At 40.9% G+C, this 72,089-nt stretch overlaps 1 protein-coding gene and 1 long non-coding RNA gene across 2 annotated transcripts; one reads left to right on the forward strand and one right to left on the reverse strand.

Annotated features, from left to right (window-relative positions):
* Positions 1–14,314: 14,314 nt before the first annotated feature.
* On the reverse strand, positions 14,315–44,150 carry LOC106600630 (solute carrier family 26 member 6). Its single transcript, XM_014192131.2, has 19 exons — positions 43,369–44,150; positions 41,390–41,529; positions 40,498–40,608; positions 40,024–40,364; positions 39,632–39,784; positions 38,972–39,054; positions 36,936–37,083; positions 35,533–35,646; positions 35,346–35,423; positions 35,173–35,268; positions 34,718–34,824; positions 34,098–34,167; positions 33,182–33,274; positions 26,693–26,800; positions 25,291–25,422; positions 20,157–20,363; positions 19,677–19,731; positions 16,337–16,485; positions 14,315–16,189 (listed from the first exon to the last, which is right to left on the reverse strand). Exons 1-19 carry the CDS (start codon positions 43,506–43,508, stop codon positions 16,163–16,165), a joined length of 2,352 nt encoding a protein of 783 aa, XP_014047606.1. The 5' UTR covers positions 43,509–44,150; the 3' UTR covers positions 14,315–16,162.
* Positions 44,151–66,373: 22,223 nt separating this feature from the next.
* Positions 66,374–71,066, forward strand: LOC106600631 (uncharacterized). Its single transcript, XR_001327866.2, has 3 exons — positions 66,374–67,562; positions 67,815–67,935; positions 68,413–71,066. It is a non-coding gene; the product is annotated as an uncharacterized lncRNA (long non-coding RNA).
* Positions 71,067–72,089: the final 1,023 nt, after the last annotated feature.

A 72,089-nucleotide genomic window follows, 5' to 3' on the forward strand; every position in this document is an offset into this window, starting at 1 on the left:
AGGATAAAGCTATTTGGAATATGTTGGGATGCTTGTAAGATGTTAATGTGAGAGAATTGTATTTCTGTTTAAAATTTCACCAAGTCATCGGCACGCCCCCATGAACAGACGGGACCTGGCATCAAGAGACAGCCTTTTTCTGCTATTCCGAATATAACCCCCACCCAGGGTTTCTATCACCAGACCGAGCTGACCTCCATTACGAGTTGGCTGAAGGTTTGACCATGCATTCCTCGTTCTGAACTTAAACCATACCACGTGGTTAAACTCTTAGACTATTGATACCGACAGAATAATAACAAGTCTTTGATATTAATTACTAGTCTGCAGCTAGGAATTCGGTATCATTGAACGCGAAGACCGACGAAACATCTGTCCTATAACGACATTAATGAATGTCACTTTGAAATATCCATTCTGACCGAGAGAGATAGAGAGAACGCAAGGACAAAACTCTCCAACAGAACAAACTTTTCAACAAAGATCCCGACGACACACTGAGCGTAAATATATATATTGATTGCAATTGTTCCCGAATGAGTGAGCGTTCATGTGCAAAGGATTAGCATATCAATTGTTATAATTATCAACTCTTTTGTCTAACAAACCGCCATGCCGGTTTAGCCCACTAGGGCACATTCTCCTATCATTTCCTTGTAACCATATCTGTTTGTTATGCATTTCTGTGAATTACTTAGTAAATAAATAGTTAGTAAATAAATGATTTTAAGACAATTGATGTATGGATGACTCATAGTGAAGACTGGGTTCGTACAGATAACCAACAATTTACGACGTTTGGAATGAGACTGACGAGGTAAACGAATACGTCATTAATCTGAAGACTAATTGATCAGATATTAGAATATCTGAAAGTTATATTAGGAAAATTATAACTTTGTAATCTGAATATTTTCCTTGGTGCCCCGACCTCCTAGTTAATTACAGTTACACGATTAATCAGTTTAATCGCATAATAATAATTACAGAGAGTTATTTGATAAACATGTCTTCAGTTTAATGATGCCAAAGACACGACATATGCAAGACATACATATAAACTCATAAACAAAACAACAAATCGTGACAAAGAGGTGCAACATACACTTACTCAAAATAATCTCCCACAACACCTAGTGGGAAAACCAACATCTTAAATATGATCCCCAATTATAGACAACAATGACCAGCTGCCTCTGTATTGGAGATCATCCCAAAAAACAACAACATAGAAATACAGAAACTAGAACCCCACATAAAAATATAGAAACTAGACAAAACCCAACATAGAAAAAAGAAACTAGAACCAACATAGAAATAAATAAACTAGACAAAAAACCCCGTCACGCCCTGACCTACTCTACCATAGAAAATGAAAGCTTTCTATGGTCAGAACGTAACAGACGCCTCATAAACGGAATAGGTACTAGCTAGCTAATGTTTGCTTTAGTTTGCTCGCTAGCTGTGCAAATTCAGCTATTGCGTGTGTGAACCCTGCCAACATAAAACAACATCGCTATGGTGCGATTGACTGGATTAACCTCACGTTAGTTACATGCATTGAGGGCCTTTCAGACGGTAGACACAAACCCTGTTACCTTGCCAGATAAGGAACACTACATTGCATTGCTAGCTTCTCTCATTGACTCAAATTCAAATAGCTGCAAACACTGGTTGATGTTACTGTAGCAAGCTAGCAAACATCAGCTTACCGCTAGCTAACATAGAGAGTGACCTGTGATTTAATGCAGCAAAAATTAAGACTGGTGACGGTTATAAATGTGTTTTCTTGTATTGAGTGATAGAAGTAAAGAAATGTCTAACATATTCTTTGCTTGAACTACTTATTGGAGGTCAGCCACCAATGACAGGCTCTGTCAGATTCCCACACATGCACAGTACCTGCATCATGTGCCACTGCTGAGGGCTGGGGGGTGGGAGGCAGTGGATGAAACCATTGTGAGGCAAAGGGTCGCAATCTTTTGAAACCTAAAAACGTGCTATTAAGTGTCTATAATCAGCACAAGTGCTTTCATTGCGTATTATTAATATTATTGAAATTACATAGTTATGTTTACAGTGATATATTGTGGGGGACAGATCATATTTTTCCCAGGATGGGTGGGTCGTGTCCCCCCCGTCCCCCCTGTGATTTCTGCCTATGGCTACAGAGTGACTACCTAACCAAGTAACCTAGCTCACAACCGGAGCTCGGTACACAAAGGAGTGAAGAAGACAGAAAGTTTCAGACTTTGCCTCTCTCAGGTGTCCTTCAGTCTTCTCCTCTTGGCCATTCGGCACAGAGTAATATGGTGCCGCCTGGTCAAAGACTCCAGCCACCCTAGTCATAGACTGTTCTCTCTGGGGGGGCTTCTAAACAGCTTCTACCCACAAGGCATAAGACTCCTGAACATCTAATCAAATGGCTACCCAGACTATTTGCATTTCCCCACCCCCTTTTACGCCACAGCTACTCTGTTATCTATGCATAGTCACTTTAACTCTACCTACATGTACATATTACCTCAACTAACCGGTGCCCCAGCACATTGACTCTGTACTGGTAACCCATGTATATAATCTCGCTATTGTTATTTTACTGCTGCTCTTTATTTACTTGTTCCTCTAATTTCTTATTCTTACTTGTATTTTTCCCACTACATAATTGGTTAGAGGCTTGTAAGTAAGCATTTGTTGTTTTAAGTAAGCGTTTGTTGTTTTTGGCATGTGACTCATAACATTTGATTTTGTTGTGCATCTTCAACGATTCTCTTGTTACTTCCTATGCACCATATGTATAATCAACGGTTCTCTTGTCGCTACGTCCTATGCATATATAATAACACCACGTGCAAATAGTAGTGGCTGCAGACCACGTAGACATTTCTTCAATAAATGCCAACAGACAGCTGTCAGCGGGGCTTCAATGGGGGGCTTTCCATGGTACTGTCGTGTCTTTGGCATCATTAAACTGAAGATTAATCTTTATCAAAAATGCTCTGTAATTTATTATTACATGATTAAACTACTTAACCTGTTGAGGACAGACGTTCCGCTAGCAGAACCCTGTTCCGCCTGCGGAACCCCTAGCCAACAGCCAATGGCATCGCACGGCGCGAAATACAAAACCAACTAAATTACCACAATTCAATTTTCTCAAACAATCAACTATTTTACACCATTTTAAAGATAAGACTCTCGTTAATCTAACCACATTGTCCGATTTCAAAAAGGATTTACAGCGAAAGCAAAACATTACACACAAATAATCACACAGCCATTTTCCAAGCAAGCATATATGTCACATAAACCCAAACCACAGCTAAATGCAGCACTAACCTTTGATGATCTTCATCAGATGACACTCCTAGGACATTATGTTATACAATACATGCATGGTGTGTTCAATCAAGTTCATATTTATATCAAAAACCAGCTTTTTACATTAGCATGTGATGTTCAGAACTAGCATACCCACCCTACTCATGATAAACGTTCACAAAATACATAACAATTATTTTAAGAATTATAGATACAGAACTCCTTTACGCAATCGCTATGTCCGATTTTAAAATTGCTTTTCGGCGAAAGCACATTTTACAATATTCTGAGTACATAGCTCGTCCATCACAGGCTAGCTAATTTGACACCCACCAAGTTTGGGGCTCACTAAACTCAGAATTACTATTAGAAAAATTGGATTACCTTTGCTGTTCTTCGTCAGAATGCACTCCCAGGACTTCTACTACAACAAATGATGTTTTGGTTCCAAATAATCCATAGTTATATCCAAATACCGCCGTTTTGTTCGTGCGTTCAGGTCACTATCCGAAGGGTGACGCGCGGGCGCATTTCGTGACAAAAAAAGTCTAAATATTCCATTACCGTACTTAGAAGCATGTCAAACACTGTTTAAAATCAATTTTTATGCGATTTTTCTCGTAAAATAGTGATAATATTCCAACCGGGCAATGTTGTATTCATTCAAAGGCTGAAAGAAAGTCTCGTGAATGCGCATCTCCAGTCTCACTGTCCCCAGGCTGACCACTCACAAACAGAGCTGCTGTACTTTGCCCAGAGACAGCAGACACCCCATTCCACTTTCTGGCGGCTTTAGAGTGCCCATGGAAGCCTTAGAAAGTGTCACGTTACAGCACAGATGCTGTAATGTCGATAGAGATGCAAAAGAAAGACAACAAATTGTCAGACAGGGCACTTCCTGTATGGAATCTTCTCAGGTTTTGGCCTGCCATATGAGTTCTGTTATACTCACAGACACCATTCAAACAGTTTTAGAAACTTTAGAATGTTTTCTATCCAAATCTACTAATTATATGCATATTCTAGTTTCTGGGCAGGAGTAGTAACCAGATTAAATCGGGTACGTTTTTTTATCCGGCCGTGAAAATACTGCCACCTATCCAAAAGAAGTTAATCATGTAACTGTAACTAGGAAGTCGGGGCACCAAGGAAAATATTCAGATTACAAAGTTATAATTTTCCGAATATAACTTTCAGATATTTTAATATCTGATCACTTAGTCTTCTGATTAATGAATTATTCTTTACCTCACGTTAGCCTCATTACAAATGTCGTAAATTGTTGGTTATCTGCACGAACCCAGTCTTCACTATAAGGCATCCATACATCAATTGTCTTAAAATAATTGATTTACTAAGTACTCACAGAAATGCATAACACAAACAAAGTAGATATGGTTACAAAGAAATGATAGGGGAATGTGACCTAGTGGGCTAAACCGGCATGGTGGCTTGGTGGACAAAAGACTGAGGGGCGCGAAAGATAAAAGACACTACAAAGTTGATAACTATAACAATTGAAATGCTAATCCTTTGCACATGAATGCTCACTCATTTGGGAATAATTGCAATCAATATATATATATATATATATATATATATATATATATATATATATATATATATATATTTAAGCTCAGTGTGTCACGTGATCTCTGTTGGAATCGTCCTTTCTGTTGGAAGTTCATCCGCCTGTCTTTCGTGGTTAGAATGGATACTTCAGAGTCCCATTCAGAAATGTTGCAATAGAATAGATGTTTCAGCGGTTGTCAGTCTTCGCGTTCAATGATATCGAGTTCCTAGCTGCAGACTAGTAATTAATATCAAAGACTTGTTCTTATTCTGTCGGTATCGATAGTCTAAGAGTTTAACCATGTGGGATGGTTAAAAGATTCAGCAATCTTATTTCCCTCTGTGATAGAGGTACTGGTCCGGTCTCAAACCTTGGCCCTCTCGTTATCGAGGTAAGCTGGTCTCGTCTCAACCCTTAGCCCTCTTGTAATTGAGGTAAGCTTGGTCTGGTGATAGAAAACCTGGGTGGGGGTTTTATTCGGAAGAGCAGAAAAGGGCCTGTCCCATGACGCCAGACCATAACTGTGCTCATGGGCGGTCCTCTGATTTAGTTAAACTCCAAAGGGAATTGGAGTTTCCTTCAACAGTCTAAAATCACATTACATACATACATACATTACATAATTTCACACAGTTTCATCTTTACTCATTCATTTTAAACAACCATTAGATGTAAGCCTCATAAGTGAGACTCTTCTATAAACATGGTTATGGTATTGTCTCATGAGTTTCACAAAATTGTACCAAATGGGCCAGTTCGTAGCTGGATTCTTCACCGACCTTTTATACCTTCTCCAGAACATGAATATTGTTCGCTTGTCAAGTTCTGTGAGGTGGAAGAAATTCCTTTGTTCTCTCTATGAAAACTCACTCTCTCCATACTCTGGCCATGAGGAGAGATTCTCCTCAAGGAATTTACGACCTCTCTGACCACAGCAGCCTGAGTGTAGGAGAGAGAGAGGGGGATGGTGCTCGCTGTGTCCAGAGGGCAACGCCATGACAGTACTTGCCCTCACTCTAGTCTTCTCACATAAATTAGTGAATAGCCTTCTCATAAGACTATGGGTACATTTGAATTCAGTGTTGTTGTTCATTTTATTATTTTTTTATACAGATTCACTTAAATTGACTTAATGAATTTCAGTCACCGTGTCCCTCAATTGTTTGTGGATGATGGGTCTCCTCCTGGGCAGCTCACAGTAGGGGTCATCGTCATCTTTTGGTAAGGGAATTTCCCTCACGCATCATAAAATGCGCCACCTGTGTTCCTCACAGACCCCCACTGGATAGCTCTATAGGCAGAATCAATCATCCTGTTCATTGACGCAAAATTGTTGTGGAAATTCTACACATGGGACACTAGAAGTCAATCTGAAATTAATCATTGTTTATTAACAGCAAGCTGGAGAGGTCACAGTCAAACTTAGACACATTCCCATTAGATCTCTTATATACTGACTACACAGACAAGTTACATCGGGTTGGTTCATGCATGTGTCTGGCACACCTGGCACACCTATCTCCTATCTTGACTTATGGAACAAATTCTGGGCATTTTGCCAGATGGTCCTAAGGAGGGGTTCATGTTGCCCCCCCTCATATCTTTACCAAGCACAGGCAGGAACCAATGATTATTTTCATGTGCATGCGCCATCGTTCGCATGTTGATTTTGTTCATCCACACCAGACGCAATCAGGACTGAAATATCAAAACGAACTCTGAACCAACTATATTATGTTGGGGACATGTCAAAAAGCATTCAATATTCATGGAAATTTAGCTAGCTAGTTTGATGTTGCTAGCTAATTTGTCCTGGGATATAAACATTGTTATTTTACCTGAAATGCACAAGATCCTCAACTCCAACAATAATCCAGAGATAAAACGCTAAACCAAGTTTGTTTCTAATAACCTCTCCTTGTCTTCATCTTTGGACTTTATATGCCTGTTGGCAACCAACTTTAAGGTGCATTACCACTACCAACTGGAATGGAGAGTGGACCTCAGTTCATCGTTCAATCACCCACGTGGGGTACAGTGAGGGGAAAAAAGGTATTTGATCCCCTGCTGATTTTGTACGTTTGCCCACTGACAAAGAAATGATCAGTCTATAATTTTAATGGTAGGTTTATTTGAACAGTGAGAGACAGAATAACAACAAAAAATTAAAAAAAACATTTAAAAAATGTTATAAATTGATTTGCATTTTAATGAGGGAAATAAGTATTTGACCCCTCTGCAAAACATGACTTAGTACTTGGTGGCAAAACCCTTGTTGGCAATCACAGAGGTCAGACGTTTCTTGTAGTTGGCCACCAGGTTTGCACACATCTCAGGAGGGATTTTGTCCCACTCCTCTTTGCAGATCTTCTCAAAGTCATTAAGGTTTCGAGGCTGACGTTTGGCAACTCGAACCTTCAGCTCCCTCCACAGATTTTCTATGGGATTAAGGTCTGGAGACTGGCTAGGCCACTCCAGGACCTTAATGTGCTTCTTCTTGAGCCACTCCTTTGTTGCCTTGGACGTGTGTTTTGGGTCATTGTCATGCTGGAATACCCATTCACGACCAATTTTTAATGCCATGGCTGAGGGAAGGAGGTTCTCACCCAAGATTTGACAGTACATGGCCCCGTCCATTGTCCCTTTGATGGGGTGAAGTTGTCCTGTCCCCTTAGCAGAAAAACACCCCCAAAGCATAATGTTTCCACCTCCATGTTTGACGGTGGGGATGGTGTTCTTGGGGTCATAGGCAGCATTCCTCCTCCTCCAAACACGGTGAGTTGAGTTGATGCCAAAGAGCTCCATTTTGGTCCCATCTGACCACAACACTTTCACCCAGTTGTCCTCTGAATCATTCAGATGTTCATTGGCAAACTTCAGACGGGCATGTATATGTGCTTTCTTGAGCAGGGGACCTTGTGGGCGCTGCAGGATTTCAGTCCTTCACGGTGTAGTGTGTTACCAATGGTTTTCTTGGTGACTATGGTCACAGCTGCCTTGAGATCATTGACAAGATCCTCCCGTGTAGTTCTGGGCTGATTCCTCACCGTTCTCATGATCATTGCCACTCCACGAGGTGAGATCTTGCATGGAGCCCCAGGCCGAGGGAGATTGACAGTTATTTTGTGTTTCTTCCATTTGCGAATAATCGCACCAACTGTTGTCACCTTCTCACCAAGCTGCTTGGCGATGGTCTTGTAGACCATTCCAGCCTTGTGTAGGTCTACAATCTTGTCCCTGACATCCTTGGAGAGCTCTTTGATCTTGGCCATGGTGGAGAGTTTGGAATCTGATTGATTGATTGCTTCTGTGGACAGGTGTCTTTTATACAGGTAACAAACTGAGATTAGGAGCACTCCCTTTAAGAGTGTGCTCCTAATCTCAGCTCGTTACCTGTATAAAAGACACCTGGGAGCCAGAAATCTTTCTGATTAAGAGGGGGTCAAATACTTATATCCCTCATTAAAATGCAAATCAATTTATAACATTTTTTGACATTTTTTGTTGTTATTCTGTCTCTCACTGTTCAAATAAACCTACCATTAAAATTATAGACTGATCATTTCTTTGTCAGTGGGCAAACGTACAAAATCAGCAGGGGATCAAATACTTTTCCCCCTCACTGTATATGCTCCTAAAAACCTATGAAGAGATGGGAGAGGTGGGATTTGCACCGCGTTAAGCCTCACAAATAAAAGCAAGTTCTATTTTAGTGCCTGTCTATGCAGACGCACAAGCAGTTTGGATGCAATGACTGAATAACATATGTGTAAATGTATTTTGTGTAAATGTTTTTTTTGCAATGCTCACACACGTAACGCAAGTGGTATGGTCAGCATGGCTAAGCTTGTATGTATATTGCCAGTTCTTGCAGTCTTAATGAGACTGACATAAGAGAATGTGATACCAAATAAAGTTTCATTTATAAGACAGTCACAATTTTGTAAGAGTATGATTTGGCCAATTTATATATTTACCATACATTTGTAATAATAAAAAAAATACATTTCTTACAAATATGTTTAAATGCATGTTAGAAAATATTTTACAAAGCATTTCCAAATACATTTTTGTATATATTCACCAAATATATTGATAAATCCATGTGAAAACAGTTATGAGATTTTGCTAATTTCTAAAAATAAAAAAATGAAATATTACGTTTTCAGACCCTTTACTTAGTACTTTGTTGAAGCACCTTTGGCAGCGATTACCGCTTCAAGTCTTCGTCGGTAGGACGCTACAAGCTTGGCACACCTGTATTTGGGGAGTTTCTACCATTCTTCTCTGCAGATCCTTTCAAGTTCTGTAAGGTTAGATGGGGAGTGTTGCTGTTGAGCTATTTTCAGGTCTTTCCAGAGATATTTGATCAGATTTAAGTCCGGGCTCTGGCTGGGCCACCCAAGGACATTCAGAGAATTGTCCCAAAGCCACTCCTGCATTGTCTTGTCTGTGTGTTTAGGGTTGTTGACCTGTTGGAAGGTGAACCTTCGCCCAAGTCTGAGAACCTGAGAGCCCTGGAGCCGGTGTTCATCAAGGATCTCCCTGTACTTGACTCCATTCATCTTTTCCTCAATCCTGACTAGTCTTCCAGTCCCTGCCACTGAAACACTTCCCCACAGCATGATTCTGCCACCACCATTTTTCACAGTACGAATGGTGCCAGGTTTCCTCCAGACATGACGCTAGGCATTTAGGCCAAAGAGTTTAATCTTGGTTTCATCAGACTTAATCTTGTTTCTCAGACAGTCTTTAGGTGCCTTTTGGACATTCCAGGTGACTACCTCATGAATCTGATTGAAAGAATGCATATAGTGTGCAAAACTGTCATCGAGGGACAGGCTACTCTGAAGAATCTCAAATATAAAATATATTTGGATTTGTTTAATTACATCTAGATGTTCCGCTAGCGGAACAACGCTCCAATATCCAATGATAAGGCGTGGCGCGAATTACAAATTCCTCGAAAATCCAAAAACTTCAATTTTTCAAACATATGACTATTTTACACCATTTTAAAGACAAGACTCTCCTTTATCTAACCACACTGTCCGATTTCAAAAAGGCTTTACAACGAAAGCAAAACATTAGATTATGTCAGGAGAGTATCCAGCCAGAAATAATCAGACACCCATTTTTCAAGCTAGCATAAACCAAAACCAAAACCACAGCTAAATGCAGCACTAACCTTTGATGATCTTCATCAGATGACACTCCTAGGACATTATGTTATACAATACATGCATGTTTTGTTCAATCAAGTTCATATTTATATCAAAAACCAGCTATTTATATTAGCATGTGACGTTCAGAACTAGCATTCCCACCGAACACTTCCGGTGAATTTACTAAATTACTCACGATAAACGTTCACAAAAAACATAACAATTATTTTAAGAATTATAGATACAGAACTCCTTTATGCAATCGCGGTGTCCGATTTTAAAATAGCTTTTCGGTGAAAGCACATTTTGCAATATTCTGAGTACATAGCCCGGCCATCACAGGCTAGCTATTTTGACACCCACCAAGTTTGGTACTCACCAAACTCAGATTTACTATAAGAAAAATTGGATTACCTTTGCTGTTCTTCGTCAGAATGCACTCCCAGGACTTCTACTTCAACAACAAATGTTGGTTTGGTTCCAAATAATCCATTGTTATATCCAAATAGCGGCGTTTTGTTCGTGCGTTCAAGACACTATCCGAAGGGTAACGAAGGGTGACGCGCCGGCGCGTATCGTGACAAAAAATGTCAAAATATTCCATTACCGTACTTCGAAGCATGTCAAACGCTGTTTAAAATACATTTTTTTGCGATTTTTCTCGTAAAATAGAGATAATATTCCGACCGGGAGACGTCGTTTTCGTTCAAAGACTGAAAATGTAAAATGGACTCTTCACGTGGACGCGCGCGTCCGTCTCATTATTCTCAGATCGACCACTATCCAAATGCGCTACTGTTTTTCAGCCAGGAACTGCAGAGTCATCATTCAACGTTCTGGCGCTTTCTGAGAGCCTATGGGAGCCTCAGAAAGTGTCACGTTACAGCAGAGATCCTCTGTTTTCAATAAAGAGGCTAAAGAAGGCCAAGAAATGGTCAGAGAGGGCACTTCCTGTTTGGAATCTTCTCAGGTTTTGGCCTGCCATATGAGTTCTGTTATACTCACAGACACCATTCAAACAGTTTTGGAAACTTTAGGGTGTTTTCTATCCAAATCAAACAATTATATGCATATTCTAGTTTCTGGGCAGGAGTAATAAACAGATTAAATCGGGTACGGTTTTTATCCGGCCGTGAAAATTCTGCCCCCTATCCATAACAGGTTAACACTTTTTTTGGTTACTACATGATTCCATATGTGTTATATGTATATAGTTTTGATGTTTTAAAGAAAAACCCTTGAAGGAGTAGGTGTGTCCAAACTTTTGACTGGTACTGTATATCAGGAAGTAATCACTCTCTATTCTTGTCAGTTTGTTGGGGTAGAGGGCTTTGTCAATGGGGTCATGGACATGCTCTCACCCAAATCAATGGCGATCTCGCTGCGTTGCGATGTTTTAGTGCCCATATGCTACATCACCTGCTTCTTCATTGACCTCTCCATGGTAACAGAGGTAAGGGAGTCTGAGGAGGAGGAGTCTGTGAGATGAGGAGTTTGAAAAAATTATGGAGAAGGGGAAGATGGGAAGTGTGAAGAAGGCAGTTATTAAGTAGTTATTATTTTGTTACTGTACAAGCCAACACAAACTCAGACTCTTCCCCCACTTCTCTACCCGCTCTCAATTCAAGGGCTTCATTAGCATGGGAAACATATTTTAACATTGCCAAAGCAAGTGAAGTAGATAATTAACAAAAGTGAATTAAACAATACAAATTAACAGTAAACATTACACTCACAGATATTCCAAATGAATAAAGACATTTCATATGTCTCTCTGTCTCTGGGAGGGATGTATGTGTTCCAGCTGTTTTACTACTACTCTGCCAGTGGGATGACATTGCTCTAGCAGGCATTCTAGAAGTGTGTGGTGGTGGCCTGGGTCTATGTTAAGGGTAGTGTGTGTTCCTGTTCTACGTGGTGAACTACAAACCTCTGACCTATAACTCAGTGTAGGCGTACCCACTGCCTGTGTTGCCTCTGTGGCTGACAGTGCTTACTTAACTGTAACATTCTAATATGACTTTGACTGTCACTGTCTAATAGGGAATGATAGTGAATGTGAGTCACTCAATACATCAGACTGCTCAGTTGAAACGGTTTCCCTCATTAGCTCCTACCATGCCCAATTAATGTCTGACTCTTGTTAGGCTTTCACTCTGTCAAATCAAATGAAATTGTTTGTCACATGTGCCGAATACAACAGTGAAATGCTTACTTACAAGCCCTTAACCAACAATGCAGTTAAGGAAATATAAGTGTTAAGTAAGTAAAAAAAAATATATAAGAATTAAAGAGCAGCAGTAAAATAACAATAGCGAGGCTATATACAGGGGGTACCAGTACAGAGTCAAAGAGCGGGGGCACTGGTTAGTCGAGGAATTTAGGTAATATGTACATGTAAGTAGAATTTAAAGTGACTAAGCATAGATATTAAACAGAGCAGCAGCAGTGTAAAAAAAGGGGGGGGGGGGGGCAATGCAAATAGTCTTGGTAGCCATTTGATTAGCTGTTCAGGAGTCTTATGTCTTGGGGTAGAAGCTGTTAAAAAGCTGTATTTTGAACCTAGACTTGGCGCAGTAGCAGCGAGAACAGTCTATGACTAGGGTGGCTGGGGTCTTTGAAAATTTTTAGCGCCTTCCTCTGACACCGCCTGGTATAGAGGTCCTGGATGGCAGGAAGCTTGTCCCCAGTGACGTTCTGGGCTGTACGCACTACCCTCTGTAGTGCCTTGAGGTCGGAGGCCGAGAAGTTTCCATACCAGGCAGTGATGCAACCAGTCAGGATGCTCTCGATGGTGCAGCTGTAACTTTTTGAGGATCTGAGGACCCATGCCAAATCTTTTCAGTCTCCTGAGGGGGAATAGCTCTGTGGCATCCTGCAGTGTGTAATGTTTGTGGCGTTATTTGAAGTTTTTAATTTGTGCACTTAGTTAACCTGTTGGGGCTAGGGGGCAGTATTTTCACGGCCGGATAAAAAATGTACCCGATTTAAACCGGTTACTACTCTTGCCCAAAAACGAGAATATGCATATAATTGGTAGATTTGGATAGAAAACACTCTAAAGTTTCTAAAACTGTTTGAATGGTGTCTGTGAGTATAACAGAACTCATATGGCAGGCCAAAACCTGAGACGATTCCATACAGGAAGTGCCGTGACTGACAATTTGTTGTCCTTCTGTTGCATCTCTATCGAAAATACAGCATCTGTGCTGTAACGTGACACTTTCTAAGGCTTCCATTGGCTCTCTAAAGCCGCCAGAAAGTGGAATGGGGTGTCTGCTGTCTCTGGGCAAAGTACAGCAGCAGAGTTTGTAAGTGGTCAGCCTGGGGACAGTGAGACTGGAGATGCGCATTCACGAGACTTCTCCATTTTTTTCTTTCAGTCTTTGAATGAATACAACGTTGCCCGGTTGGAATGTTATCGCTATTTTACAAGAAAAGTAGCATAAAAATTTATTTTAAACAGCGTTTGACATGCTTATAAGTACGGTAATGGAATATTTTGAAAATTTTTGTCGCGAAATGCGCTCGCACGTTACCCTTCGGATAGTGACCTGAACGCACGAACAAAACAGCGGTATTTGGATATAACTATGGATTATTTGGAACCAAAACAACATTTGTTGTTGAAGTAGAAGTCCTGGGAGTGCATTCTGACGAAGAACAGCAAAGGTAATCCAATCTTTCTAATAGTTATTCTGAGTTTAGGTTGTCCCAAACTTGGTGGGTGTCAAATTACCTAGCCGTGATGGCCGAGCTATGTACTCTGAATATTGCAATATGTACTTTCGCCAAAAAGCTATTTTAAAATTGGACATAGCGATTGCATAAAGGAGTTCTGTATCTATAATTCTTAAAATAATTGTTATGTATTTTGTCAACGTTTATCGTGAGTAATTTAGTAAATTCACCGGAAGTTTTCGGTGGGTATGCTAGTTCTGAACATCACATGCTAACCCCTAGAGAGGTTAGACCACATAGACATTTGATCTGGGACCAGGCTAAAACATTTACATGTACATTTTAGTCATTTAACAGACATATCCAGAGCAACTGCAAGAGCAATTTGGGTAAAGTGCCTTGCTCAAGGACACAACAACAGATGTTTCACCTAGTTTGCAATATGTAATGATGAAATGTGTAGGATATTATTTTGGAGAGAATAAAGAGTGCAGCTATGCTTCAGAAGTGTATTCAATCATACAAGTGCTGAATATGAAACAGATAAACACAATAAATCACACAACAGATCTGCTCACTTTACTGGTGTTTATTTAGCCATGTACTCAGAAACAATAATATTTTACTTTAAGATAATGGAGTGTATTTGATCAATGCTAGAAAATTACAAATCGTATTCAAAGTAGATTAATTAGATCAGGAAATTAACAATTTAGTAATATGTTGAAAATGCATATAAACATGAATTATTCACATCCTCTATAGAAAGATACAAAGAGATTAGCTCTATAACAGTGTTCAAACTATGGGAGAACTATACTCCCTTTGGCATTGATTTGACCCTGAAATACATGATGATGTATAGTTGTGGCTCAAGGTTACGTGATGCCAACCTGGACTCAGTGGTAGAAAATTTAAGTCTGTCTCCCGTCATTTAGTATGATATGTTACGAATTCCAATTTGTTGTGGCTAACGTTAGCTAGGCTAGGGGTTAGGGGAAGGATACTATGTTGTTGCAAAGTAGCTAAAATGCTAAAATTGTCAGTGATGTGATACAAACACCTTTGGATAACAGAGTGAAAGCTGCTATTCATTCAGTTGATATTGAACTACCATGTTTCTGTCTTGGGATGATTTACATAACTTTCAACATCATTATGATTACATCGTCAGCAGTGAGGCTTAAGAAATTACCCACTGTATGTTTTCCCCTTGGCATTGAAACCGTATAACCCTAGCCTATGAGAGACAGAGGACTCAGCTAGAGCTAATGTTATTAAAGCATTTATAATTTACATTAACATTTTAGTCATTTAGCAGACACTGTTATACAATGCAACTGACAGTTAGTGCATTCGTCTTAAGATAGCTAGGTGGGACAACCACATATCTCAGTCATAGTCAGTACATTTTTCCTCAATATAGTACCTATCAGCAAAGTCAGCGCTAGAAGGGGAAAAAAGGCAAGGGTGTTATACATACATATTATGTATGTATACAGTACCAGTCTAAAGTTTGGACACCTACTCATTCAAGGGTTTTTCTTTATTTTTGACAACACAACTGATTGGCTCAAATGTACGAAGAAAGAAATTACACAAATTAACTTTTAACATGGCACTGTTAATTGAAATGCATTCCAGGTGACTACCTCATGAAGCTGGTTGAGAGAATGCCAAGAGTGTGCAAAGCTGTCATCAAGGCAAAGGGTGGCTATTTTAAAGAATCTCAAATATATAATTTATTTTTTGATTTGTTTAACACTTTTTGGTTACTACATGATTCCATATGTTATTTCATAGTTTTGATGTCTTCACAATTATTCTACAATGTAGAAAATAGTAAAAATTAAGAAACCCTTAAATGAGTAGGTGTGTCCAAACTTTTGACTGGTACTGTGTGTGTGTGTATAATGGGAGAAGGCCCCTGAGGTACAGGACATACTACTGTCTGTGTCACACTGGCCCCAGGCGGAATGGATTAAATAGGATTAGGATTAGGGTGATGGGGGAGGTGAAGAGAACTGCTGACTAGACTACACATCTCAGGTGGCTGACAAATATTTTGGGGAGTTTTATTTTTAATTCGGGGAGGTATTTTGTGTTCAGCTATTAAACATAACATGAAAGGGGAACTGCCTTGGTCCAACCGGCAAAACACACACACACACACACACACACACACACACACACACACACACACACACACACACACACACACACACACACACACACACACACACACACACACACACACACACACACACACACACACACTCTCTTGGTGCATTCTCTTTCACAGAGAGGGAAGAGGTGAGGGGAACCAATGGGAAGCCAGGCAGCAGAAGGAAAAGTGAGGAGAAGGAGGAAGGTGGAGTGGAAGGGAGGTGGAGTGGAAGAGGAACAAAGTGACCCCTGTTGGTTACATCTTGGTAGTGCAGGTCAAGTCCTAATAGAAGAGGAGATATCAGAAGTGTCAGAAGGAACATAAGATAAGATTCTGTGACTATATGAATTAATCAATTTCTAGGTATCGCCTAAGAAATAATAACAAGAAACTACCTCATAAAAAAAAAAGTTACTCTGCTCCACTCACCAGAGCATACTCGTAGATGATGGGTACGTCTGAGGCCCCATGCAGTCGGAGGCTGTGTAGCACCGCGTCATGGATCGTAGTGAACAGACAGCTCTTAGGGATGGACTCAGAGAAGAAGCCTGCACTCGATAACTGCTCCACCACACAGACTGGAGGAAAGATGAACCAGGTTAGACAATACACATGTGAACCACAAACACACACACAGACAACACAAGCTAAGGCCAGAGCGACGAGCCTGAATTACCACACATACCAGTGGCGGTCGGTGCCGTTTTAAGATGAGGGATGACAAATCTTTTTTTATGAGCATGGCCTTACAGAATTTCTATTACAGCATATTGTATGACTGTCATTCATATTCTATTCATCCAGCTAAACGTAACATCGATAGTTTTAGGCTACTACATCATACTCAAATGTTTCCTATACCCATCATGAGGTTGCTACAACCTAGCATATGAATTAACGTTTACAATGTAGGTACACAGGTTGAGATATATTTTAGTAGTCAAGGTGACAGACATTGACACATTCATTATCGCCTTGCAGACTCTTGCCCGCATCTAGCTGATCTAGAGTGTAATCATTAGTCCAATAGTTGCAAATGATAGTTTTTATTGGACAAATTCAGGTATGTTTACAATTGGCTCATTCATCCCCCCTCTTCTCTGTAACTATTCCCCAGGTCGTTGCTGTAAATGAGAATGTGTTCTCAGTCAACTTAGCTGGTAAAATAAAATAAATATTTATTTGTTTGCTTCTGTTTAAAAAACATTTTCAACAGAATCGGCGGAATGAATACAACCCCTGATCAAAAGCAAACACGTTTAAATTTCATATCAGCCACATACAAACAGCATGATCTCTTTGATCATTGTATAATTCCTTCTCGCATCTACACGCAATCCTCTTCTCGCAACTACGCGCTTTCCTTCTCACCTTTTCCCTTCGCTTGTGGTCTTCAGTAACAACAAATCAGCTGTCTGGGACCAGGCGAAAAAACCTTTCCAAGCCAAACCTTAATATAATAACCGCTAACCTCTACACACAGCCTACATTGTTGTCACCATATTAACGTCATAATCAACATAGCTACTAGATATAATGCACTAGTAAACCCACTACAATCATGCAGTACAGAAGCAAGTAGTTGAGCAGTTACACCGGTGGACCCTGGTGGCAATAAATTAATAAAACCAAAAACATACCTTGACTTGGAAGCAATTCAATGTTGGATAGCCATAGCCAGCTAGCTAACATAGCATCCCTCTCTGTTTGAGTTTGAGCTGGGTGTTTGAGTAGGCTAAACTAGCTAGCTGCATTCGCTAGCTAAGTAAGTGAAAGTAAAACATTTAAAACCTCTTGACGGTCGCCTAGGATAGGGGGCGCTACAGCGATTTTTGAAAAAAATTCGTGCCCATTTTAAACGGCCTCCTACTCAAACTCAGAAGCTAGGATATGCATATAATTAATACTTGTGGATAGAAAACACCCTAAAGTTTCTAAAACTGCTTGAATGGTGTCTGTGAGTATAACAGAACTCATTATGGCAGTCAAAACCCCGAGACCGATAGTAACAGGATGTGGAATTCTGAATTGCGGACTCAACTTCATCACTTTGCCTATAAATCACACCGTGAGCAATGGTTAATTGAGCACTTCCTATTGCTTCCACTAGATGTCCCCAGTCTTTACAAAGTGGTTTGAGTCTCCTACTGTGAAAACTGACAGAATGAGAGGCTGTGGAAAGTGGTCACATGAGGAGGGCCATCACCATTATGACGCCGGCGCCCCTGGCTACCCTCCCCTTTCGAAACGTTTAGAAAGACAATGCAATCGTCCCCCTTGAATCTTATTGGAGCTGTGGTTGAAAAAGGCCCTAAAGATTTATGTTATACAACGTTTGACATGTTTGAACGAACCTAAATTAAAAAAAAAAAAGCATTTTATTGAAAGAGGAGTCCCGCGGCCGACGGAACTTTTGGAGCAGCCTTCAGAACGTGCTAACAAGAACAAGCTATTGGGACGTAAAGGATTAACTTTTTTGAACGAAAATACATTTGTTGTGGACCTGGGATGCCTGGAAGTGCTATCTGATGAAGATAATCAAAGGTAAGGGATTATTGACAATAGTATACAAGAGTAGATTTGATATGCGATTGTTCCAAGATGGCGCTGACCTGTAACGGTAGCCTATTTTTCTGAGTATCGCATCCACTTTTATCGCAAAGTGTGATTACCCAGTAAAGTTATTTTTAAATCTGGCATTACAGGTGCTTTCAAGAGATATTCATCTATAAATCTTAGAATGACAATATTACATTTTAAAAATGTTTTCGAATAGTAATTTAGTAAATTGTAGCGCTGTTTCATTGGATGCATTTGAGGGAAAATAGTTAGTCAACATCACGCGCCGATGTAAAATGCTGTTTTTATATATAAATATGAACTTTATCGAACAAAAGAATGCATGTATTGTGTAACATGATGTCCTAGGAGTGTCATCTGATGAAGATTGTCAAAGGTTAGTGCTGCATTTAGCTGTTTTTTGGTTATTTGTCATGCATGTGGTTGGTCGGAAAATGGCTATGTGGCTACTTTTACGATATACTCCTCTAACATAATCTAATGTTTTGCTTTTGCTGTAAAGCCTTTTTGAAATCGGACTACGTGGTTCGATTCAGGAGAGGTGTATCTATAAAACGATATAACATAGTCCTATATTTCAAAAAAATAAAAAATGTTAATTTCGTTATGCTAATGACGATAGGATTTTTCGCTGGATGTCCGCCCCGAGCCCGCCCAGAGGTTAAAAAAATCTAAATCTCGTTCTCGCTTCTCCTTCACTTGTTAATAAATTAATTTGTTCAAAACTGTACAACTGTTGTCTTTCTCGCTCTTCGAGTCAACTACTCACCACATTTTATGTACTGCTAGCTAGCTGTATCTTATTCTTTCAGTACTACATTCATTCTCTGGACAACATGTCAGTTCATACTGCAAGAACTCTTATAGGTTGAAGGATGTACTCCGGAAGTTATTATAATTACTGTGTAAGTCTATGGAAAGGGGTGAGAACCACATGCCTCCTAGGTTTTGTATTGAAGTCAATGTATCCAGAGGAGGACGGAAACTACGGTGCTACGCTACAGAGTGCTGTTGAATATACTGTAGACCTTCATTGCAAAACAGTGTAGTTAAAAAAAATATTTGGTGACGTGAATATATTTAGTATAGTTTATGTTATATGTTTGACTAATTTTCTTTTTCAGAATTTCACTGAAGAGGATGGTCCTCCCCTTCCTCCTCTGAGGAGCCTCTACTGACACATACTCACCTTGGCATCCACTTAAATAGATGTCAATGTCAATCTCTCTATAGTTTAGGAATATCTGCAAAAAAGAGAAAGTGAGAGACAGATAAGGTCAAATAACAAGTCCATGTTTCTCTCAGGGACTGTTTTTGTTACACCAGTTTGGATTTATCTTATTTTTCTCTTCCATCCTTCTTCATTTCCACCTCCTCTTTCTATCAGTGCCTCTTCCCGACATACAGTACATAAAAACATAATTTAAGCCTGCTAACTCACAGAACACAAGACCTTTGTTTGTTTTGAGCACAAGGCCACACAGGAGAGCGACTGCAAACAATGTTACATAAGAAGACTGGATACAAACTAATAACACATTTCTGAAAACATCTGGTAACCTAACCTCTCTTTCTCTCTCTCCCTCGCACTTTCCTTATCTCCTCTCTATCCCCTTTGCACTCAAACCCCACTCCTTCATCACCACTGTTCAAAAACACACACTCGTACGTTTTTCAGCGTCTTCACAGTGGCCGTGTCAGCAAAGTTGGTTGTGGATAGGTCCAGGATGATGGTGTGTGTGTCGTTGACGGAGTTCCTCCCCATCTCTCCTTCTCCTCCGGTACTGGACGTCTGGGTTATGTGATCATAGCCATGAATACCAGTCTCAGAGCCCAGGTCGAACCCGGTACCTTGCTGCTCAAAGGCCCAGTTCACCTTAGATTGACAGAGACAGAGTTTCAATCTTTACTCTGCTCTGATAAAATACACATTTCAAAAGCATTATGGGCTAGCCTAGGTGCACCTGGAGGTTTTACTGAAGCACCAAATTTAGCACAGCAGTAGATTTATGTAAACTGAAAATATTTCGATATGGAGCCACCCTAGAATTGGACCCTGGTGGAGCGTGGCAGCAATTTCTTTTAACCTCTTGACGGTTGCCTAGGATAGGGGGCGCTACAGCGATAAAAAAAAAACTTGTGGATAGAAAACACCCTAAAGTTTCTAAAACTGTTTGAATGGTGTCTGTGAGTATAACAGAACTCATATGGCAGTCAAAACCCCGAGACCGATCATAACAGGATGTGGAATTCTGAATTGCGGACTCAACTTCACCAATTTGCCTGTAATTCACACAGTGAGCAATGGTTCATTGAGCACTTCCTATTGCTTCCACTAGATGTCCCCAGTCTTTACAAAGTGATTTGAGCCTTCTACTGTGAAAACTGAATGAATGAGACGCAGTGGAACGTGGTCACATGAGGAGGGCCATCACCATTATGACGCCGGCGCCCCTGCCTACCCTCCCCTTTCGAAACGTTTTGAAAGACAATGCAATCATCCCCCTTGAATCTTATTGGAGCTCTGGTTGAAAAAGGCCCTAAAGATTTATGTTATACAACGTTTGACATGTTTGAACGAACCTAAAAAAAAATCAATTCATTTTTTCGAAAGAGGTGTCCCGCGCACGACGGAAGTTTTGGAGCAGCCTTCAGAACGCGCTAACAAGAACAAGCTATTGGAACATAAAGGATACATTTTTTCGGACGAAAATACATTTGTTGTGGACCTGGGATTCCTGGAAGTGCTTTCTGATGAAGACAATCAAAGGTAAGGGATTATTGACAATAGTATACAAGACTAGATTTGATATGCGATTGTTCCAAGATGGCGCTGACCTGTATTGCTAGCCTATTTTTCTGAGTATCGCATCCCCTTTTATCGCAAAGTGTGATTACCCAGTAAAGTTATTTTTAAATCTGGCATTGCAGGTGCTTTCAAGAGATGCTAATCTATAAATCTTAGAATGACAATATTACATTTTAAAAATGTTTTCGAATAGTAATTTAGTAAATTGTAGCGGTTTCACCGGATGCATTTGAGGGAAAATAGTTAGTCAACGTTACGCGCCGATGTAAAATGCTGTTTTTATATATAAATATGAACTTTATCGAACAAAAGAATGCATGTATTGTGTAACATGATGTCCTAGGGGTGTCATCTGATGAAGATTGTCAAAGGTTAGTGCTGCATTTAGCTGTTTTTTGGTTATTTGTGATGCATGTGGTTGGTCGGAAAATGGCTATGTGGCTACTTTTACGATATACTCCTCTAACATAATCTAATGTTTTGCTTTTGCTGTAAAGCCTTTTTGAAATCGGACAACGTGGTTCGATTCAGGAGAGGTGTATCTATAAAACGATATAACATAGTCCTATATTTGAAAAAATCAACAACAAAAAAATCGTTATGCTAATAGCGATAGGATTTTTCGCTGGATGTCCGTCCGAGCCCGACCAGGGGTTAAATAGCCGTATATGATAACACTATTTTACAATTCAGAAGGTCTATTTTGACAAAAACACATTTATCTAGCATGAAAATATTTAGATATGGAGCCACCACAGATTTGGACTACGTAAATCAGAAACTTTACGTCCAAAAATGATGCAGAAAATGTATCCATGCTTTTGTCACTTCGGCTGCTAGAATCTTGACTAAAACCAAACATTTTTATCATATTACCCCAATGCTAGCCTCTCTACACTGGCTTCCTGTTAAGGCTAGGGCTGATTTCAAGGTTTTACTGCTAACCTACAAAGCATTACATGGGCTTGCTCCTACCTATCTTTCCAAATCGGATATACCTACACGTACGCTACGGTCACAGTAGGCAGGCCTCCTTACTGTCCCTAGAATTGCAAAGCAAACAGCTGGAGGCAGGGCTTTCTCCTATAGAGCTCCATTTTTATGTAATGGTCTGCCTATTCATGTGAGAGACGCAGACACGGTTTCGACCTTTAATTCTTTATTTAAGACTCATCTCTTCAGTAGGTCCTATGATTGAGTGTAGTCTGGCCCAGGATTGTGAAGGTGAACGGAAAGGCACTGGAGCAACGAACCGCCCTTGCTGTCTCTGCCTGGCCGGTTCCCCTGTCTCCATTGGGATTCTCTGCCTCAAACCTTATTACAGGGGCTGAGTCACTGGTTTACTGGTGCTCTTCCATGCCATCCCTAGGAGGGGTGCGTCACTTGAGTGGGTTGATTCACTGATGTGTTCTTCCTCTCCGGGTTGGCGCCCCCCTTGGGTTCGTGCTGTGGAGGAGATCTTCGTGGGCTATTCTCGGTCTTGTCTCAGGATGGTAAGTTGGTGGTTGAAGATATCTCTCTAGTGGTGTGGGGGCTGTGCTTTGGCAAAGTGCGTGGGGTTATATCCTGCCTATTTGGCCCTGTCTGGGGGTATCGTCGGACATGGCCACAGTGTCTCCCGACCCCTCCTGTCTCGGCTTCCAGTATTTATGCTGCAATAGTTTGTGTCGGGGGGCTAGGGTCAGTCTGTTATATCTGGAGTATTTCTCCTGTCTTATCCGGTGTCCTGTGTGAATTTAAGTATGCTCTATAATTCTCTCTCTTTCTTTTTCTCTCTTTCTTTCTTTCTCTCAGAGGACCTGAGCCCTAGGGCCATGCCTCAGGACTACCTGGCCTTGCTGTCCCCAGTCCACCTGGTCGTGCTGCTACTCCAGTTTCAACTGTTCTGCCTGTGGCTATGGAACCCTGACCTGTTCACCAGACAAGATACCTTGTCCCAGACCTGCTGTTTTCAACTCTAGAGACAGCAAGAGTGGTAGTGATACTCTGAATGATCGGCTATGAAAAGCCAACTGACATTTACTCCTGAGGTGCTGACCTGTTGCACTCTCTATAACTGCTGTGATTATTATTATTTGACCCTGCTGGTCATCTATGAACATTTGAACATCTTGGCCATGTTCTGCTATAATCTCCACCCGGCACAGCCAGAAGAGGACTGGCCACCCCTCATAGCCTCTCTAGGTTTCTTCCTAGGTTCCGGCCTTTCTAGGGAGTTTTTCCTAGCCACCGTGCTTCTACACCTGCATTGCTTCCTGTTTAGGGTTTTAGGCTGGGTTATGTCCTACAACATGAGCATTTAACAAATGGCCACTAAAGCTACTTTGGAAAATATCCCTGCCATCGAGGTGGAATAGTTCACAATTGATGTGAACTATTATCTCAGGTTGTGTTTCAGTCAGATATGTGCCTGTCAGCATAATATTTTAATTTCAACCAGTTTTTCTAATTCCAGCTGATTATAATGTACTGCAATTGGAAGAAATTAAAGTCTTTAACAGAGTTTAGTCTGACATGGATTTTGCTTCTAACTGTTGATTTGAGACAGCATCAGGTAAAGGTGTATTTCATACACCCTTAGGGACCTCTAAAATCCTAATTAAAAAAATAATTACTGGGTCAGTGGAGCCATACACAGAATAGAAAGAGATGAGTACAGCATTAAAAGCCAGGACTCTAACCAGCTAATTTACTAGTGGCTACTAAGCAAAATAAATTCCTGGCCTTGGACCTGACCTAAATCCCTGTATTCAAGTGTATGCTGCACATCAACCAATGCTGTGTATCAACCAATGGCAGGCATGTTACAAAAATGTTAGGAGATGTATGCAAGGGTCTCTTCACTATACCATACAGTATAACATCTAGCCTAATTGGGGTCTAATGCATTTTGTAAGACAGCTGCCACAAAGATACAGGGAGCCACGTTACCCTCGAGCATACTCAGCCCATGTTTATGCGTGCGGGCAAGCAGATCCATGCCCACCCGCCTAGACACATGTCCGCCCACTACACACACCCCCATGCATACACATACCAGAATGGGTCCAACCATATGACACTGGTCAGGAATAGGAGGGTCCAAGACTCTTGCCACCAGCCCAAGCCACCCGGGCCGACAAGCTCATCGACCGCCACAAGAGTGACCAGTAGAACAGCGAGACTGTCAATAATTTAACTCTTCCCCCCAACACGATTTCCTTCCCACCTTTTTTTTATAATTTCCCAAGGGAAAGGTTTAGAAACAAATGTCAAAAATGAAACAACAAAAACCACAAATATACATACATATACACACAGACACAGCACAGCCTCCATAGAATTCATCTCATAATAATAATAATAATAATGTAGAGCTCTCTTTACTTATAGCTGGGTTGCCCCACCTGCATGCCATGCCCTTAGGAATCTACCTATATGCCACATTTTGTAAGTTTATCTAAAAAAAGCCCTTCAGTACTGTAACATTGTATTACCAACAGCGGCCATTGTGTAAGATGCCACGACCCCCAGGGGCCAAATATGTGGTGGCTCCATATCTAAGTTTTTTAAGGGTTCATAAATCTAGCTCTGTTTTTTTATATATGATGTCTCAAACTCTAAATCTGTCCAGGGTACATTAATCTACCTCTGTGCCAAATGTGGTGTATCTCAAAAAAGGCCCTCAGAATTGTAACATTTTATTACCGACAGTGGTCATTTTGTAAGATGGCCACCATGGACCCCAGGTGCCAAATGTGTGGTGGCTCCAGTTGTAAATATTTTCAGGCTACATAAATCTACCTCTGTGCCAGATTTGGTGTGTTTATCTCAAAACAATCTGTTTAAAATGTCAAATATTGTTGCCATATGCTGCCATTTTGAAAAATGGCTGCCACACCCCCAGGGGCCAAATCTGGGGTGGCTACATATCTGAATCTTTTCAGGGTACATACATCTACACAATTGTTTTGCTTAAATGCCTCACTATACTGTAGTACATCACACTACAAACCTGTCCGTTGATGGGTCGGTCAACTAGGGAAATGGCCGTCTGGTTCAATTTCAGGTCTGGGGAACCTTTCTCTTCATCCCCCTTGTCATCTGGATGGACTGTATTGTTGGGTAGGTGTCCATTCACACCATTCTGGGAAGGGAAGAGAAATAAGGTCACTAACAGTGCAATTGTTTTGTGTGTGTTTGTTAGTCCTACACTACCGTTCAAAAGTTTGGGGTCACTTATAAAATGTCCTTGTTTTTGAAAGAAAAGCAATTTTTTTTTACCATAAAAATAGCATCAAATTGATTGGAAATACAGTGTAGACACTGTTAATGTTGTAAATGACTATTGTAGCTGTAAACGTGTAAATGACTGATTTTTAATGGAATATCTACATAGGCGTACAGAGGCCCATTATCAGCAACCATCACTCCTGTGTTCCAATAGCACGTTGTGTTAGCAAATACAAGTTTATCATTTTAAAAGGCTAATTGATCATTAGAAAACCACTTTGCAATTATGTTAGCACAGCTGAAAACTGTTGTACTGATTAAAGAAGCAATAAAACTGGCCTTCTTTAGACTAGTTGAGTATCTGGAGCATCAGCATTTGTGGATTCGATTACAGGCTCAAAATGGCCAGAAACAAAGACTTTTCTTCTGAAACTCGTCAGTCTATTCTTGTTTTGAGAAATGAAGGCTACTCCATGCGAGAAACAGCCAAGAAACTGAAGATCTTGTACAGCGCTGTGTACTACTCCCTTCACAGAACAGCGCAAACTGGCTCTAAGCAGAATAGAAAGAGGAGTGAGCGGCCCCGGTGCACAACTGAGCAAGAGGACGAGTACATCTAGTTTGTGTCTAGTTTGAGAAACACTCCTCACAAGTCCTCAATTGGCAGCTTCATTAAATAGTATGTGCAAAACACCAGTCTCAATGTCAACAGTGAAGAGGCGACTCCGGGATGCTGCCCTTCTAGGCAGAGTTCCTCTGTCAAGTGTCTGTTCTTTTGCCCATCTTAATCTTTTTTATTTTTATTGGCCAGTCTGAGATATGGATTTTTCTTTGCAACTCTGCCTAGAAGGTCAGCATCCCAGAGTCGCCTCTTCACTGTTGACGTTGAGACCGGTGTTTTGCGTGTACTATTTAATGAAGCTGCCAGTTGAGGACTTGTGAGGCGTCTGTTTCTCAAACTAGACACTCTAATGTACTTGTCCTCTTCTTTCAAAAACAAGGACAATTCTAAGTCAAATCAAATGTATTTATATAGCCCTTCTTACATCAGCTGATATGTCAAAGTGCTGTACAGAAACCCAGCCTAAAACCCCAAACAGCAAGCAATGCAGGTGTAGAAGCAAGTGATCCCAAACTTTTGAACAGTGGTGTATGTGTGTTGGACGTGTGTGTGTGTACTATACCTTTTTTGCCTCTTTTTTAGCTTTGTTTTTTTCTTTCTTGTCTTTCCTCTTTTCTTCAGTGTCTCTTTTCTTCTTTTTTATCAGCAGCATTCCAATGTCAATTCCACTCTGTGTAAGAAAATGAAATGGAGTGCTTGAGATAAAGAGAGTGAAGGAGAGAGAAAGCAATTCAGATAAAAAGGTCTATTGAGAGAATGACACACAAACACTAGTCATACACTGTTTGTTCACCCAACCACAATTGCTAATAACACATTTTCAACCACAGGGGTGTGTCAGAAATATTTGTGCTATTTTCACAGTGGAAATGATGAGCACAATAGGTGGAAGTGGCACAAAACAACTGTTTAAATGAATAAATAAATAAATACATACATTGTAGGTGTGACGAGGGCATGGCCACTCACTGGCCAATCAAAGTGTTTCATGGCCTAATGCCGTGTCCACGTCCTATTGGAGTTATCAGAAGCTCCTAGTTCCCAGTGGGAAATTTCACTTGAATGACCCCGAATCCAAGTCAGAATAACAAGTGGGAAACTCAGAGAAAATGTTGTTACCCGAGTTGCCGAGTTGTGACATTTCACCACTGACCTTTTACTCTTTCAACCAGAAGATGACGACAAATTGCTCATCAATATGAATAATGAAGCTGGTCTGACCATATTGTCAATGTTAAGCAAGCTAGCTAACTTAATTATTAGCAATGTCAGCTTGATAAGCTTGCTATCTAAAATCTTATTGGTTGAAGAATTGTTCAGAGTTCAAAAGCACTTGAACACATCCACATCAGACTTACGACTTCCCACGAGCAAGTGAAGCCAGTCTAATATGGCATGCCGTTGTCTCAAGTTCATTGATAGTCTTTGCGTTGTCATCAACTCTGAATATTCCTAGTAGAACCCTTCAACCAAAGAACCCTATGCGCATTCTTTTTCAGATGAGTACTGATTTTGTATCTTATTATTACTGGAATGTTCAGAGTTCTCAACTGACATTAATATTGTTCATTTCAATCAAATCAAATAACATTTTATTAGTCACATGCGCCGAATACAACAGGTGTAGAACTTACAGTGAAATGCTTACTTATGAGCCCTTAACCGACAGTGTGGTTTAAAAAATACGGATCAGAATAAGAGATAAAAGTCATTAAAGAGCAACAGTAAAAAATAACAATATACAATTGAAGTCAAAAGTTTACACACACTTAGGTTGGAGTCATTAAAACTTGTTTTTCAACCACTCCACTAATTTCTTGTTAACTTCTTTGGGATAGGGGGCAGTATTTTCACGGCCGGATTAAAAACGTACCCAATTTAACCTGGTTACTACTCCTGCCCAGAAACTAGAATATGCATATAATTAGTAGATTTGGATAGAAAACACTCTCAAGTTTCTAAAACTGTTTGAATGGTGTCTGTGAATATAACAGAACTCCTATGGCAGGCCAAAACCAGTTGGAATATTATCGCTATTTTACGAGAAAAATAGCATAAAAATGTATTTTAAACATCGTTTGACATGCTTCTAAGTACGCTAATGGAATATTTTGAACATTTTTTGTCACGAAATGCGCTCGCGTGTCACCCTTCGGATAGTGATCTGAACGCACGAACAAAACGGAGGTATTTGGATATAACTATGGATTATTTGGAACCAAAACAACATTTGTTGTTGAAGTAGAAGTCCTGGGAGTGCATTCTGATGAAGAACAGCAAAGGTATTCCAAGTTTTCTAATAGTAATTCTGAGTTTAGTGAGCCCCAAACTTGGTGGGTGTCAAATTAGCTAGCCTGTGATGGCCGAGCTATGTACTCAGAATATTGCAAAATGTGCTTTCGCCGAAAACCTATTTTAAAATCGGACATAGCGATTGCGTAAAGGAGATCTGTATCTATAATTCTTAAAATAATTGTTATGTATTTTGTCAACGTTTATCATGAGTAATTTAGTAAATTCACCGGAAGTTTTCGGTGGGTATGCTAGTTCTGAACATCACATGCTAATGTAAAAAGCTGTTTTTTGATACAAATATGAACTTGATTGAACAAAACATGCATGTATTGTATAACATAATGTCCTAGGAGTGTCATCTGATGAAGATCATCAAAGGTTAGTGCTGCATTTAGCTGTGGTTTGGGTTTATGTGACATATATGCTTGCTTGGAAAATGGCTGTGATTATTTGTGTCTATGTACTCTCCTAACATAATGTAATGTTTTGCTTTCGCTGTAAATCCTTTTTGAAATCGGACAATGTGGTTAGATTAACAAGAGTCTTATCTTTAAAATGGTGTAAAATAGTTGATTGTTTGAGAAAATTGAATTGTGGTATTTTAGTTGGTTTTGTATTTCGCGACGTGCGATGCCATTGGCTGTTGGCTAGGGGTTCTGCAGGCAGAACAGGTTTCCGCTTGCGGAACGTCTGTCCTCAACAGGTTAAAGTAATTTCCTCACTATCTTAAATAAATGTGGACAAGGTGTCTGGCTAGACTGTAAACTCTCCTTCCAGACTCTTATTAAACATCTCCTATCCAAAATTAAATCTAGAATCAGCTTTCTATTTCGCAACAAAGCCTCCTTCACTCACGCCGCCAAACATATCCTAGTAAAACTGACTATCCTACCGATCCTTGACTTCGGCGATGTCATTTACAAAATAGCCTCCAACACTCTATTCAGCAAACTGGATGCAGTCTATCACAGTGCCATCCGTTTTGTCACCAAAGCCCCATATACCACCCACCACTGCGACCTGTATGCTCTAGTCGGCTGGCCCTCGCTACATATTCGTTGCCAGACCCACTGGCTCCAGGTCATCTATAAGTCTTTGCTAGGTAAAGCTCCTCCTTATCTCAGCTCACTGGTCACCATAACAACACCCACCTGTAGCACGCGTTCCAGCAGGTATATCTCACTGGTCATCCCCAAAGCCAACACCTCTTTGGCCGCCTTTCCTTCCAGTTCTCTGCTGCCAATGACTGGAATCAATTGCAAAAATCGCTGAAGCTGGAGACTTATATTTCCCTCACTAACTATCCGAGCAGCTAACCGATCGCTGCAGCTGTACATAGCCATTCTGTAAATAGCCCATCCAATCTACCTACCTCATCCCCATATTGTTTTTATTTACTTTTCTGCTCTTTTGCACCCCAGTATTTCTACTTGCACATCATCATCTGCACATCTATCACTCCAGTGTTAATTTGCTAAATTGTAATTACTTGCTACTATGGCCTGTTTATTGCCTTACCTCCTCACGCCATTTGCACACACTGTATACAGACTTTCTTTTTCTATTGTGTTATTGACTGTACGCTTATTCCATGTGTAACTCTGTTGTTTGTGTCGCATTGCTTTGCTTTATCTTGGCCAGGTCGCAGTTGTAAATGAGAACTTGTTCTCAACTAGCCTACCTGGTTAAATAAAGGTAAAATAAAAAAAATGATCAACTCAATCCTATAGAAAATCTGTGAGCAGAGCTGAAAAAGTGTGTGCGGACAAGGAGGCCTACAACCCTGACTCAGTTATAACAGCTCTGTCAGGAGGAATGGGCCAATATTCACCCAACTTATTGTGGAAGGCTACCTGAAACGTTTTACCCAAGTTAAACAATTTAAAGGCAATGCTGCCAAATACTAATTGAGTGTATGTAAACTTCTGACCCACTGGGAATGTGATTAAATAAATAAAACTGAAATAAATAATTCGCTCTACTATTATTCTGGCATTTCACATTCTTAAAATAAAGTGGTGATCCTAACTGACCAAAGACAGGGAATTTTTATTCGGATTAAATGTCAGGAATTGTGAAAAACTGAGTTTAAATGTAATTGGCTAAGGTGTATGTAAACTTCAACTGTATACAGGGGGTTGCCAGTATAGAGTCAATGTGCGGGGGCACCGGTTAGTTGAGGTAGTATGTACATGTAGGTAGAGTTAATTAAAGTGACATAGATGACAACAGAGAGTGGCAGTGGTGTGGAGATGGGGGGGGGGGCAATGTGAATCGTCTGACTAGATGTTCAGGAGTCTTATGGCTTAGGAGTAGAAGCTGTTTAGAAGCCTCTTGGACCTAGACTTGGCACTCCGGTAGCGCTTGCCGTGTGGTCGCAGGGAGAACAGTCTATGACTAGGGTGGCTGGAGTCTTTCACAATTTTTAGGGCCTTCCTCTGACACTGCCTGGTATAGAGGTCTAGGATGGCAAGATAATTGGCCTCAGTGATGGAATGGGCTGGGCCATTAGCACTACCCTCTGTCGTGCTTTGAGGTCAGAGGCTGAGCAGTTGCCATACCAGGCAGTGATGCAACCAGTCAGGATGCTCTTGATGGTGCAGCTGCAGATCCTTTTGACGATCTGAGGACCCATGCCAAATCTTTTCAGTCTCCTGAGGGGGAATAGGTTTTGTCATGCCCGCTTTACAGCTGTCATGGTGTGCTTGGACCATGTTAGTTTGTTGGTGATGTGGACACCAAGGAACTTGAAGCTCTCAACCTGCTCCACTGCAGCCCCGTCGATGAAAATGGGGGTGTGCTCGGTCCTCTTTTTCCTGTAGTCCACAATCATCTCCTTTGTCTTAAGATGCACTTAACTCATTTAGCAGTCATTCTTATCCAGAGTGACTTACAGGATCAATTAGGGTTCCATGCCTTGCTCATGAGCACATCGTCAGATTTGTTTTACCAAGTTTGATCGGGGATTCGAACCAGAACTTTTGAATACTCGCCTAACGCTCTTAAGCGCTAGGCTACTTGCTTATAGTCTGTATGTCATATCAAGACTCTGGATGATTCATATCGATGTGCCGCTACCGTCTCTGTTGGCTGGGCTCCCTGCCTGTGCCATTAAACCCCTACAACTCATCCAGAACGCCGCAGCCCGTCTGGTGTTCAACCTTCCCAAGTTCTCTCACGTCACCCCGCTCCTCCGCTCTCTCCACTGGCTTCCAGTCGAAGCTCGCATCCGCTACAAGACCATGGTGCTTGCCTACGGAGCTGTGAGGGGAACGGCACCTCCGTACCTTCAGGCTCTGATCAGGCCCTACACCCAAACAAGGGCACTCCGTTCATCCACCTCTGGCCTGCTCGCCTCCCTACCTCTGAGGAAGCACAGTTCCCGCTCAGCCCAGTCAAAACTGTTCGCTGCTCTGGCACCCCAATGGTGGAACAAGCTCCCTCACGACGCCAGGACAGCGGAGTCAATCACCACCTTCCGGAGACACCTGAAACCCCACCTCTTCAAGGAATACCTGGGATAGGATAAAGTAATCCTTCTAACCCCCCCCTTAAAAGATTTAGATGCACTATTGTAAAGTGGTTGTTCCACTGGATATTATAGGTGAATGCACCAATTTGTAAGTCGCTCTGGATAAGAGCATCTGCTAAATGACTAAAATGTAAAAAAAAATGTCTCTTATGACCGAAAATAACTTCTGGACATCAGAACTGGGATTACTCAACACGAACTGGAAGAATCTTTTTCCTTTAACGAGTCCGATGAGAAAGATATCCTGCTCTCCCAGGGACAGGCCCAGATCCCCGTCATTTGCGTGAAGAAAAGATGGAGGAAAAGAGGATGCAGATAGGACTGCCTTTTGAGAATCTGTAGGCGAGCGAGTAAACTCCCACTGCCATCAATTTTAATTGCTGACATGCAATCATTGGAAAATGAAATTGATGACCTACGTTTACGATTATCCTACCATTGGGACATTAAAAGCTTCTACCCCCAAGCCATAAGACTGCTGAACAATTAATCAAATGGCCACTGGACTATTACATTAACTCCCCCCCTCCATTTGTTTTGTACACTGCTGCTACTCGCTGTTTATTATCTATGCATAGTCACTTCACCCCTACCTACACGTACAAATTACCTCTAACCTGTACCCTGCACACTGACTTAGTGCTGGTACCCTGTATATTGCCTCGTTAGTGTTATGTTATTGTGTTACTTTTTATTATTTTTTACTTTAGTTTATTTGGTAAATATTTTATTAACTCTTCTTGAACTGCACTGTTGGTTAAGGGCTTGTAAGTAAGCATTTCACGGTAAGGTCTACACTTGCATTTGGCACATGTGACAAAAAAGTTTGATTTGATCGACTACACAACTACTCCATATCACCAAAATTTTCCAAAACGGAGATATGGTTCTTCAGTTTAAGGGTTCCAATGTGGATTGATACTACAGTTTGTTAAATAGCATAGGCTACGAGTAATAACAACTGTAAAAAAGGTGTGACCAATATTGCCCTTGTAGTCAAGCAAGTTTCCAATTAGCCAATTGTACTAATAATGTGACTACTGATGTGTGTATTTAAAGTAACTGCCCAGTGTTTACAGATTTCAATGAGAAATGACCTATAATTAATTACAATATGAGTGAAATCATTTTCCTTCAGAATTGTTTTAATTAAGTATGTTAAAAAGCAGATTTTTCTGTGTTGGAATGGTGTGGGCTTCTACCGGTCATAAACAATCACACTACCTTCTCCTGCAGTGCATCCAGGTATAGCTGAGCGTTGGTATAGTACATTGTGGTGGAGGAACGGAAGATAGTGATACCTGGTATCTCTTTTGCCTGTGGGACAAACCAACACACAAACAGGGGACTTCAATAGATGGTAATCTAAAAACTGTTTTAAAAGCCACTGTTGAATAACCCACTCACACCCACCTAATTACATATTACAGTTCTGTTTTTTTGCTTTGGTTTTATTTTCTAAAGTATGGGATGAATTTCCAAAACTCTTAGTACAAAACTACAAACTGGTAACACTTGTAACATGGACAGTCTTGCATTCAAAACCTTTCATTGTGCATTAATCTTGTTTGTTCACCACGCAACCACTGAAATCGTTGCATGACTCATCCATGATGTGGTACGCTCATGGGGATGGCAATCAGAAATCTTCCACCTGTATTGTAATGGTGTATTGTATTTACAGTAATGTATTGTACTTGTATTGTAGTAGTCCTGTACATGGCTCAGTTTGTAAGAGCATGGCATTAGCAACACCAGAGTTGTGGGTTTGATTCCAACTGTGGTGACATACCAAAAATGTTGTCACTTTGGATAAAAGTGTCTGCTACGTAAATGGCATATATTACAGTACTGTATTTGCCAACGTAATTTTAGTAAAGCAGTGTGAACTTTGCATTGCATTGTGAAAGGCAATTACTTTATATGAACATGTGTTGCAATGTGAAACATGTATTTCTAGATGAAACACTGATTAAGTTTGGTGAAAAAAAGGACTGTATGATTTTGTGTAGTTGGTCAGTTGAAAATGTACTTAGACAACTAACTTTTTGATGATCTGTTTTGAGTTTTGTACTAAAAGTTATGAAAATGTACCGCATACTAAAGCGATACAAAAAACCTGTAAACTCCTCAGTTTCACCTCCTCATATGTGTCTGTATCCAGGTAGAGCTCAGTCCCAGGAACGTGCCCCAGGATAGAGTACCGCGGCCTGGGAGAGAGAGAGAGAGAGAGAGAGAGTGCGCGTGAGAGAGAGAGAACAGATGTTATCTACTTTATGAAGAAAGAGGAAGAAAGAGTCGCGACCAGAAGGGTTGCCCCAAAAATTATAATAATACGAGTACAGATTTTTGTATGGGACAATATATAACATTTTTGAGAAAGATATTTACTGGTTTCTTTTCATTTCGGTAAGAGATTAAAATGTAATAAAGGTTATTTGTTAATGTAAAAATGTAAATGTACCGATTTTAAGGTTGTATCATCATATTTGGGGTGGGGTCGCGAGAAATTATTGCGAAAAAAATGGGGTCCCCGCTTAAAGTTTGAATACCACTGTTAAAAGGTAAATCCCTCTTACTCTCTCTTATAACAAAGCAAACAAACACAAACGCAAACACGTGTGCTCATGGACACACACATACACACTTTTAAAATTGTATAAACTGCCTTAATTTTGCTGGACCCCTGGAAGAGTAGCTGCTGCCTCGGCAGCTAATGGGGATCCATAATAAATACAAATAAAATACACTCAGACTCACAGTTGTGTTCTGAAGATGACAGTGAGCATAGAGAAGCTGATGGATGCAGCCAGGCCGAGGTCCAGGTTCAGCAAAATAGTACACACCAGAGTTACCAACCACACCAGCTAGGGGACAGCAGAGACACAGGTAATCAATATGGGGAATACCCAGGAATCAGGGTTTCCCAAACCCCATTTGAGTCATATACGTTAATCTCAAGTTAGGATGCATGTTTTAGGACATAAATATGAAGTGTATAGATGTGTTGCTCACACATCTATACACGGCGGTCTAAGATGCTAAATTTCAGTATAAGAGGTGTCACTATAGACCCTGGTTCGAATCCAGGCTAAATCACATCTGGTTGGGAGTCCACAGGGCGGCACACAATTGGCCCAGGGTAAGCCGTCAATGTAAATAAGATTTTGATCTTAACTGACGTGCCTAGTTAAATAAAAAATAAAATTGCTCACCAGGTCGACCTTATTGCTCTTCCAGAGTGCAGGAATGTCTTTAAACTGCATAAAAAGGCCTTTCAGGTTCACAACCACTATACAGGCCAGGACAGCCTAGGGGACACACAAACACTCATCAGATCAGTGTTGTCTGTGTTTGGATGGAGTGGAGGTGATGGAGAGATGGATACCTTGGGTAGCTCCTCAAACAGTGTCCCCAGTTGCAGAATGAAGATCAGCACAAGTACTGAAGAAATCAGCCCCACAACCTGACAAAATGTACAAACACAAACATCAGTTAGTGTGTACGCTTGCGTAAATATTAGCAAATGAAGATACGTGTATGTGCATGCATGAGTGTATGTCTGTGTGTGTTACCTGTGTCTTGCCTCCAGTGCTATCCTGGAGGAGGGTACGGGACGGAGAAGCAGCAATAGCGTGGCATTGAAAGAATCCTCCCACTATGTTACAGAGACCAATAGCCACCATCTCCTAGAAAGAGAGAAAGAAGACCAAGAGAGTGAAAGAGAGGGGGGAGATTAGAGGAATCCAGAGGCTCAATTACATTGGGGTTTATTTACTTGTGGCCACCCCCAGTAAATAAGTCCTAGTACTTATTCAGTGGTATATTCAGTACTTCTCCTTCATACTTGACTGAGCAGAGCGTGTCGGCCATTAAACATTCAGGACCAGAGAGCTGTAAGCTGGTACAGACACTGTGTGTTCTCTTCCTGTCTCACTCTTTCAGAGCAAAGCAACCCCAAGCACATGCCTCTGTTGGTCTGCCTGCATGCCAGTGTGTGTGTGTGTTTGTGCGTGCATGTCTAGAATTGGCTTCCTATTTCGCGACAAAGCATCCTTCACTCATCCTTCACTCATGCTGCCAAACATACCCTCGTAAAACTGACCATCCTACCGATCCTCGACTTTGGCGATGTCATTTACAAAATAGCCTCCAATACCCTACTCAATAAACTGGATGCAGTCTTATCACAGTGCCATCCGTTTTGTCACCAAAGCCCCATATACTACCTACCACTGCGACCTGTACGCTCTCGTTGGCTGGCCCTCGCTTCATACTCGTCGCCAGACCCACTGGCTCCAGGTAATCTACAAGACCCTGCTAGGTAAAGTCCCCTCTTATCTCCCCTCACTGGTCACCATAGCAGCACCCACCTGAAGCACGCACTCCAGCAGGTATATCTCTCTGGTCACCCCCAAAGCCAATTCCTCATTTGGCCGTCTCTCCTTCCAGTTCTCTGCTGCCAATGACTGGAATGAACTACAAAAATCTCTGAAACTGGAAACATTTTTCTCCCTAATTAGCTTTAAGCACCAGCTGTCAGAGCAGCTCACAGATCACTGCACCTGTACATAGCCCATCTATAATTTAGCCCAAACAACTACCGCTTCCTCTACTGTATTTATTTATTTTGCTTCTTTGCACCCCATTATTTCTATTTCTACTTTGCACTTTCTTCCACTACAAATCTACCATTCCAGTGTTTTACTTGCTATATTGTATTTACTTTGCCACCATGGCCTTTTTTGCCTTTACCTCCCTTATCTCACCTCATTTGCTCACATTGTATATAGACTTATTTTTCTACTGTATTATTGAATGTATGTTTGTTTTACTCCATGTGTAACTCTGTGTTGTTGTATGTGTCGAACTGCTTTGCTTTATCTTGGCCAGGTCACAATTGTAAATGAGAACTTGTTCTCAACTTGCCTACCTGGTTAAATAAAGGTGAAATAAAAATAAAAAATAAATGTTCCACCTGGTTGCTGTCCACATTGTAGCCGTGTTTTTGGCCGAAGATTTTGCCCAAGGAGATGTTAAGGGCATATCCCACTATGCCTACTACGAATGCATCACCAACTACCGAACCCCACAGACTAATGTCAGGTGACATGGGAGGCTGTAGTCTAAGGATAGAGAGGAAAGGGAGATGGGGAGAAGGCAGGAGTGGAGAGAAAGGGAGAGGGAGAGAAGGAGAGGGAGAAATTAAAGTGGACAGGGGGAGGAAGGGATAGAGGAGAATTATGTGGTTACAAAGACACTGTAAAAATGTATCCCATTGATTACTGCCTCGTACAGACCCCTCCTCCTTCCCCAACACATCCCCATGATTCTTGCCGCTGTTGAAACATGTACACAAACAAATAATTACATTGGGGTTTAATTGTGTATCAATGCGCAGGCTATGTTATGATGGCTCAAAGTAACCTGAATGATAAACAAAGTGATAAAGGACCTGTAGGCTACCTGAGGTAAAGCATTGTTATGAAGAAAATGATTTGATAATTGAAAGAATGAAATGATCAATTTACACCAGTGATAATGATCAAGCTTATGAATACTGTCTCATGTCAATCTGATAACTAATCACTCAACTGACAATACTCTGGGAAACACCAAAACGTTCCACTAGCTACTGTTGCAGCAAGTTGAGCTTCAGCTTCATCAGTGTCATCAGGAGTTGGTCTGTCAAGTCCAACTGAAAGCTGCCTTTGTAGAGGGATAGAAGATGTTCCTCCAGGGTAGAGAAGGCAGCAAGAGACAAGCCTGTATGCAGTCGACAGAGTGCTTCGTTCCTCAGCAGGGTTTTGTAGAGAGGTGCTGCTGGGCACTGTGTCCCTGCCTCACAGGTGGTGGGCTTTACATGATCACCTGAGCTGTAGTTGTGATCACTTAGAGACGGGTCTTCCCATTGGGTTTGGGCATCCTTCTCTGAAGGCATATCCATTCCTTCTATCTGTGTTGGCCAATCCCCATTTTCAATTTGGTGAACACTTAGAGATGGGTCTTCCCATTGGGTTTGGGCATCCTTCTCTGAAGGCATATCCATTCCTTCTATCTGTGTTGGCCAATCTCCATTTTCACTTTGGTGAACACTTGAGCCTGTTGTGTCATCTGTTAAGAAATCAGTATGGCTTGTTAAACAAGTCAATGGACAGTTAATAACAAAAAAACACCATGCTAAATGGACGCTCCTAATAATATTTAATAATCATAATAATTAAGTATATATAAAATTGGATTTTTTTATTATTGCGTTGTAGAGGAAATAAATGGTTATATTGAGACTGTGCATAGATACAAATGCAAGAGGGAGACACAAAATGAAAGCAAGAAAACTTTTCAAGCATTTTGCTTACCTGTCACTGATGACTGCCTGACCAACACCCAATGCTTCTTCATGAGTGGAGCATCGTAGCCAAGCCATTTCTCTGGGTAAGGATGCTCCACTGTAGGCTTCTTGTCAAAGAAGTGGTAGGAGCACACAAAGGGATGTTTTGGTGATTTCTTTAGTTTCAACGCTTTGAGCCAAAACCGCAAAGTCTCCACGTCTTTAGGAGGTGGATGCAGGTCGTATGTGGCTCACAGGTCCATTCAAATCGACGTAGAGGTTGGTGTTCAAAACATTGCTATTGTAAAAACTGTCTCTTCATCCAACTATTGTGACAGCCTCGTACTGAACATATAATGCTTGTCATGTTGATCAATTTTAGGATTTTGTGCGGTTCTGTCAGTGTAAAACTATTAAGCTCTCAACTAAAAGTACCACTTTGCATGCGCTAGCGTCGCACAAATGCTGCCGGAAATACAAACACAATTGCAACTAACTCACCGCGATCACTGTGACGTTCCAGAACAAGGCGAATAGGATGACTCTTTCCCAATGAACTACACCATATCACCTTCCCCTATCTTCCCTCTTCCTCTCCTCTTCTCCTGTGGACTCAACTGATCTTAGAAATCCCCCACCCACACACAAACACTAACACATAACACACACTCATAAACACTCACCCTTTGGGGATCTGTCCGATGACGGCCACTTTGTATCGGCTGTTCAGTTTGCAGTAGTAAGAGATAAGTGTTGCTACTATGATCTGTAACACACACATAGACACACATAAGTTACCATGCTCACAAAAACACAACATCGCTTGTCCTGTTGTGTACATGTGCATTTGTGAGTAAATCATTATTTCAGACCCTGTGTGGCTTTGCTGTGTTTGGAATCCATGAACAAATACAGGCCGATTATTTAACACAACTAATCATTTTACCATATTTTATTGGATCAATGTGACTAACTGGGCACATGCACACAGAGAGACACATACACTCCTCTTGACGAAATTACAAAATTATGTGCAAATATGGAACATTAAACTAAAAATAAGATGAACCACTTTCTGGCCTTACTCTCCTATCAGCCATGGTGACAGGTTGCCCTCTAGTGGTTTTCACTAAACGTGTCGTTAAAGAGACCAAAAGAGAGAGAGAGGAATGAGGAGCAAAAGACTTGAGGATGATTGTATGAATAATAATCAGAAACACACAGAGAGGTGTTAGATGTAGAGCAGGGTTTCCCAAACTTGGTCCACGTGTTTGTTTTTGCCCTAGCACTACACAGCTTATTCAAATAACCGAGTTTGGTTAACCCTGGTGTAGAGGACTTACCGTTATGAGTTCTATTGGAACAGGCACAGGCATTTTCTTCTCATAGTAAATGTTGAGTTCTTTGACCGCTATGAGGACCGCCAAGGCCACTAGAGTTACCACCACGGCCGCAATGTTAGTCTCTGGCAGATGTCTACAGATATCTATTAGGAGCTAGAGAGAGAGAGAGAGAGAGAGAGAAATGAGGAGCGCGAGAGAGAGAGAGAAATGAGGAGCGCGAGAGAGAGAGAGAGAGAGAGAGAGAGAGAGAGAGAGGAATGAGGAGCAAGAGAGAGAGAGAGAGCGAGAGAGAGAGAGTTTCTGCATACATGCAGTAGTTGGAAAACATTTACAACTTTTGTACGTGTGAATCATCTGTTTCTGTGTGTGGATGTGTTGTGTGTACCACTCACATAGACCTGAGACAGCGGTCCGGAGAAGCGTCCAGTGCGGATCCCAAAGAAGTTTGGGAGTTGGGAAAGTACCACATGTATACCTGCTCCTGTCATGTAACCACGCACCAGGGGATCCGACAGGTACGTCACCGCAAAACCAAACCGAATCATGCCCAGCAGAAACAGAAAGATCCCACTCAGTAAAGTGGTGCTGGCTGCTATCTGTACTCTGAAGGCATCACGGGCTACTACATCTATAACTGCAGTCCCATTGGTTCCATTTAGAATCATGAAGGCACTGTTTGGGGCCAGCCTCTCTGTCGTGGTGCCTATCATGATGCTGGTCACAGCAAATGCGCCTGAGGGAACACACACACATTACACACACAAGATCATATTAGTGAATTCATTAGCATATTCCTTCGACCAAATTATATTAAAACATTCAAATTCTTTCTCTTTCTCCTTCCCCCCTTCCACACTCTGTCTTGCCTACGGAGATGTGTCTGGAGGTGCCAAAGATGCAGTAAATGAGTACAGGGTAGAAGGAAGTGTAGAGGCCAAACACTGGGGGCACCGAGGCCAGGAGAGCATAGGCCAAACCTGGGGAAACGTTACAGAAATGTCAGTCTTCATAGTCTAAAATAGATAGTTATCATGTAGTATTCTCAGCCCAAAGAGATGCAACACTAACTTGAGATCAACTTGTGTAAATCATGCTTTCACATACCTCAAGCATTGTTATCAATTAAAGATTTACATGTGGTTACATGCAGTGGCTGACGTGACTAAGTACTCAGTGGTGTAAAGTACTACTTAAGTAATTTATTTGGGGAGGCCTATCTGTACTTTAATATCTCTATTTGTTACAACTTTTACTTTTACTCAACTACATTCCTAAAGAAAATAATGTACTTTTTTAACATTTTCCTTCACCCTCAAAAGAACTGAGAACTTTTTTAATGCTTAGCAGGACATGAAAACTGTCAAATCTTTCCACTGATCAAGAGCACATCCCTGGTCATCCCTACTGCCTCAGATCTGGCGAACTCATTAAACACAAATACTTCATTTGTAAATTATTTCAGATTGTTGGAGTTTTTTTTATGCTGCTGTCTGGTTGGCTTAATATAAGAATTTAACTTGACATATTCTCAAGTATAACAATTGGTACTTTTGAACTTACAGTAAGTACATTTTTAAATAAATAGTTTAGACTTTTACTCAAGTAGTATTTTACTGGTTAACTTTCACTTTTACTTGAGTCATTTTCTATACATTTTGGTCAGGTACGACTATTTAGTACTTTTTCCACCATGTGTTGTTGATTTCAAGTTAGGATTGGGCCCTGTGTGTGTGTTCAAACAGTAGAGGTGGTACAGACCCATAGGCAGGTGCATGATGCCAATGCTTATGCCAGATATGAGGTCTCCCAGTGCGTCTTGTCTCACTGAGTAACAAGGCAGCCATGACAGGATAGGTATAAAGCTCAGCACAGAACGCTTCAGCTTGGGCACTGAACACCTGCGACCAGGGGGAAGAGTTGGAGAAGTGGAGAAAAGAATAATACATTTTTGTTATCCATTTGTGACAACGGATATGTGTCTGCTGTGTGTTGAAGTTGGTGGATAGGGCATGCAGGCAACTCAGCTCCTTGAGTGCCACAGTGAGTGCAGGGTTTTGTTCCATTCCATCTCTTACACATCTAATTAAACTAACCAGGAGTCTTACAGCTAGGCTGGAACATAAGCCAGCACACACTGTGGCCATTCAGGACCAGGTTTCATCTCCTTTAGTGGCACATAGAGCTGGTAACACTGTGCCATAGGGCTGTAGATAAAATCAAGGGAGTACGCCTACATAGGATTTTGACAAAAGGCGAAATTCGGCAATTAAAATAAATGTTCTATCACATTGAACATATTATTTTGGGGAAGCTCAATTGATTCTGAGTTTGAGCATATCAAACTATTAATAAGATGTGTACACTCAGATTTTGTATAAATCACTTGCGCTGCTCGCGGTTTGAAGTCCACAATGTAGGGGGGAGGTTGTAAGGCAGGGTTCCCCAACTGGCCGGATTTGGCCCACGAGTGGTTTTATTTGGTCCCCAAAATTGTCTTATGTCATTAGACACAAAAGACTGTAAAAACACCAGGAAATCAGCTCCAGGTGATTTACATTTTTGAAATCTGCTCCCAAGTATTCCCACACATAGTAGAGTGACATGATCGTATAAAAATGCAAGAAAGTTTTGAAATGATTATGTTTTAGTCAAATAGTATATCTGTTTGGGATTCTTGCGGTCAAATTGACTTGTAATTATTAGAAAGAGGAGGAAGGGAAGCGCTACTAAGGTACACAATAGTAAATGTTGGTAGACAGAAGGTGCTCTTTGGTAAAAGGGGTGAGTTGGTCATCAAAAAGAAAGGAGGACCAAGGCACTCTTCATATAATTAATTAAAATGCCTTTATTATTATGGCATGTTCAATAGAAACAATGTTTTTTCAAATCCGACGCGTTTCGGCTGCATGGCCTTCGTCAGGGAGTACAAAGAAATAATACGTCTTCTTTTGAACAGCTTTTCCAATTAGCCCTAATTTGAAGAGGGAGTGGTTAAAATTGATTGGACACACCTAGTAAGCAATAGTATACACACTTTAAAGTGAAATACTGTAGCTATGTTATCCAAGCTAGAAGTATCAGAACACTTAAAAAGGTAGTTCTAACCTTAAATATGGCTGGGAGAAGTGTCAAGAATAAGAAAGTAATATATTCCATAGTACACTAGAACACAGCAAAACATGAACAACAAGAGTCTAAACATAGCTGAGGGCAATTGAGCAAAATGTCCACTAGATGACAGCAAATGGACCCATCACAACCCTACAGGAAGGGTGAGAAATCCATATCTTCATTTAAACCCGGGTATTTAGTGGCCTGTAGTTTGTAAATCCAAAAACTTTCCCTTTGGTTTAACTGTTTAAGACGGTCCCCTTTTCTAATAGAGGCCGGGATATGATCAATACCCATAGCTTGTAGGGAGGCAGGGTTGCCATGGTGTAAGGACGTGTAGTGCCTTGCCATGGGGTAGTCGTCATTGCCTACCCGTATGTCGTACTTGTGTTCCGCTAGGCGGTCTTGAAGGCGTCTCTTTGTCTCTTTGGTTTGTCTATGTTGAAAATTGGTTACCATGACATAATCCCTTTGTTGAAATTTCACCCTCTAAATAACAGTCTACATTGATGACTTTTGCAAATCCAATGTATTTGACTAAATTCCACATCACAATACCTTGACAAATTTCATTGAAACAACATTGATTCAACTAGTTTGTGCCCAGTGGGATGTTACTATCTTACCTGAGGGAATCTTTCACCCGTTCCTTCAGGAGAGGTCTGGTGGAGTGAGTCCGTCTTCTGGCCAACTCGTCCAAGCAAAGCTCGTTCAGAACATCCCTCTCCACGTAAAACTCCCCAGCCCTCTGCTCCTTAACTCCCATGGCTGTCTTCCAACACTGAATGTCTGTGTGTTTATTGCTTTATGTGTCTCTCTCTTTTCTTTCTATGTCTCTTTGTCTGTCTTTTTAGTCTGAAACAGTGTACAGAGGAGAAACCTCTTGTTCCAAAACAGCAGTCTCACAATTATCATCAAACTGTCAAACACCCTGATAAGAGGTACAAAAAACAAGAAGCTACTCTATGTTCCAAGCTAGTCTGAGTGTACTCCTGGCTGTGTCTTTGTTTGTATCTGTTGGACCTTCTTCATATCTGGTGCAGGACACAATCCCTGATATTCTGGTTCTAACAGAGACTTGGCTGACTGATTCGGTCTCGGATAAGGACATTGAGATTTGTGGTTAAAATATCTTCAGGTGTGATATATTGCAAAAAGGGAAAGGAGTGGCTGTTTATGTAAAAACAACACACTTGGCATCATGTTGTCTAAATATTACTGTTCCCAAGAAAATTAGCTGGTTATAGATAAGCCAAATAAACCCAAATACACATTTATTTGTTGCTGGGATTTACCACTGTGATTAGTGAAAACAGGGGATGGATCAACAACATTGCAGTTAGTTACAGTATGGGATCTTACTTTGAAACAGGAAAATAATCCTGCAGCAACAGGAAATGTGAATTATTATGTGGATTGTAATAAATGTACATTTTCGTAGGTTTTTTTCGGGAAAGGAAAATCAAGTGTGAAAATTCAAAGTGGAAATTACAAACTTCAGAAGAGTTTTTCAACCTAAAATACACTACAAGTTTTATGTCAGGGTGATCAAATGAATAACAGTTAATGTAATAACTTTTCAATTTTGTTAATAATAAAACTGGTTAATGTAATAACTTGCCGGCTAATGTAATAAAATGTTGAAAGGTTGATATAACAACTTTTTTTTGCCTTAACAACTGTTATCAATTTGTAAGTCGCTCTGGATAAGAGCGTCTGCTAAATGACGTAAATGTAAAATGTAAATGTATTACGTAACAACTGTTTTGATGAATAATGTAATTACTTGTTAGATGGTAATAACTTCAACCAGTGTAATAAAATACCAAAATCAATATTTTTATGTACTATTTCCCTCAGTTTGATAAACATAACACCACCAACAAACAAACTCATGCACATCATACATTAATACTCAGACATTCATAAGCACTCATTGAAATGTAGGCTACGCACATGCAGAGTCATAGAAACACACGAACACCAAAGTAACAGAATAGTCATAAACTCATACAAGACACGTAAGTGTGTTCACCAAACTACCAAACGTCATTGAAATGTGTACACACACACAAACACATAGGCACCTGAGCAAGAGCCCCATATGGAAGTGTACTGTGGCCGCTTGGCAGTTACAATGTTGCCAAGCTGTATGCTGTGCCTATGCGCAAAATGAGAAAGCACTGAATATTTGTACCTCGATAAAACAGTTCTGCTTTGATGGTAAGTAAAATCAACCAAATAAGTAAATTCTACCCTATATGGATCAAATACGTATGCTGCTGGGACAGGTTTGAAACATTTTCATGGTGATACTGTGACAGCGCTTTAAAAAAAAAACATGTTAGAGATAGGGATGTGCATGAGTTTCGACGGACGACAAAACTCGATCTTAAAACAGATATCACACATTTTGAAATTAATTTGCATGGACTCTAGTGTTCCATAGGCCTACATGTGCCTTTGCACAACAAAAAAGAAACCAAGCCAAGTTCCTCTCTGTACATTCCCTTTCTCCTCTGTGTCTCACTCACTCAACTGCGTTCAGACACCTCCCTCTACACACTTGTCATGAATATGCGCACAAGCACCCACTAGACATACAGAAATAAATACCTATAAAAACATATCTAACTGATGTGATACACAAGCTACATTCCTTGCCAAACAGATTCTGTGGCCGTAATACCATGCAGTGTTCAATATGGAATTGCCCATTTACAAAATTTCAAAGAACAAGCAGAATAAAATAAATCAAACATATGTATATAGAAAAGAAGACCAATTTTGGTTTGTAACCGTGGAAAAATTGTCTTTCAACTTCGCCAAACTGAGCCCCGTTTCAAATGATCACTCTTTGAGATGCGCATCACTTTGCACTGCAATCTTTTTTCATTTGGAAAAATGTTCTATTCTATTTTATTCTGTTATTTTAAATAATTTTCTTTACTATAAAATAGGTGTGTCTTGACTGTGACCAGGGTTTGGGAAATAAGAATCATCCGTCTACTAAATTAACAAAACAAGGCTGGCTATGTCACAGCCACAGGCTTCTACAAACAAGCTCCACCTTTTTGATGATCGTGTTCCACAATATAACCAGCTGATATTACGGTTTCAATAAATCAATCTTAAATGGCATTTGTTTTTTTATTGACTGAATATACAGTATATTGAGCAGTTTAGCAATTGGGATTTCTTATCTGTAATTGTAATGATAAATTAGGCATTGTTGGCATATAGATAACATATTTAACACATAACACATATTTCTTTCTGGACTTTTTTAAATTTATTTGAGTACTCCAGTTCAATATAATTTATTGTGGCAGAACCTAAGAAAATTATATGTGTTCTGTTCATACATATGGATTCCTCCTGTGAAGAAACAGTGTAGAATTTCACGAAATGGTTTAACATTAAAAATATATAATTCCTGATCAAAATGAAAATGGAAAATAATCACATTGTGTTCAGGATTCATTCATCACAATCCAATTCCATGTATTCAATATAAAGGCTGGTCTGCTCATAGTTTTGTAGACTTTACTTCAGCAAGCATAAACACAACCCCCAATGAAAATAAGGAATGGTGAATACAGTGGAGGAACACAACTGATATGAATGTATCAGCCTCAACTCCACCAAAGCAACGCTCTGTAATGGAAGGCCACAATGTTGAAGATGATGACTTACAGATGCCCTATCTTAATTTGATCATTCTCTTCTTTCATGAATTTGAAATGAAAACTTGTAGTGTATTCATGGTTTAAAAATACATCTAAAATGTCATTTCCACTTTAAAATGTCAGACTTGATATGCCCTAACAAAAAATGTATCAACCCCTCAAGAATGTCCATTAATTATAATCGTATATGACAAGAAGGCCTGCACACTGTTAAAGCTCCCAATTCACCGCTTTATTGACAACGTTTCCATCCGAAACGGATCTTCGTTTCGGGTCAAAGCATGGTCAAGAAAGTGGTGAATTGGGAGCTTTAACAGTGTGCAGGCCTTCGTGTTCTACATTAGAATTCTTTATTAGCCCAGCATCTACAGTATGTTTTTAAGGATGTACGTACGACCACAAACTTTTCATTCATTATAATTGACATTTCTTGTTGCTGCAGGAATATTTTCCTGCTGTGTGAAACTGGCTCAAATTAAGATCAGACATATGTACATGTAGGAGTAACCCAAAGATACGTAGAAGTAGAAGTAATCCAACTTCATTATAAGTATCTCTGCATGTCCACAGTGTTGTAAAAAAATCATACAAATCGAAAGTCCCCGTTGCCTAGATCTTTCCCTATATTATACCTGATTGACTACTGATGAAGCCATTCACAATTTTGTGTAGTAGTATTTACAGATTTTTTTTACTGATTTCCATAAACAGTGAACAAATTTGCAACCTCTTCTGATGAAAACAAAGTGTTAATGTTCTGTGAACAAAACACTTTACAATTAATTTTGTATTCATCGATTACAATTATATTTAAAGTTTTGCAAAAGTGGGTCTAAGATATGTAATTCAGGTACAAATGTTAGAAAATTACCAGACATTATGCAAATGTATTTAAAGACATAGTACAATGATTTTTATTTACCCTTCCTGTTGAAAAGGGATATCTCAAGTTTAAATACACTCAGTACTAAAGTGGGAAAAAAATATATTTTCAAATTTTATTTGATCATTGTTGTTCTGCTACTTTCAACCACAGTTCCAGGAAGTGATTGTATGTGAAAACTGTATTATTGTGTTTGGTGTGTCATAGGGTTGGGCACGGTAACAACAAAAATACATGTTTCCATTATACACATGCACACCCTGTATGTGTGGGTATATAGCAGTACATTATGTGTATTTTGGCAACACAAAAGGGGGTACACCATAATGCATTAATTAGACCTTTTTTAAATAATTAATAACCCCTTCATGAATGTTGCAATACTGCATCATTCATGATAACCCTCATACCACATTAATACAGCATCAATCATATGTAATCTTCTAAACAAAAGGCCTGTTTTCATTACAGTATTACAAGTTACTTTGTAGTAGAAATATCTGGTTGGATTGAATTGGATAGTTGCTGGTGTTACTGACGAGGATAATTCTGCGCAATAAAATACTTTGATAGACTCTGCTGAGCTTAAGCCAAGATGTTAGCTTGAGTAGCTAATGAAAGGTTTCAGGTTTCCAGCAAGGTTACTAAACATTTTCAAATGACACGAATTGCCCTGGTGTTTTCCAGATCTTGGTTGAAATAGTATTTGAAATACTTTTAACATTTGCTTTGGCCTGCCTGGCGTGCCAGATTGATTGGTTCTGCACTTTTGGGACTATTCCATGTAAATCAAAATAAAGGACATAATACATAAAAACATAGATTTTAGTATGCTATTACATGATCAGTTATTACGTTATTCATCAAAAAAGTTGCTACTCACCTGATAATGTAATAACCACCAGATAACATAATAATAAACGGGAAAAGGTAATACGTTAACCATTGAACAATTTATCGTATTGAATCCCGGCCTAAGTAAAGGTGTTTTCTATTGCAACTTTTATTTTGAAAATGATGTTGAATGGTTTCAAAGGTTTTATGAATGCCAATCGCATTTCAATGTGACTGTGCATGTGTATACGTTTCAATGTGTTTGTGAATGTCTATGAGCATTCTTATATGAGTGCATGAGTTTGTTTGTGTAGTAATTGGTGGTGGGGGGTGGAATCTGCATCGAATTGAGGGAAGTAGTACATAAAAACATTGATTTTGGTACACTGTAAATTTCCTGTAAAATCTACATTAACTTACTGGCAGAAATGTGTAATTTGTTGTAGAGTAGAGCTACTGTAATCCATTTTACAGTAATCCATTTTACAGTACCAAAAATGTTGCTGTAATCTAATTTACAGTATATTACTGGAATTACCCATGCAGCGACATATTACCCAGTGTTCTTTGAAAGTTTTCACTTTTACATTTAGGTAATAGCGGCCGCTCTTGTCCTTAGCAACTTATAGTCAGTCAGTGCATTCAACCAAGGTTGATAAAAAATAAACACATCACAGTCATAGCAAATAATAAGTCTTTGTAACTGTTACTGAAAATGTTGTTTTTGTTAAGGAAACATTTGTGTTAAAAATATTTGTAATTTACCAAACCATGCACCAAGGGACAAGAACTGTGACTTGCTTTGCTCTCTGGATTAGGGTGACATTGAAAGGAGCGATAACTGGGGTGACGTTAAGTGTTGAGGAAGATCAACTGAAATTGAAGATTCCCGGAGTATGTGACGGCCGCCGTTTGGTGCGACGCAGACCCGGTGGAGAGCACGGTGAAACAGAGAAGACACTGTCTGTCCTGCTGAGTTTTGATGCAGAGACTTTACCCGAGAAAGTCAAGTTAGGATATGTCAGTTATCCCATGAGAGCTATTGTCCCAAACCCATTATGGTGTTTTGGGTGCCAAGCTTATGGTCATGTAGCAGCAGTGTGAAGGAGGGAGGTTCCTAGGTGTGAGAAGTGTGCAGGAGGGCATGAGACAAAGCAAAGTGTAGTATCGGTGGAAAAAGTTAACTGTAGTTGTACCCATGGTGCTGATATCAGAAGTGTCCGGTAAGGGAAAGACAGGTTGAGGTTGTCAGGATCAGAGTAGTACAGAAGGTGTCATATGCTGAGGCAATGAAGAGAGTAGTAGGGGAAGATTGGTACAGGGCGAGGAATCCTGAGAGGATCCCTGTGAGTAGGCCAATGAAAATACAGTGATTGGAATAATATGTGCATCAGTAAGGTTGGTTTTTCAGCGTTCATAGACATGGTTATCAACTGCAGAAATGGAACGTACATCACAGAAAAAATATGTGGTGGCACCTTACGAGATTTTACTGCAGAAGAGTTACAGGTGGTGTGGAATGGTATTGTTCTGTCTTCTCGTTGGCCTGGTGTAGGATTAGATAGCGTTAAAATAGTGGAATGGTGTGGTGATATTTATTTTTTCATTCGTGTTAATAGTTGGCAGGGTAATGTTTTCCTTTTCCATTTTCCCTTTATTGAATCACCAATGTTTGGTTCTGAAAGAGTTCAAAACTAATGGACAACTAGTCAAAGCTTAAACCAAGTTTATTCACCCAATGGGTCAAAGCTGAACAAACAAAGCCACATTTCGACCAGCACAAGTATTTATACCCTCCTATTAGGCGGAGTCTTCTCCTTGTACATCTAGAGAGCCAATACATCTCTGTTGCCAGGCAGGAAGTTAAATGATGTGTGTAATAAAACTGTTCCTTCATCTGACCTGACCTGGGCCCACATTCCTCACTCCTCCCTAATCCACGGCTAGCCAACCTTATCAGTGACTGCAACCAAGTGATTACCTTTTTCCTCACGAAGTAACTTCCATACTCCTATTACTTATCCACACTCCATTGACCCCACCATATACATTTCTTATACATGTAATAATGAACTTCTAGTATAGCAAGTATTTCAAACTAGAACACAACAGTCACTCCATTTTGAATAGTAATTCCATACCATTCAACATTATACAAACTTTGAAATTACTTATAAATGAACAGAAAATAAAGCATGATTAACCTGTTATGGCTAGGGGGCAGTATTTTCACGGCTGGATAAAAAACGTACCCGATTTAATCTGGTTACTACTCCTGCCCAGTAACTAGAATATGCATATAATTATTGGCTTTGGATAGAAAACACCCTAAAGTTTCTAAAACTGTTTGAATGGTGTCTGTGAGTATAACAGAACTCATATGGCAGGCAAAAACCTGAGAAGATTTCATGCAGGAAGTGGCCTGTCTGACAAGGTGTCGTTCTTCTTGTCTCTGTTTATTGAAGAGTGAGGATCTTAGCTGTCCCGTGACACTTCCTACGGCTGCCATAGGTTCTCAGAAGGCGGCAAAATACTGAATCGTGGCTTTGCAGGCTCTGGCTGAAACAAAGTAGCGCGTTTGGGTAGTGGATGGTTACAGTACTGTGAGACTCAGGCTCGTGCCCGCGTCGACCGAAAGCTTTGTTTTCTTTCCTCTGTTTAGCTAAATGGACATTCCCGGTCTGAATATTATCGCTTTTTTTACGAGAAAAATGGCATAAAAATGGATTTTAAACAGCGGTTGACTTGCTTCGAAGTACGGTAATGGAATATTTAGATTTTTTTTGGCACGAATTGCGCCATGCGCACGACCCTTCTTTACCATTCGGATAGTGTCTGGGACGCACGAACAAAACGCCGCTATTCGGATATAACGATGGATTATTTTGGACCAAACCAACATTTGTTATTGAAGTAGCAGTCCTGGGAGTGCATTCTGACGAAGACAACAAAAGGTAATCAAACTTTTATAATAGTAAATCTGATATTGGTGAGTGCTAAACTTGCCGGGTGTCTAAATAGCTAGCCCGTGATGGCTGGGCTATGTACTTATAATATTGCTAAATGTGCTTTCACCAAAAAGCTATTTTAAAATCGGACATATCGAGTGCATAGAGGAGTTCTGTATCTATAAATCTTAAAATAATTGTTATGCTTTTTGTGAACGTTTATCGTGAGTAATTTAGTAAATTGTTAGCAAATTCCCCGGAAGTTTGCTAGTTCTGAACGTCACATGCTAATGTAAAAAGCTGGTTTTTGATATAAATATGAACTTGATTGAACAAAACATGCATGTATTGTATAACATAATGTCCTAGGTGTGTCATCTGATGAAGATCATCAAAGGTTAGTGCTGCATTTAGCTGTCTTCTGGGTTTTTGTGACATTATATGCTAGCTTGAAAAATGGGTGTCTGATTATTTCTGGCTTGGTACTCTGCTGACATAATCTAATGTTTTGCTTTCGCTGTAAAGCCTTTTTGAAATCGGACAGTGTGGTTAGATAAAGGAGAGTCTTGTCTTTAAAATGCTGTGAAATAGTCATATGTTTGAAAAATTGAAGTTTTTGTATTTTTGAGGAATTTGTAATTCGCGCCACGCCTATCATTGGATATTGGAGCAGGTGTTCCGCTAGCGGAACATCTAGATGTAAGAGGTTTTAACATTCTCAGTTGATTTGTATGTTTACACCTCCGAGACTAAATGCATGGGTCTTTCCCCTGCTTCCAGGGAGTGACCCTATAAAGTCTATCTGCAATGCATGGGTCTTTCCCCTGCTTCCAGGGAGTGGCCCTATAAAGTCTATCTGTAATACATGAGTCTTCCCCCTGTTAGGGTTGAACTGGCTATTTGTATGCATAACTTCTATAATATACTGGGGAAGCTATGCAAAGTACATAAACTACGAGTAAATCAACTGTTGAAGACAAGAAGAACTACAACCGGCAACAGGAAGTGCGTCACGACGCTGGGATCAGCCTGCACGCCGACGACAGGAGGAGCAAGTTTAAACCACGCTCCTCCTCCCTCTGACAGGCCAGCATTGAGCGGGAACTAACTCTGTCAGAGAATAAAAGAGAGAACAAAGGAGGTGTCGTTCTCTTCCCTGTTTGCCCTGCGAGGTGTCACAGAGAGACCGTATATGAACGACATATTTACCACACACGTGTTTGCATTAATTAAAGTACAGCTAAATCAGAAGTTACTATGTGCTGACTAATTTGTTCTGTTACCAGAAACGAACTGTCGCGACATTAACATGGTGAACCCCGACGGTCTGGTATATAGAACGTCTACACTGAGCATTTAATCAGCCAATTGGACTTCGCTTTCGGGGAACGGTCTGCTTTACAAATTGTCCGGACTACTAAAAACAGGTAAGCAGACACCTATTGTTATAATAACTAAAGATCTGCATATTGGCTTTAACCAAATTACTTTTGTGAAGCACCTGTTCGATAAAAGTGAACAAAATTATGAATTATTATGAGTAGATAAGAAATTTGATAGTCACCATTGTGACATGCAAACCTGTGGTAGATGTGTTGTTATTAATGGTACCTTAGAGTATTGTGCACTTGGCGAGATCCGTAAAATATAAAAGGTGCGGTTAGGTTCAGGGAGAATACTGAAATCTATCGGCGAGATTCGTAAGGAAGGATACGATTAGGTTCGATGATATAGGGAATAATTGGGTTTGTAATTGGTATCGGCAATGATTCGTACATATAGAAGTGCGGTTAGGTTCGAGGAATTACCACGACAAAGATCGGGAAATTTTAGATAAGAATACTGGATGACCGGCAAGATTCGCTCATATAAAGGTGCGGTTGGGTTCGGTAGAGTAATTCTTGGGAAAGGAGGTGAGGTTATAAGGCGAAGTATAAGAGGAATACTGAATTGAGGATTTAAAGATAAGAGAATGATGGTATAATGAAAGGATTGGAAATAAAATAATATGATAAATTTAGGCGTGGAATAATAGGGAATAGTTTACTGTTTGAAACTATTAACGAAAATGCAATAAAAGACGGGAGGAATATTTTAGATAGGACGATAATTGTAGCTATTTGCAAGGCATGTACTGCGTGCGGGCATGCGTATATGTTTTGAATGGTGGGGTAATGTTGACGCTAACGGAGAAATATTACTGAATTTGAAATACTAAGGGTGTGGTTAAGTTTGTAGAGTATATGTTTTCATCTATGGGTTATCGTGGGCAATGATAGGGATATATCAATTTATTTGGTGTTTTAAATGTTCAATGGTTGAGGGTGCATGAGCACCACGTTTGAAAAAGGGGTGCTAGAACGGGTTGTTTTATCAATTCATTTGCTGTTTTAATGTTTAAATGTTAAACGGTGAAGAACGGCTTGATTTATCAATTTATTTGATATTTGATGTTTGTCTAGTGTACGAACACCAAGTTTAGATAGGTGGGCTAGTAGCGGGTTGATTTATCAATTAATTTTGTGTTTAGTGATTGACACGGTATAACACCGAGATTAATTAATAGGGATGGAATAACTTGGATGTTGATTGGATTTGATGTTTTATTGACGGACACTGTATAACACTGATTTTGATTGAATTTGATGTTTTATTGACGGACACTGTATAACACTGATTTTGATTGTATATTGATGTTGTATTGACGTGCACTGTACAACACTGAGTTTAAATAATTTGATGTTTGATGAGGAACGCTGTATAATCTGAATTTAAACAAATGGGTTGGACTAATTTAGATTATATTTCGATGTGACGGTTGCTGTCTGACATTGTATAACACAAATTTAATTAATTGGGGTGGAATAATTTAGACTATTATTTTATTGGATGGTTGCCGTTTGACGTGAGGCAACACGGTTTTGACATTGGGGTTAAAATAGTATGGATTATTATTTAGTTTAATGCTGAATGGTTGTTTATATTGTATAAGACCGGTTTTAAATAATTAGGTTATAATAGACGGCGATTTTAACTGAATAAAGTGGAACAATTGGGTTTAAATAAATAGGTTAACATACTTCACATGACGGACTGATTATTAAATTGGTCGTAAAATATACACGGGGATAATACGGTAAAACAAAAACATGACTACCAGTGAAGAAGCGGAGAGAATATTAAAGGCTCTAAAATCCACACTCGAGAGCAACGGAGGAAACAACGGGAAAGAATGGAAGAGACGGGGAGAGAAACTTTATAAGGAATGGATAGAGGATGGTTTGATACTATCCCCCGATGGGGTTCCCACAGGAGGCGAGCCAGGGCGAATACTGGGAACATTGAAGCGAAGAACCCAGAAAGCAGAGGTGGAATGGAAGAAAGAAGGAGAACCCAGAAAAGGTAAAATCAAGGAAACAATGGAGAAAGCCAGACTAAAGGAGAGAATAGGACTGGCGATGTTGGAAAAACTTAAGAAAATATGGGAAGAAAAACAAAGTAACGAGGAGAAGCAGAATAAGAAAGAAAAACACAGATTATACCCAGTTTTACCTACGGCCCCACCCCCGTACGAAGCACCAAAGCTGATGGCACCAACACTGGATATTACGGGACAGGTCCAATATCACAAGAGGCCAAATGAGGAAGAGGGGGAGAAGTGGGTGAAAGTGAGTGATCTGGGCGATCGGAGACAGGAGGTAAGGGTAATGCTAGAAGCAGCTAGAGCTATACGAGAAGGGGTTACTAACATGTCCAGAATGCAGGAAGAGGACAACTGTATGAGGCTAACCGGTGACGGTGAAAGAGGGGGCCTGGTGAACTCGGACTGGAGCTCGATGGAGCAAGTGAACAGAGAAGTGGAGAACAGGGAGCGTGAAGAAAGAATAATGAATGTGAAAAAGCTGGAAGAGGAAGTAAAAAAAGGGGCAATACAGTTGCAGGAATTGGAACAAACTGTGCGAGATCTGAACGAGGAAAGGAAACGAAGAAGAGCGAGCACTCCATCACCGATAAACAGATCAGGCACACCTCCCAGCAGGCATTATATAAACATGGGGGAAGAAGGTGAGGAGGCAATTGGGGGAGAGCCCAAGATAATATGTGGAACATTTGAAGGAGATGTATGGGAGCAATGCGATGCCCCTGCTATGCACACTCGGGCAAGAGCTCGGGAAAAGGAAACCAGGGGCCAATACCCGATGAGAGACACGCCAGGGGGTGGTGCTGTTTATAAGCCCTGGGCCCATAGAGACATTAAAGCCCTGGTGGATGCTCTCCCAGCCCCGGAGGAATCTGGAGATAGATGGATTAAAGCTTTTGAAAGCTTAACTGCTGCAGATGAACTGACAATAGGAGACATGGCAACAGTGATGAACAGATGTATGGGCGACCAAGAATGCCGGGACATCTTTATAACAGGGGGAGTGAGAGGTAGGGTGTCTTCAGCGACCCGATTTGATCAGCACCGTGGACAGATATGGGAGACCATAAGACGCAAATACCCGACCCAACCAAGACCTCAATTGATGAAAACTCTGACACTGGATGTGGATGAGAGTGTACCAGTGTATATGAAAAAGGCCAAGTGCCTGTGGAGACAGGCCTGGAACGAGGAACCAGGGAATGAAACTACAAAATATTTATTTTTGGCTAGCTGTCTGGAAGGGCTTCCAGAACACGTGAGAGTTGAGTGTGAGAAAGTGGTAGGCATCACTGCAAAGACTGTATTGGAATTCACTGATATAGCCCAACATCATGTGGAGAGATGGAGAGAAGGTAAACGGAAGGAAGAAGAGGAAATTAAACAGCTACAAAAGAAAGTGCTGAAGAAACAGCTGACGGAAGATAAGCCCGGTAAGCAAATGGTTGTGACCAGTACGCCCGTGACTGGCCCTCTAACACCCACTCCAGATGCGGCAACAGTAGCTGCGGTAGTTCAGGCTATGGCAGGACTGATGGCACCGGAACGGGCACCTGTCGCTCCGTATCAACCCCTGCCACCACCCGTAAATATGGTTTATACTGGTCCAAACCCCGCTCCCCAAGTATATTCAGGACCTGGGTATCAACAACCAGCGTACATGCCTTCTCTAAACCAACCAAACCAACCATACACATCTGGGTATCGGAACCAAGGGTGCTTCAACTGTGGAGCATACGGACACTTGGTTAGACACTGCAACCAGCCTAGACAACCATACCAGGCTAGAGGAGGAGGATATGTGAGTCAACCTAGGGGACGAGGACAGTGGGCTCCTCGGGCACGTGGGAGCTGGCAAGGAGGACGAGGTAGTCAGGTACAATGGTACCAGCAATCGCCAGTACAAGACCAGGGGCAATATCAGCCCGTACCAAACCCAACACTAGTCCCCAACATGGCATGGGCTGGAGAATATAGTACTGAACAATGAAGCTGCCCGGAAACTCCCAAGCTCCCCTCCACTAGAATCTACACCTTTCCCCCGGATGTGGAGCCGGTGGTGAAGTGCATGATAGGAGGAAAGGTGCAAAATATGCTGATTGACACCGGATGCACGTGGTCTTCTGTGCAAGCAGCATATCAACTTACTAACAAAACACAAGCTTTCTCCGGGGTTTCCGGGGCTATAATGAGAAAGTATTTTACGGTGCCACTAGAAGTTGTATGGGATAACCTTGAAGTTACACATCAATTTTTACATAACCCTGAGTGTTCAGTTGGACTGATGGGGAGAGATCTCCTTTCAAAATTAGGATGTAGCATCTACTGTAGCTCCGAAGGTTTGCATGCAACCACCCTCCCGATGGAAATACTAGGACAGACCCTTGCTGAGCAAACATCACGAATGTTATACATGGGTAGCTGCGAAGAGGAGGAAGAGGAGGAACAGGCCTATGTATACTGGCTGAAGCTTCTCAGCCCAGACCCGGACTCACCAAGGGTCTGTAGGGAATTCCAACAATGGAAGCCATGGATACAAACGCTCAATGCCTACTATCCACCTGAAGACCCACCCCATGTGACCATGAATTATACCAGTGAGCTCGATGAAATATACGATGAAGCATGGGAAACTGACATGGAGGACAGACGACCAGTGGTGCTTAGCAACCACATGTACATACTCAAGGAAGGTGTGGCTACAAGCTGCATGGTAATGGAAGGTGATATGGATCTTAAAGATAACTGGTTTGCTCTCACCGAAGGTTCACATGCTGGATCAATCCCACATGTCACCCTAATGGTTGGGTTTGGATACGAGGCTAGGTCACTTGGACCTGCAATACGGAAGGCTAGCTACCTAAAATGGGAAAAGACAGAAATTCCCAGAATGGAGGGAGCTGTTATGGATGGTGTCAAAGTTTGGAGAGTGAAGCTAAATGTGGATGACGTATCACAACCTGACGTTGTGAGAAGGTCTAGGCACCATGGGAGGGAGATGACAGACCACCCCGACACCCCAAACATATTTGCCAACCTGCCCGGAAGCCTGTGGTCGACCAGTGCTGAGGATGTGGGACTGGTGGATGTCGAGCCTGTAGTTATCACCGTTAAAGAAGACACCAAATTGACGGTTCCGGTATGGAGGTCTCAATATCCATTAAGTGAAGAAAAGGAAAGGGGTATTGAGCCTACGCTGGAGGGACTGGTAACAAGTGCAGTTATCTACCCTACTGTCTCACAATGGAACACGCCTATTTTGCCTGTGAAAAAAGGGGATACGGGTAAATGGAGGATGGTGCAGGACTTTAGACCAATAAACGAGGTAACCCTACCAGATGTTCGGCCAGTTCCTGACCCGTATCTGGCACTACAGAATATTTCACCTAACCAGGACTGGTTTACCGTTGTTGATTTGGCTAATGCATTTTTTTGCATACCCTTGCATAAAGACTCTCAGACACTCTTTGCGTTCACCTACAGGGGGCAGCAGTACACCTATTCTCGAATTCCACAAGGTTACCGCGATTCTCCGGAAATCTTCAATTCCATCCTCAGGGAACACCTGGAGGAGCTGGTCCTCCCAGAAGGTGTCACGCTGTTGCAATATGTGGATGACCTACTACTTGCGGCTCCTACGGCGGAGTCCTGTTTACAAGCAACGGCAGCGTTGCTTGCTCTTGTGGCAAGAAAGGGATACAAAGTAAAAAGGGAGAAAGTGCAGTGTGGCAGGAGAACCATTCAGTTTCTGGGTAGGGTGATATCTGGAAGAGGGCAGGCTGTTTCCATGGCTCAACGGAAGTCTATTCTGGAACACCCTAAACCTACCACAGTTCAACATCTGTTGTCTTTTCTGGGTCTGACGGGATATAGTAGGACGCATGTCCCAGAATACTGTCTAAAAGTGGAACCACTGAGGAGCATTTTGAGGGAAGCAGGTAACAGGAACCTCGCGGGTGTTCTGAAATGGACTACGGAAGCAGAAACGGCGTTTATCCAACTGAAACAGGCCCTGGCCCAAGTTGAAGCTTTGTCCCTGCCAGACTATACGGTCCCGTTTTCTCTGGATGTTTCTGAACAGGATGGGTATGTCCATTCGGTCCTGTATCAGAAACAAAAGGGGGAGAGGAGAGTACTGCACTACTATAGTGCGAAATTGGATAACATGGAAACAGGACAAACTGATTGTGCCAGGCATTTGGCTGCCCTGGCTAAAGCGATTGGAAAAACTGCACACATCGTGATGCGACATCCACTGGAAATCAACACTGACCATGGGGTAACAGCGTTCATTGGATCAAAACTATTTACTCTTTCCAGCAAAAGAAAATCTAATATCACCAAAGCCATAACAGCAAAACACATCACCTATGTCACTACGAAAACCAACATGACTGACGGAATGGGAGAAGGTGAACCGCATGTTTGCAAAGACAGAGCAGCAAAGCAAATAAAAATTCGAATGGATCTGGAAAACACCCCGTTAGAAGGGGCAAAAGAGAGTTTATTCACGGATGGATGCTGCTACAGGTCAAAAGACCCGGGTGAAGGAAACATAGCAGCCTATGCTGTGGTAAGACAGGACAAGAACGGTGACTATACAGTGCTGGAAGCAGAGAAACTGGGACCAGCGGAAGCCTCGGCACAGCTGGCTGAGTTAAGAGCACTAAGGAGAGCGCTGGAACTCTGCCAGGGAAAATAAGTGAATATTTACACAGACTCTGCATATGCCCATGGCATTGCCCACATTGATGGACCACAGTGGATGAGAAGAGGGTTTTTGACCAGCTCAAATGAACCGGTTAAGCACAAACAGGAGGTCCAGAAGTTAATAGAGGCTATTAAGTTGCCCGGACGGGTAGCAATCATGAAGTGTAAAGGACACAGCAAGGAGAGCACAAGAGTGAGAGAAGGAAATGACCAAGCAGACCTGGCAGCTAAGGTAGCAGGAGGCTACACTGCTCAACAGATGGTGCAGCAGACAGCCCAGAGCCAGGAGGACCTAACGGAAGATACAGTAAGACAGTTGCAGGAGGCAGCTGATGTCTATGAACAGAATGTGTGGAGCAGACATGGAGCAAGAAGGGATCATAAAGGAATATGGAGGGCCAACACAGGAAAAATAGTGGCGCCTGCCAAACTCCTTAGGTCAATCATTAGAGAGGAACATGGGAAAGCACATGGAGGTTGGAAGAGTGTAGGAAAAGCGATTGAGAAGGCATGGTATCACCCAAACATGATGGACATGGCTAGGGAAATATCGGAAAGCTGTGAAGTGTGCAGAAGTTACAACAACAAAATATCACTGGGAGCAGTGATAGGCAGTTTTCCCATACCTGATGCGCCATTTCAGGACATTTGTATCGAATTCACCGACATGGGGCAGGATAATCGAGTGGAAGGAAAAAGATACTTGTTAGTAATGGTTGACAGATTCACCAGATGGGTGGAAGCCATCCCTACGGCGAGGGAAGACGCTAAAGCAGTCATCAAATGGTTAAGAAGAGACCTCATACCAAGATTCGGAGTCCCGCGAATGATCCGTTCTGACAACGGTACCCACTTCAAGAATGAGCACCTGAGGGAGGTAGAACAGGCGTTAGGGATCACCCACAAGTTCGGGTCAGTGTATCACCCACAATCGCAAGGTTTGGTAGAGAGGGCTAATCAATCTCTGAAACGAAAAATGGCTAAGATTATAGCAGGGACAAAGTTGAAATGGATAGATGCGCTACCTCTGGCCCTCATGTCAATGAGAAACTCACCTGGTTCAGATACACATCTCACACCCCATGAACTGTTGACAGGACGTAGGATGCCAGGACTGCCGGCAGACAATTTGAGTTTGCCTAGATTAGACATTGCTAAAATCAGGTACACAGACTACATGCAGGCGCTAATTTCTCTTGTCGAAAGACTGTCCCAACAGGTGGTGGAGATCCGCACTCTTGCCGTTGGAACCACAGACGAGAACAGAGACATCCTGGTGGGAGATTGGGTGAGAGGAAAGGTGCACTCCAGGAAGTGGACGGAACCAAGGTGGGAAGGACTGTTCTAGGTGAAGGAGGTATCAAGTCACTCACTAAGGGTGAACACACATAAGAAGGACGTGTGGTATCATAGAACACACTGTGCAAAAGACACTGTCCCAGAGAGAACTCTAGACCAAGTACAGCAGGATTTAGCGACAGGTTAGAATAATGAGGGGGCTGTGGGTGTTCTGGGTGATTTGGATATTGAAGGGGGTTATAGTTAGGGCTAGAGGGGGTATAGTTATCACTCTGGAGGAAGGGGAGTCTCAAGTTGTGACCCTAGAACCATGTCAAATATGGACCTGGAGAAATGGGGCCAGAAGAATTGGTGATATTTGTCCTAGACTACAATCAGGGGAATGTAATGTACTGGTGCCTTATGCAAAACAACGAGAGACGTACCTATGCGAAGGGAAATGGTGTCCATATTGGGATTACATGATCACCAATATGGGAACCTTGTGGGAGTGGCGAAGAGGCTACCCATATACGTTGAATGATGTGTCCAAAGTAAACAGGTTTTCAATGATATGGGGTGTACAAGGAACGAAAAGTAACTCATGTAAAGGTGATGAAATCTTACTAACCATACAGAATGTGAAATCCTCAGATGCTGGGACCTATACGCTGGGAGGTGCACGAGCCGGGGATGATGTTATGGGACTCAACGAGTTAAGGGTTACCCCTTCGGCACCTTATGGGTATGCCAGGAGGTGGGGGAACAGCACTGACTCTCCCATCATGTTAAGTGCTGCCACTCCACAGACAATTGAGGGAACTAATCCGGTAAGAGTTGTAAATGTGAAGGATATTACGGATAGTGACCAGCTGGGTATCGAGACAGGGTATGAAGGGAGGGGGAATATGTGGCTGGCCTATATGAGGTACACTGCCAGGATATTAAAGAAAAGGGCCTGTGTAATCTGTGGGAGGGCTAGACCAGAGTTAGCAACCCACCCTTTTGCCATTGAAGAAGGGGAAGGGTGGTTGTGTATTTTAGAGGGATTTTATGATGTACTGCCTAATAGCACGTTGTGTAACTCATTGAATCTAGTCTTCCCCGAGGTCCCACCACTGAGAGCTCCAGGGGGAGTAAGGACGTATGGAGGTAACTATAGCTGCATCACTGGTACAGGTCAGGGACGTATTTATGGGGATCTGCCTTTGGGATATTGTAAAACCAATGTAACTATGAACTCAACATGGCCAGTGGAGGGCAAGCACCAAACGAAAGGCAGGGCAGATATATGGTGGATGTGTGGGCCTAATAGGCAACTGTGGCCCATATTAAAGGGAAGTTGGCAGGGTACTTGTGCCCTTACCAGTCTGATCATACCATTAACTATTGTGGATGTTACAGCTGATCAGTTACTAGGACATATCAATTCCCCTAGAAGTGGGGGAGGAAGTCGAAGAAGTGCCCCATGGACAGAAGTTGAGGACATTCATTTCAATTTGTTGGGAGTACCTGTAGGGGTCCCAGAGGAGTTCCAAGCCCTTAACCTCTATGGGACCGGCGGGACGAATTCGTCCCACCTACGTAACATCCACTGCCAGCCTGTGGAGCGATTTTCAAAATCTTCAAAATCCTATTACTTCAATTTCTCAAACATATGACTATTTTACAGCCATTTAAAGATAAGACTCTCGTTAATCTAACCACACTGTCCGATTTCAAAAAGGCTTTACAACGAAAGCAAAACATTAGATTATGTCAGCAGAGTACCAAGCCAGAAATAATCAGACACCCATTTTTCAAGCCAGCATATAATGTCACCAAAACCCAGAAGACAGCTAAATGCAGCACTCACCTTTGATGATCTTCATCAGATGACAACCCTAGGACATTATGTTATACAATACATGCATGTTTTGTTCAATCAAGTTCATATTTATATCAAAAACCAGCTTTTTACATTAGCATGTGACGTTCAGAACTAGCATACCCCCGCAAACTTACGGGGAATTCGCTAACATTTTACTAAATTACTCACGATAAACGTTCACAAAAAGCATAACAATTATTTTAAGAATTATAGATACAGACCTCCTCTATGCACTCGATATGTCCGATTTTAAAATAGCTTTTTGGTGAAAGCACATTTTGCAATATTCTAAGTATATAGCCCAGGCATCACGGGCTCGCTATTTAGACATCCGGCAAGTTTAGCACTCACCATAATCATATTTACTATTATAAAAATGTCATTACCTTTTGTTGTCTTCGTCAGAATGCACACCCAGGACGTCTACTTCAATAACAAATGTTGGTTTGGTCCAAAATAATCCATCGTTATATCCGAATAGCGGCGTTTTGTTCGTGCGTTCCAGACACTATCCGAAATAGTAAAGAAGTGTCGCGCTTGGCGCAATTCCTGACAATAAAATTCAAAGTATTCAATTGCCGTGCGTCGAAGCATGTCAACCGCTGTTTAAAATCAATTTTACGTCATTTTTCTCGTAGAAAAGCGGTAAAATTCCGACAGGGAATCTCCTTTTCGGCAAACAGAGGAAAAAATCCCAAAGGCGGGGCGGTCGGGGTCACGCGCATAAGCTAGTGTCTCTTGATGGGCCACTTGAGAAAGGCGATAATGTGTTTCAGCCTGGGGCTGGAATGACGACATTCTCTTTTTCCCGGGCTATGAGAGCCTATGGACGACGTGGGAAGTGTCACGTTAGAGCAGAGATCCTTAGTAAATGATAGAGATGGCAAAGAAGTTCCAGAAATGGTCAGACAGGCCACTTCCTGTAAAGGAATCTCTCAGGTTTTGACCTGCCATTTGAGTTCTGTTATACTCACAGACACCATTCAAACAGTTTTAGAAAATTTAGGGTGTTTTCTATCCATATGTAATAAGTATATGCATATTCTAGTTACTGAGTAGGAGTGGTAACCAGATTAAATCGGGTATGTTTTTTATCCAGCCGTGTCAATGCTGCCCCCTAGCCCTAACAGGTTAACCTGTTAGGGCTAGGGGGCAGTATTGACACGGCTGGATAAAAAACGTACCCGATTTAATCTGGTTACTACTCCTGCCCAGTAACTAGAAAATGCATATAATTATTGGCTTTGGATAGAAAACACTCCAAAGTTTCTAAAACTGTTTGAATGGTGTCTGTGAGTATAACAGAACTCAAATGGCAGGTCAAAACCTGAGAAGATTCTGTACAGGAAGTACCCTGTCTGACCATTTCTTGGCCTTCTTTGCCATCTCTATCCATTACAAAGGATCTCTGCTGTTACGTGACACTTCCTACGGCTCACATGGGCTCTCAGAAGGCGGCAAAAAGCTGAATCGTGGCTTTGCAGGCTCTGGCTGAAAAAAAGTAGCGCGTTTGGGTAGTGGCTGGTTACAGTACTGTGAGACTCACGCGCGTGCCCGCGTCGACCGAATGCTTTGTTTTCTTTCCTCTGTTTACCTAAACGGAGATTCCCGGTCGGAATATTATCGCTTTTTTACGAGAAAAATGGCATAAAAATGGATTTTAAACAGCGGTTGACATGCTTTGAAGTACGTTAATGGAATATTTAGAAATGTTTTGTCACGAATTGCGCCATGCTCGTAACCCTGATTTACCATTTCGGATAGTGTCTGGAACGCACGAACAAAACGCCGCTATTTGGATATAACGATGGATTATTTTGGACCAAACCAACATTTGTTATTGAAGTAGAAGTCCTGGGAGTGCATTCTGACGAAGACAACAAAGGTAATCAAACTTTTGTAATAGTAAATCTGACTTTGGTCAGGGCTAAACTTGGTGGGTGTCTAAATGGCTAGCCGTGATGGCTGGGCTATCTACTGAGAATATTGCAAAATGTGCTTTCACCGAAAAGCTATTTTAAAATCGGACACCTCGATTGCACAAAGGAGTTCTGTATCTATAATTCTTAAAATAATTGTTATGCTTTTTGTGAACGTTTATCGTGAGTAATTTAGTAAATTCACCGGCAGTGTTCGGTGGGAATGCTAGTCACATGCTAGTCACATGCTAATGTAAAAAGCTGTTTTTTGATATAAATATGAACTTGATTGAACAAAACATGCATGTATTGTATAACATAATGTCCTAGGGTTGTCATCTGATGAAGATCATCAAAGGTTAGTGCTACATTTAGCTGTGGTTTGGGTTTATGTGACATTATATGCTAGCTTGAATAATGGGTGTCTGATTATTTCTGTCTCGGTACTCTGCTGACATAATCTAATGTTTTGCTTTCGTTGTAAAGCCTTTTTGAAATCGGACAGTGTGGTTAGATTAACGAGAGTCTTATCTTTAAAATGGTGTAAAATAGTCATATTTTTGAAAAATTGAAGTAATAGCATATCTAAGGATTTGAATAACGCGCCACAGGATTCAACTGGCTGTTGAGTAGGTGGGCCCATAGAGGTTAATACATTTGCAAAAATGTATAAAACCTGTTTTTGCTTTGTCATTATGGGGCATTGTGTGTAGATTGATGAGGATTTTTCCCCCAATATTTTTGGTGTAAGGCTGTAATGTAACAAAATGTGGAAAAAGTCCTCCTATTTCCATCTAATCTGTCACGGTTCGCTGCCGCAATAGGGCTTAACCCAACCTCTCTCTTTATTGCTACCGTTACAATCATGTTCAAACATCCATTCACACACACATACACCCTATGGCTTCATGGCCAATGTGGCTGGGACTTCTGTCCCTCTTACGGATCTCGCAGGGGAATACCCTCACTAGGGACCTATCCTACACTGTAGTGTTACTCACAGATCTCGCAGAGAACTAGCTCCACTTGCACTGCAAAAAGTTAGCTCTCAAAAACAAGAAAAAAAGCAATAAATTGAGGGAAATATAAAATAAGAAAAATAATCTGCCAACAGAAAATGTTGCTTGCCAAGATTTTTTTAACAAGTAAAAATATCTAGTCTCAAAGAATGCACAGATATCTTAAACCTAGTGCGTTCAGACTAAAAACAAGTAATTTGTCTGGATACAAAGAAAATATTTAAGAATAATTGAAATCACAGGTCCCAGAGGAGGTGCCTGGTCTACACAGGTCTGATTCTTTGCCCTGTATAAGACATACATTTATTCAAGGGTAATTATAAAGAAAAAAGAACACCACACCGTAACAACAACCTAACAGCAAACACCAAAACAACTACATCTGTAGATACATGTATTGTACTGATGACCAGGAAATGCTACTTTGAAAACAGGAAACACTGTCTGCATGGTTAGATTAAATGTCTTCCAAATGTCAAAATCTAACATTACCTCATTTTCACCATGAGTAAATCTCCAAATGGTTCTCCTTCTGAAGAAGTGCTCTGGCCCGGGAAAGAGATCACGTAAAACCTCCTTAGAGAGGCTGGGCAGCATGGCTGTACTTATATTAGCAGCTGAAAAACACATTTAACCACATGGTAAATAGTTAAGTAATTAGCAGCTAAATCATAGTTTATAGACGCAAAGTGTCAGGTTGATATAGGTTATGATACATTTGCATACTGTCTTCCATTTCCAGTTAATGCAGGAATGATTTACCAAGCTAGCTAATGTTAGCTAACAAAATTAGACTACCAGTATATCATTAACGTTGACGTCAATTACTTTAAACCAAAAGATAGTATAAACTAATGAAACTAACGTTAATGCTAAATTGTCTCCCATATTGAAAATCTTAGGTAGTTAATCTTTGCTTGCCTAGCTAAGATTGTAGACAATGACTGACACCATCGATAATTTGGCTTTGCAGTCTTTGGCGCCCTTTCTATTTATTTTCTATTGTCAATAGAAAGGGCGCCAAAGACGGCGAAGCTAAATAATCGATGGTGTCAGTCATTAACTGCTAACAGTCAATATTACCTAGTAAAAATTAGCATACTTGGTTTGCCAACTTTCCAATTCAAATGAACGTTAGCTAACGTTAGCTTGCTAAGGAGAAAGGTAGACGGGTATAAACAAATGAACATTACCTTTTAATACTGCGGTTGATATATGATTCATGCCTGGACATGTGTCATCCATTCCATCTTCATTCATGGTGTTGTTAGATGCCTCAAATATTTGGACCATCTTTGACTTTTTAGTTATAGGTCTCCTTTATGTAGCTAGATAATGTGACAACGTACGTCAGTTAAGCAATATCACACGAGTGGGAGTGCTGAATATCAGCACGGCTGTGATTCGGTCTTAGGTACGAGGCCGCAGTCCGAAGATAATAATATTCAATATAACAGCAGGACCTCGAGTGTGATATTGCTTTTATACAACAGTTCTACAAACGCAATTTATTAGTTAACAGTAATAAGCGACAACAGATTATGATTTGTTTATTTATTTCATCATTTATTTGGCTCCGCCAACACACATAGTTCCCCAACTGGTCTGGGACTGGACTGTTGCCAAGCACCACATATACATTTTCCTCCACACTAGCTTGCTACTGCTACTTTATGTAGGTCTACACGTTACCGTCCTCTCCTGACGACCATTCATCAAATGTTATTTGTGGAAACATGTTCATCTTTGCAGTGCGAAGTTTGTTACAATTTAAGATCGATAACAATCGTTAATGTAATTAACGGTTATTAGAACAGCTGTAAAGTGGAGTGATACATATATAGTTAAAAGTCCCAATGCTGTTGTACTCTACTCCAATCAAATGACTTGGTCGTATTATGTATACCTGTGAACATCATTTTCAGTTCTTTCTGTCCTTTTCATCGAAAGCAGTGGGAACGTTTTACTGCGTTTGCTTTTAGTAACGTTCAAGATGCTTTGGCGGTGCATTATCTGCTGCGTTTTTATTACTTTTTCCATTGAAACTGTTATTGAGCCATATCAATAGATTGCACAGTCGCAGCCCTGATTTCTGGTTGCTCTGTGGTATTGACGGATGCACTGAGGAATGTAGAGTGTACAATTCCTTCTATCATCATCATGTAAAGAGAAACCACCTTCAAAACCTACTTGAAGGCACCCGACCAGATGAACAGCCATCAGAGGAAAGCCAAGTACCACCAGAACAAGTAAGAAGCTAGCTAGCATTTTTTTTTGTTCTATGGATTTTTAAAATTATTTAATGAACGGACGATACACAGACCAAAGTCATACTGTCCATAGGCTATTCGATAATTTAACTATAATGACTCTTATGGCTAAAGCTGGGTTAATGTGAAAATAATCAATGATAAATAGTAACAAAACACTTAAATAGCTCTATTGGTGAAACTAAATACAATTTCAAATAATAGTCTGTTTCTTTGATGTGTGGTACACAGGACAACATTCAACCCGATCAGCTTCTAGCTAACTCCAGCATCACTGATCAGCAACTCAATACATCTGACTCAGATGAAAGGCAAAGGGGCATTGACCAACAGATCTGTCACAGTGCAACAAGTAAGTTACTTGGTTGGTGGCAATCTACTGATATTGACCATATTTGTTTAAGTACTTAGATTTACTAATATCATTCATAGTCAGTCTTCGCAAGCATCACACAAAGATTATACTTGTCATGAACTAGGAATGTCCAGCCTCAGGATACTACATTCAATGTCAACATTATTTTAGGGTCTGACAACACATGCCACTGCTTTTGTGATAAATGCTTTGAGCCTAGCATCGTCTCTCACAGGTAAGATGCTTTTTCTGAACAGAGCACAGCATTTAGTATGTTACATTATGCAGAGCATTTTGTAGTGGTTCAGTGATGGTTGAGTTCATTCTCAGAGCTAGGTTACTGTTGATCCCTTATGTTAATGAATATGCCATAAGCAAATCTGAATATCATAGGTATATATGATGGTGTGTTCCAACCTCCATGATTGATGACATCCCCCACTCTCTCTCTCTCTCTCTCTCTCTCATTTTCAGAAAGTCGTGAATGACATTGTTGCTGGGGTACAGCAGTATCAATCATCACTATTGGACAACCTCAGGAAGCAGATGGAGGCAGTGGTAAAGAAGAATTTTCAGGAAGCACATCAGGTCAACTTGAAAAAGATGCAATGGATATATTTGACAATTTCATTGACCCTCTTGCTGGCGTTGCAACAACATTTAGACAGGACAGTGTTATTAAGAAGCAGTTTAGCTGTTTGGAAGCGTAGGAAACTCCAATTGCTTGAACCATATGCAGGATGAAGTGTGGAGGATCGGGTTCGAGCTCAGGCTCTGTCGTAGCCGGCTGCGACCGGGAGGCCCATGGGGCAGCGCACAATTGGCCCAGCGTCGTCCGGGTTAGGGAGGGTTTGGCCGGCAGGGATATCCTTGTCTCATCGCGCACTAGCGACTCCTGTGCCGGGCCGGGCGCAGTGCACGCTGACCAGGTCGCCAGGTGTACAGTGTTTCCTCCGACTCATTGATGCGGCTTGCTTCCGGGTTGGATGTGCATTGTGTCAAGAAGCAGTGAGGCTTGGTTGGTTTGTGTTTCAGAGGACGCATGGCTCTCGACCTTCGCCTCTCCCGAGTCCGTACGGGAGTTGCATCGATGAGACAAGACTGTAACTACTACCAATTGAATACCACGAAATTGGGGAGAAAAAAATAAAAAATAAAGAAAGAAATGTGGAGGATCAAAATACATTTTCATCAAAGACAAATTATTTTATTACGTACCATTAGTCAAAAGTCTAGAACAGTTCTTATCACACCCTAGGATTTTGTCTATGGTTGAAAAGGGACCCCAGATGTGCAGGGAAAGTTTTTTTCATGACATTGTTGATGGTGCTCTTCTAAAATCACATCCCTTAATTTCAGAGTAGCCAAATGCATTGCAGATTGTTCTGTACACAAATACACAAATAGAAATCTGTAATCCACTAGGATCCTTTGCATCAAAAAACAAGTTGTTAATGGTGTACTACACCCTAGGAAATATAAATCCAAAATACAGGTCTAAACTGGCTGCTATCAGGCTTCTTGCCATGGCTAGATCAGCAGACCTCCGTCAATCAGGTGTAGATGTAATATTGAATAGAGTCAAGGAAGACATGGATGCATTGTACAGTGGGGTTAAAATGCTAACTATTAACGGAGAGAAAACGATATATGGTGCCATGGTCTCTTTCTGTGGAGACACCCTGGCACAACATGAACTAGCACGGTTCAAAGAGAGTGTGGGCTTTGCCTACAGTAAATGCAGACACTGAGTGTTCTTTTGAGGACATGCAGTTACACTTCAATGAGGATGCATATACTAAAAGGACATTGGAGAAGCATGTCAGACAGTGTGATGAAATAGAAAAGGGACAGACTGACTTGCTTCGCAACAGCCTGAGAACAACATATGGGATCAATAGAAGGAGCAAGTTAGTTGAATTCCCAGCCTTTTGATATCATACAACAAACTCCGCAAGACATTATGCATGTAATAAGGGAGGGTATAGCCCCATTGGAAATCAAATGTGTTTTGAATCATCTTGTTGCGTCAGGACATATTGATCTGGACTCAGTGAATTCTGATATTCTTGGTTTCCCTTATTCCCCTCTAGATGTTAGAGATCTTCCATCCCCAATTTCTGTTAGTACATTAACGTCAAGTGATGGTTAACTAAAACAGTCATCTGGGCAAATGCTTGTCCTGCTAAAGATATTGCCATTTGTTTTGGAGAGTTTGGAAGTCAATGCATATATACGACCGATAATTGAGCAAATAGAGACTGTACAGATAGTATTTGCACCTGTTCTTTCCATTGTGACTGTGTCTAGGTTGAAGTTACTCATTGAAAATCATTTGAAGCATTGAAAGGAGCTTTTTCCAGACTGCAATGTTACACCTAAACAGCATTATATAATACATTTGCCATCACAGATAAAGTCATTGGGTCCAATGGTTAGACATATGTGTGTGCGGTTCGAGTCTAAACATTGTTTCCTTAAACAATGGGCTTCCAAGCTCCATTTAAAAAATATTTGCAAGTCTTAGATCAATCAGAACCAAATATATGAAAGCTGCCAAAATGTTGACAGTTCAATGCACCCAATATTTTAAAATGAAAGGGAGATGGGACCAGAGGTTAAAGATCTACAATATTTGCGTGGAAAATTGAGGGACTGAAGTGAACCATGCTGTATCAGTCAAAGGGCTTGTAATACATTCTAATAAATACATAACTCAGAAGTCCATGATCTTTGCCAAAGTACTTAATGGTAATATGCCAGAATTTGGACTGGTAAAAAAACATATTTCTTGTTGATTCTAGGCTTTATTGTTAGGAATATCAACCATTTCAAACTATACACTTTGATAGAAATGTCATGGCTTATCAAGTTGAGGTCCCACACCTCAGGCACAGGCCACTGGTTGATTTTACCTCTTATTACAAAATTAGCAACAAGAGCCAAACCTATGTACAAGTCAAATACCATCTTGGGGATGTAATAGAATTGTACAACAGTTCAAATGACTCAGTGTGTTCTCCAGATATGAAAGTGTACTGTCTTTGCTCTGTACTGTATTTTGTCTACATGATTTATGTGCTGTGTGTAAGATTGACAATAAAACAGGGAATTCCATTTGGTCATTATCTGTTCTTAATATGTGAAGCGATGAAAAGGATAAGATGCTTGAAATAAGAAATTCTGACTTTGACAAGCGGTTTTGTACTTGTCGGTGTTGATCAAACAGCTTTATAATTCTGGTAATTCTAGTTTCGAGCATTAAGTTACTCAGAACCAGTAATACATTCTCAGTAACAAGTTATATTATCTTATTAAGATAATTAAGGACAAAAAGCTTGAAACAAGTGAATTGCTCCAACATAAAAACTGGCTGATAAGAAGAAATATCTTGTCAGACAAAAAACAAGCATATATTGCCTTGATTTAAGATATTTAATCTTACTTAGATTTCAGTTTTTGCAGTGTGGGACCTATCCTAATGGGAACCTACCCTAAAACATGTATTTCTTTGGATCTTGCAGAGGAACACCCCCCCAAAAAACGAACGTACAGCAAGTCAAAGCTCAAACCAAGTTTATTCACCAAATGGGTTAAACATCTGCAAAAACAAAGACATGTTTCCTCCAGCACAAGTATTTATACCCTCCTATTAGGCGGAGTCTCCTCCTTGCACATCTAGACAGTCAATACATCTCTGTTGCTAGGCAGGAAGTTAAATGATGTGTGTAATAAAACTGTTCCTTCTCTCTTCATCTGACCTGACCTGACCTCGGCCCACATTCCTCACTCCTCCCTAATCCACGGCTGTCCAACTTTATCAGTGACTGCAACCAAGTGATTACCTTTTTCCTCACTCAGTTACTTCCATACCCCTAGTACTTAACCTCACTCCATTGACATCACCATATACATTCCTTATACATGTAATCATTAACTTCTAGTATAGTAAGTATTTCAAGCTAGAATCCAACACCAAGTATAATGGATTGTACAGTAGGTGGCGGCATACACTTCTAACATTTGTTTGCAGACCGCCATAATACTATAGAAGAAGAAGACAAAGAATTACAACAATATATCTTATGATATATCTCTGACTATCTCTGGATAGTGCCAATAGAATACTGAGATATTCATGGTAACTTGAT

This window comes from Salmo salar, chromosome ssa03 (assembly GCF_905237065.1).
Source record: "Salmo salar chromosome ssa03, Ssal_v3.1, whole genome shotgun sequence".
Classification (NCBI taxonomy): domain Eukaryota; kingdom Metazoa; phylum Chordata; class Actinopteri; order Salmoniformes; family Salmonidae; genus Salmo; species Salmo salar.

Excerpts from the sequence above, each read along its gene's own strand:
- LOC106600630 (XM_014192131.2), bottom strand. The coding sequence starts at position 43,508 with ATGGGAGTTAAGGAGCAGAGGGCTGGGGAGTTTTACGTGGAGAGGGAT. Across the intron at positions 40,365-40,497 it reads CTCCAGACACATCTCCGTAG|GCGCATTTGCTGTGACCAGC; the intron begins GCAAGACAGAGT and ends GTGTTCCCTCAG. Across the intron at positions 37,084-38,971 it reads ATCGGACAGATCCCCAAAGG|ACTACAGCCTCCCATGTCAC; the intron begins GTGAGTGTTTAT and ends CTCTATCCTTAG.